This window comes from Poecilia reticulata, chromosome 15, assembly GCF_904066995.2.
Source record: "Poecilia reticulata chromosome 15, P_reticulata-male-v2, whole genome shotgun sequence".
Lineage (NCBI taxonomy): Eukaryota > Metazoa > Chordata > Actinopteri > Cyprinodontiformes > Poeciliidae > Poecilia > Poecilia reticulata.
The window spans coordinates 28,737,752-28,808,590 of record NC_088844.1 but is presented as its reverse complement, the minus strand read 5'-3'; the positions used below and the strand labels follow the sequence as shown (position 1 = coordinate 28,808,590).

Here is a 70,839-nt window from a genome sequence, read left to right as displayed (position 1 = left end):
CAAACAAACTATTACATAAATATGCACCAAACTATTTGATATCAGACTATTGCTGTCAACTTTTATGCTATGAAAGTAAATTATAAACAAAATGCTAAAATTACACACCAATTTTATTTTTGTTTATTTTGGTTATTAAGCTTATTTGGGATGTTTGGCTGTCATAAAATATTGCAATATCCAAGTTGTTAGTATGAAAAGTCCTAATTGGTACTCAAATAGATCAAAAATACAAAATGAACAAAAATAACAAAGGAAGGATTTTTATTGTAAAAATTCTTCAGAGAGCCATTAAATCCAAACCGGTTACCTCTGTGGTACCTGGATATCAGAGCTTCTTTCCTCAAAGAAAGATGTACTGTGTGTACGTTCATGTTTATACTTTGTACCGTAGTAATAAAACATGCAGTTTCAGTCGTTATTTACACGGTGAAAGTAATATTGATTTTTAAAAGGCCACATTTCACCTTCTTTTTCCTTTTTCAGTAAATGTGTTACCAGGGATGGAGGGCATGAGTGAATGCCCCCTGAAATGTCAGACCTTACCAAATATTGATATTGATATTGTGACTCACATATTGATATTGGTTGTGCTTTGATATATTGTGGACTTCCAGGCTTGTTCTGCATAACTTGCAACACTGAAACTGTTTAGAAAAACGTCCCGCTGTCTGTCTGTTTGCTGCATCACTCTGTTTTAGAGGCTCGTTTTAAACTGACAGCTTTGTGCATTTTTTTCGTTTGGCCGTCGTTTTTCAGTCTCGTCTACGGAAGCAGGATGTTGGCCTGAAGACTCACCTGCAGCAGCTGGACCAGCAGATCAGTGAGTTGAAGTTGGATGTGAGCAAGGCCTCCACTGATCAGCTGGAGAGTGACAGCAGGCCCAGCTCAGGTGTGTAGGCAGGCAGCCATGTGTGGTTCATGTTTCAGAGACGATCTCACATACAGGCAGACGGGCTGGTCCCAGTGAGGGGTGTGGTTCCAAAACTGATTTGTCATCACTTTTTCATAAGTTTAAAATAGAAAGATTTTCTCCAGCTGTATGGAGAAATTTAGCCATTGCTAATCCAGTCAGCTGACTGAGAGAGTTTTCCTTTATTAAACTATATCAGCTCTGTGCACCAATTATATCAAGCCAACGCTGTTTGGGTAGCTGCCGGCTGTAAAGCAGCAGACTGCAGGCTAGCTGCATGAGCCGCTAACCCAACCATTAGCCTGCTAGCACCATCTTATCTTACTTCTGTTTTCCTGCAGAGAGCAGAACAAACAATGTTCTGTTCACTTGATACCTACTTTATTTTGAAAGGGAGTTAATTCTATATCTTCGCTTAAGTCTGTATAAAAAAAAAGTTAAATGTTTGCTAAATGCTCCAGATAACATTTCTGCACCTCTTATGATCAGTATCTTACTATATGTTTGTTGCTTTAAATATAATGGCTTATTTTCTTCCGTTTAAAGCAGAAATGTGTAACATGATCTAACTGATTTTATTTAATCCACAAAAAAATTCCAATTGCTGCTTGAAAAATATATAAATAATTACAGTTACAACAATGTAATATCTATAGTATTTATTGATTTTGATGCACAGACTTAAGCACAAATATAGAATGAAAACCAGTGAAATCGTTTGGTTTGGAATTAAATGTTATGCTTTTATAGCATAACACTGAGAGGATAACAAGTTGGTATTAGCAGATTAATTAGCTCGGTTAGTTAGCCTGCAGTCTGCTGCTTTACACTGTGCAGCTTGTTGCTAGGCAGCTGTAGCAGTGATGGATGTTGTGTTTTTAGTTTCCACACATGACTGTTTGTGCTTTTGCGACTGGACTCTCTGGCACTTTGTCATTGAAAAGTCTTTCAGCCACAGGAACGGTGTGACGTTGCTGCAGTTAGCCGGAGCATGCGTATGCAAACGAACTGACCTGGATTGATTCCTGCTCTCCCAGGTTTCTATGAGCTCAGCGACGGCGGCTCTTGCTCCAGGTCCAACTCCTGCACATCTGTTTACAGCGAGTCCCTGTCATCCTCCCAGACCAGCCTCATTCCCCTGAGCCCAACCGGCTGCCACGTTAGCCCCCCACCACAGGTTGATGTTTTCCACCGCCGCTCTGTTGATGAGAGCCCTGGCCAGCCCAACCCTCCACGGACCACAGGCCTCCATCTTGGCAGCAGCAGAATCCGAGCCAGCGCCATAGGCACAGATTATCAGACACGGCCGAGGCCGGTGTCAACAGGTAATAACATCTTCATTTTATTTCAGACAGCCTCTGCTGTTGTAATGGCTTGTTTTTGCTCAGCAGCTCAACACATATTTTGCTGCCTAATAACATAGTTTCCATGAGTGGAGTCAAAAGTTGATGACTGTTTTTGTCTGCATCAGGAGATCTTGAAAGAATCATGGCTCAAGGATTGGGCTGCTTCAGGTCTGCAGATGCAAAGAAACTCCCAGTGTGTCCGAAACAGAAGATCTCCCCTGTGGATCCCAAATTCCAGCGTCATCTGGAGACATGTGGTGGCACTGAAGTTTACCCGTACCCCAGTCCTCTGCATGCTGTGGCTCTCCAGAGCCCGATCTTCTTCCAGGGGGGTGAAGACGGGAAATTGGTTCTCCAAGAGGGGCAAGGAGCCTCATCGAACGGCTACGACTCTCTCCAAATGGGTTACAAAAACAAGAGCCTGGGCTACATTGACAAGCTCCTCCAGCGCACCTTGAGCAAAAGCCAAATTAATGCAAGTGCAGAGACAGTGGAGATACAAGACAGCAATCAGAGGAAGCCAGCTGAAAATATAAATGTGTCTTTTGAAGTGTCTCAAAAACATGAGTACAGTTTAATTCCTCCTCAAGCTAAAAACCAAAATCTTCCAGTGAACGGTGAGCAGAACAGGAACCGTACTGTATACTCCAACCAAGAGCTGAATGATAGGAAGAGCCACGAGTCACTGAGAGGCCCAGAAATTCAATGCAGGTATTCCTATCTCACTGTCATGAAGGAGTACAGCTCTGATGAAGTTTCACACTCAACCCTAACGAAGAACGACAAACCCAAAACAGAAAACTCAGGCTTCCCAAGGAATCATTCTGATAAAAACTGTGGTGAGACAGTTGAGACAGCGATGAGGAAGAGTCACTGGCAAAGACCGGTTGTTCCTCAAACGTCAAGCACAGAGAGTCCAGGCTTTGAGGTCCAGAGCAGTCATACAAACTCTCCTGAGTTTGTCCATGCCAAGTTTGTCCCTGCCTCCTCACAGAGGGTCAAGGTTAGACAAGCGGACCGCAAAACCAAGGCTGTGAAACTCAAACGAAAAAGCTCAGACAAGCCCCGAGTGTTGAGACAGCAACACAGCTTCTCATCCGGTGAAAGAACCAAAGAGGTCGGCTTTGGAGCCAGAGGGGAGCAGAGGAGATCAGGAAAGGGGAAAGTCAGTGAGAAAGGTAGCGCCTGGCAAACGCACGAACACAGACAGCGGTCCAGCTCCGAGTCCAGTCTCTACAGTCCTGGAGTCAGAATCACCCAGAAGGGCCACCCTAAACCACATCCAGTCCCTGCTTCATCAAAGCTCAGCAAGAACCGTAGACCACAGTCCATGGAGTACGAGCATCCAGTTGAGCAACGAAGAAGGAGACAGGCAACCCCCAAATGGCAATCTGATGTGGACATTTACCAGGCACCCTTTCTTCAGCACCAGAGGTCAAAGGAGAGCATGCAGATGGTCCGAAGTCTTAAGCCAGGTCAATGGATCGGACCTTCACACCCTTTCCACTTCTCCATGTCGTCCAGCTCTTTCCTCCAAAGTCTTAATGCCAGGTATCCTCCAGCTCCCTTCCACATGACCAGCATCTACCCACCCAGATGTGAGTCTGAGTACTCAGCTGAGTGCGCCTCGTTGTTCCACTCCACCATCGCCGAAAGCAGTGAGGGTGAGATGAGCGACAACACCACCAACCGCTTCGGAGACAGCGAGTCCAGCCAGAGCTCCCAGTCCTTCTCTGACTCCGACAGCAGCCTGTCCCTGGATGAGGAGGAGCGGGTGGAGATAAACGAGGCGGCGGAGGGTGGGATGGTGTGGGCCGAGGCGGCTCTGGGGCCCACCGCAGCCGGGCAGCCCCTCCGTCAGCTCCCACCGCGCCCCGAGCCTACGGCCTGCCGCATCAAAGCTTCCCGAGCCCTGAAGAAGAAGATCCGGCGATTTCAGCCAGCCTCCCTGAAGGTCATGACCCTGGTTTAGATAAAAGATGCCCTGCGGCAAGAAGGAAGACTCCTCTGTGTGGGAAAGCCCCTCTGTGTGGTGGGAACTGCTTTAAAAAATAGCTTAACCAGATCTAATGAAGTCTCTAGGACAATACCTTTAATCTGGACTGCATTCATCAAACACAAACAAGGAGATTGTATGAAAGCATATATAACACTATAATCACAATTAAACTTCCTGCTAAAGGACTTAAGTGTTCAAACACATTTCTGTCTTTTGTATTTTCTTTTAGCAAGTAACTGTTTTCTGTTCTGCTTTAATTTTCCTTACATATTGCAATTATTGATGTTTGACTCATAAGAATAAACTGATATTTAATTAATGCTGGGCCGGTTTTCTCTGAGAATTATCATCCAAGTTTTTCTGTACGTTTACCAAGCTAACAAGAACATCAAGATGTCGCCCTGGCGCTACTGCCGCAGGTTTTCTTCATAAACATGACTAAAATGATCTCGTCTGGTTAACTCTGTCCCCTCTGGGTTTCTATTTATCTGCCATAATGGAAGCAATCTCCTGCTAATCTTCACAAACATCCCGCTGAGACGGACCAGTTTAGCATAGATAGCTCTCATGGCCCCCCGCCTTATCTGGCTTCCTGACTCGGCTCAGCCGTTCGTTTTAATAAGCCGCAGCTTCAACAATCAGACCAGACAGTCGTGTTTAATTAGAGGGTGAAACTCATCAGCTTCCCTCTTTTCCCTGCAGGCAAACATTTACAGAGAATAAACTGAAAACACACCCACTCCTTAAGAGTTTCACAAACAGACATTAGCATGATGAGGGCTGAAGTTGGGCCCAGTGAACATATAGAGAAATGCTGGAATTAAAAAAGTATTTGCACCATGAGAGAGTTTTCTGTTGCTGGTTTGGGTTTAAAGATAAACGGGAATGTGCAGCGTAAGAAGCGTCCACAGAGGGTGGCGGATGACTGAGGCTGGAATCTGATTTGAACCTTATGATTCATGTGAGCTGCGTTTCTTGATGGTCCCACTGCTAAGGGCGGCACCAACATATGAAAGGAGAGAAAAAAGATTTCTGTCAGTTGAGCAGTTAATGTACAGTATATTTCCATTAAAAATGCAAATATGTGTTATTGTTATAACATATGACTTTATGCAACAGTTATAATGTTGATTTTGGTTCAAGATATAAAGTTTTCTGTGATGTCCAAAAAATAAACAAGCAAAAAAAAACAAAGCAAAATGACTAAATGTTGTGCTGTGAATTTGGTTTTAATTTAATTGAACACGTGTGCATATTAGTGCTGTCAACGGTAATACATGGGATTAATCTAAAGAGCATTAATATTACATAATGCAGATTAATCGTATTGCCTACTGTGACCTTTTCACTGAAACACAACCAGTTTACAGAGATTTATCCTAGAAATTTAGGAGAAAAACCTTGGAAATTTCCGAGCTCTGAAAGTGAAAAACGTGCTAGAATAAACTCAGAAATTTTGAATTAATCTCAGAAATGTTCTAGAAAAAACTTGGAAAGTTCTGAGTTTCAAAAGTTGAAAATCTTTGAAAATTTCCAACTTTTTAGCTGAAATTTACTACAATTTTTCTATCTATGCTGTCAAAAGTTTGGGACAATAAAACATTTTCATAAAGGTTTTTTTCAAAATATGCATTTTTACATTTCAAGCTCACAAAATGAAGCTTAGTGATTAATCAGAGTGATTAATCTGATTACATTTTTTAATAGATTGTCAGAACTGTATATATATATATATATATATATATATATATATATATGGAAACCGAAAAGGGAACCACAGGAGAGACTCACCACCGCTGATGACGGACGATAAGAAGCTGTTCATTATTAAGCAGCTGCACAAAGTGTCTCAATAGTCTTGTTTCTAAAATCTGCCGTGGCGTCTTTCCATTACGATTCTTTCAGAGTCAGGGTGAGGAAAAGGGCAGTTCTGAAGGGAGTCAGCCCTTCTGGAAGTCCAAACATTATTTCTCTAGTATTAAACTTTTCTGCCATCATGAAGCTGCCATGACCTTAAAGCTCCCAACTAAGAAGCTTACAGGGCTGATTAACTCGAACATTTCATCAGATTTCCCTTTGAAGTTTGTTATGGAAACCATTATTTTAGGACTCATGAATCATTTAGTAAATCTCCGTCTCAGAATGCTTTGATTTCGTACAGAGGAGGGAGTTTTTACATCCAAATGCATGTTAATTCAGCAGCATTGTTTCCTCCCTGAATTAAAACACAAGGCAGGTCCAAAGGCCAAAGCAGAAACACGCACATGAAAGAGCGCTCTAGGTTTATAAAGTTGCCAGAGTTTGAAACGGCTTATGGAGGTTCGCAGCTCCAGCTGACCTCTGTCCTCTCTGCAGGAGCGACAGCAAGCGGTCGGCAGGATTAGCGCTGTTGTTTTGAGCCCGGCTCAGAGGGAGCAGGACAAAACTGGACTTGTCTTTGATGTTGAGTAAAACCGTGTCGTTGATCTGACTTTACCGACCTCAGCCCTGAGCAGACAGCGGCCCAACAAAGGAAAGGTCGGGGCAATGGCCTGGATGTTCCTCTCTTTTTGGGGTCTTTTAGTGTTTAGCAATTACTTTCTTTTCATTCATTCCTTAAATCTGACATAAGAAGGTAGGGCCCACCTGCTGAGTGCTGCAAACATTTTTACTTGAGCAACAAAATGAATGAAACATGAAATAAACTTTCACCAACTGCTATGCATGTGCACACCTGCAGATCAGATGCACTTGTGATATTCCATCAAGTGTGAAGTTGAGCGCAGAGAGCAGATTAGTGCCACAATGCTCCATGAAATTCCCCATAATAGGTGCGCGTCGGTCTGGAAGTCATGTGGGATCTTATGCAAACTGCTGGCTTTCAGAGTAATAAACCCTGCATGCATGGACACACATCCAATCAAGATCGTTATCACCAGACCTGCCAGTTACAGGTTGCTACTGTAGCTAACGGCTACAAGGACGACGGTTTCCTTGTGTTTCATGTTGTTAGAAATACAGACGTTTACGTTTGCTCATCGTAGATGTGAATGCTGTGTTTATTTGGGGATTTTAATTATTTATTTGAGCCATTCTCTTTCCAAGGTGGGATGGTTACATAACATGAAGTACAATGGGTCTTAAAAACATGGTCTGGGTGAACAAGTTCAGGCATTTGTGTGGCTTTTCTTGGTCAAATATGTACACACATTCACCCAAATCTCGTAATAAGTGGTATTAAAGGTTCCTGAGTGAGTTATGATTTGGCAAGACCAGAAACTATTAACTTTTGGTAAGTGAAGATAGTTTTTGTTTGCCAGAATCAAGAAGAAGAAACGAAGTAAAAGGAACCCTGAGAATCCCAGAAGGAATTGATCAAAGTTTTTTATCAATCTGTTTCTAAACAGCTGTAGTTTCTTAGAAAAGCTATTTTAATAACTGTTTGTAGGTTTGAGTTATTCACTGTCTGCATTCCCTTTGACCGTGTAATTACGCAATTTGACATTAGAAATGTAAATTTTCTTAATGGAAACAGTTATATCCAAACAACTCTCATTTTTTAATAAAAAGTTTGGTGAAAAGAAGCTGTGTATTTTTTTGGCATGTTAAAATTTCTATATTTCACAAAATTGCAGTTGAAGCATTTTTTCGCATCATACGAGTCACATGATCAATGTTGCCACTGACAGAAACCACGAAGAAGACGTCGACAATAAGTAGTTGGCAGATGATGGCGTTTTTAGTGACTTATCAAACATGAACAAACATATTCACATGAGATTTTAATTGTGTGTCTTATTTAATGGAAACACCACAATTGCAAAATTGTGTTTTTTCAATATTAGCAGAAAGTTTTGCGGACACTTGTAAGCTGTCTGTAAGACCCGAGGAGTCGGATTTGAATATTCATGAACCGGCGGACATGATGTCTGCAGACAGAGAGCTGATCAGTGTGGAGGAGGGTAATTATGAGGCTGTTTTTGGTTCGTTTGTTTTTTACATGTCCTGTCCGGCAGTGTGGCACAAGTTAATACAAGATTTTAATTAGCAGCAACCGCGCCCCAATGTACAGTGTGTAATTATGAGTTCAATGCTGCAACTTCTGGAGAAGACAGAGGAAGATTTCACAGTCATGCAAGCAGCACGTGTCTCTGAAGAACAGGTGAAGAAACCAGGAGCGTTGAAGCTCTGGTCTGTGGGAGTTACAAAACCCCAGAGTTTAATAATATGCTTGATATGCATCTTATTCTTTGTTTCTTTCCAATAAAGTTCATGTGTGAATATTGGTGTACATCTTTTGACTGCATTATGTAAATCCAAAATGTTGAAAAAATTGACTTTGACTCCTGAAAGCTGATACTCTCCAGTGGAAATCTGTGGACTGATCTTAAAATCGTAGTTAGTCTGAGTTCCAGAGTGCTTCCTCTTTACAGCCAGAATGTTGTTTGTTGATGCTACATACTGTGTGGTTGAGGTAGAAGTTGTGAAAACAAACTTTAAGATGTCTGTGTTGTCTGTTGTCATTTCATCAGTTCATTAACGATGAATCATTAAAACCACCAACTGAAACATCACTGCTGCTGGGTGAGTCCAATTAAATGTCCGAACAAAGCAAAAACACAAGCCTCGCTTTCCTCACTGTCTAACTGCAGCAGAACCTGCTTAGAGGTTAAAAACAGGAGTCAGTCTACAGCAACGTGTTACAGAAGGTCACTGTACACAGCCAGGCTATTTTAATCTATTCCCTCCTGATTTCCATATCAAAGCTCATCCATAGCTAGCTGAGTATGTTTCTGTAGATCTAATGAGTTTGTGACAATGCAATGTGCACAACAAGAACACCAACCAAGAGTGGGCTGAAGAGGGACTGATACTAATTAAATTCTGGCTTTGTTTACACTGGATCACAGATGGAGGAGGGGCTCAACCCCCCAAACCAAGCAGCCCGTCTGCCTCAAAACACACAGCAAATAATCATCCAATCTCCAGCCTGCCTCCAGAGCCGTTTTGTTCCTGTTTTCTTGTTTACTCCGGTTGCCACGTGTCACGTTGTCTGACTGTTTTCTGCTCTGTTGTCTCAGATACGAGTCGCTGGATGTTCTTGAGGCCGTTCCGCTTCACCGGCGCTGAAACTGTGGCGAAGGCGTCGGGCCTCAGATGTGGAGTTAGCGAGCTGACAACTGGGAGCTCAGAAACTCATTACCACCTCGATGAGAGAAGCTTTCCACGCCCACCTGAAGCAAACCCCCGTCAGCCGAAGGGGCGACATGCTTTTTCACTTCTCTGACAAGGAAAACAGGAGAAACTCCAAATATTTAACATACATTTAAGTCAAAGTAATGGTTAATTCTTATGGGAGTTGTTCTTTTAACCTTAAAAACTTCAAACGAATGATATCTGATATTTCTGTGGGGCTCTGCCTTGTTAACAAATGTGTTTTTCTTAAGAATCTGCAGTTTGTGGAAGCATGTAGTTGAATTTTAGGGCTGCAGTATATAATGAAAGCATCTAGTTGCAGTATTATTGCTGAATATTGTGTTTTCTTTTCATATTTTCACCATTATCTGCAGGCAGAGTTTCTGCAAACTGCAGCACCGGAGCTGCATGTGACTGAACTGAACTGTTACAAAATCAAATAATGTTTTTTACGTCAGTAAGAAAAGGTAATTTTAGCAGGTCTTCTGTGTTTTTATTCAGTGTCTGCATATATAATTTTGCTTTGTTTTGACTTTTGTTTTACTTTTAAACATGCGATTTATATTTTTAAGTGGGTTACTTAAATATTCTCAATTCCATATACATGCAAAAAGCTCAGCCAGCTTGATCACAAAACCCTGGAGTATCAATTATGATACAAACTAAATAGAGATAAAATACTCCTGTCATTTTAAAGGCATTCAATAAACATTTTCTTTAATGAAAATCAATATTTTCTGATAATTATTTGTCATATCTATTTCTAAACGGAGAAACATTTCCTGACAAAATCTAAGTTTTGACAAACTTTGATGACTTAAACTGAAATCCTAAAGTGTTTTCATGAAACTTGACCGCATGACAGCCACGTTCCAAAACTGCCACCGTTCAAGTCTGCAGCTTTATATGAGATTATATCTCATATGATATGAGACAAACAATGGACTGTTTTAAAGGCCGGTGGATGGAATGATGATAAGAGTCAAATTAACCCCTAAAAAAGCCCCTGGACACAGATTAAAACTGGTTTTGGATTCGGTAACGATACGTTTCTGGGTTCTCCCTTTATAAAACCTGAGTACTTGAACTGGTTAATTCAAGAAAATCAACTCTACAACGTCGTTGGTGGATTCAAAGCTTCTGAAGTGTCACCAAAGTAAAGTAAAAAAACGTTACTTTTACAGTAAAGTTAATTAGGTTTAAATATAAGCCACGACATCTTTTACCAGAACCAAAGCTTCCATGTGCTCCGCTGCATGGGGGATGGGTTCTGCTGTGTGTGGGATGGCTCTTGTCCCTTTCCTTACTGTACATATGAATGGAGCTGGACTGGAATGTCCAACCTCATGAATGTCAATTGTCTGATCCCCGAGTTAAGGAGCAGGCTTCTCTGCCTGGAGAGCACAAAAGAGATAGAGAGTGGAGGGATGAGGCGACACAAAGCCGAGGAAACGAGGCGAGCGGCCCGAAAAAGACGGGTGTGAAAGATCTGGACCTGCAGAGACAGAGCATGGAGATGCGAGGAAACAGCAGAATAAAGGACATCTCTGGGATGATGATGATGATGATGATGATCCTCTTCTCAGACTCTTCCTCTGCCACCACCTGCTTCTCTTCAAGCACATCCTGTCATTTAATACCTAATCCCTTCATTCACCACAGCGCGTTTGCTGACCATTGTCTCAACTCGCTTCAAGCTGTGGTCAAAACGCGGTTCAAAAGTTCGCGGAAGATGGGGAGTCCGCTCTAACAGAAAGTGTGTTCTCAGAGATTAGGCTAGTAGACGAGACTAGATAGATTAATCTGCAAAAAATATCGAAACACGACACATGGCTGGAGGGGAAATAAATCCTAAAACTGCAGGACTCACATGCTGGCAAAGAAAGCAAAATGATGCTAATTAGGTTTCTCATCAGTTTGTTGATGGTTACCATAGAAACATGAGCCTGTTAGCAGGAAACCCAGCCGAGGTGACAGCTGTCTGATTGGCTTATTAAACGTCTGTTGTCACTTCTGTTAAAACAAAACCAATGTTGGGTCATGACCCCAGTTCTGGGTCAAATATGAACCGATCATTTTCAAACCCAAAAATAAGTTTAAAGAATGAAACAAGTAGATTTTTAAAGGAGTAATATTTGGTTTGAAAGGAATAAATGTTCCACTTACTTCTGTAGAAGATTAAAACAATTTTTTAATATAATAAAACTGCACAGTACTCAATGACTGTTGATTGGTCTCTACAGTAATTTGAAGTTGTGTGTGAGTGTGTGTGTGTCCTGGTGTGTATCCAGGTAAACAGGCACAGATAATGGATGGATGGAAGAAAACATGAAGCTGGTTCAATATGATCATTTCTTTGGTCAAAGTATGAATGTTTTACAAAGATATTACGAACTTGTTCAAAAGTCACTAACACAACTCAGACATTAACCTTTGTTTACATATTTACCATTTTATGTTGTTTGTTGCTATGGTTTCTCAGTTTTCTGTTGTTTTTTTCCCTCTTTCTGAAGGTTTATCCTTTTATCCTTCTGTCCATTAAATTTGAAATAATCCCAAAACAGTTTGGGATTATTAAAGTTTCATTCATATACATAAAGTGGAGGATGATATTAAAAGCTGTAATAATCCACTTGTAAAAGTAAATATGTCGGGATCACTTTGGCACACGGACAACATTTATAAGTGCCTGTCTGCAGGATGCAGCCACCCTCATGTGTCAATATTTAGATATGTTGAGAGATATGCAGTGAGTTTTCCACTCTGTATAATATTTTGCATGTGGGATGAAAAGTAATTTTGATCCTATTTGAGCAGAGCAGCTTCCTCGTGTCTGCTGCATTGAGAACCATCTGTGTTTTCCCTGCTAAAAATTATGCACTAATTTGTGTTTTCGTCTGTCACATAAAATCCCAATAGGATCCGTTGGCATTTAAGGAAGCAGGTTTGGAAAAGTTCCAACATAGTAAATATTAAACTTAAATTACAAAAAGACTTAAGAATTATTCTGAGAAATTGCAAAGTGTTGAAGGAACACAAACATAAAACCTTCAATGATTACAAATACTCTGTGCTGCAATAGGAAAGCAGAAATGATAAAAAGTTCAGACAGAAAGAAATAAAGCTAAAAAGAGAGTTCTGAAAACACGGGAGCAGTAAAATCCCTAAAGTGTATCAGTTTACTTGTGTTTGGCTCAAAATGTAAATGCTTTTTGTAAGCTCAAACTAGAAAAACAGCCTTGCTTTCCTGCTTGGGTAGGCAAAGATAATTACTCCACAAACTCTGTGTAGCTTCGGGGGGAACCAAGGTGAGCAGTTTTCCAATGAGCTCATTAGGAAGATGGTTGTAATTTTGTGGAGCCGTTTCAGGTGGATGCAGTTGTTTTGCTCCTTTATCACTCCCAGCGTCTCTCCGTCAGGTCGTCCTGGCAGTTTTATGAGCAGGATGTCCTGTGTGGGACAGTCTGGCTCTCTCCGGTCGATCCCCAGGCTCCGAACTGCTAATCTGAACCAGGTCCTTCCCACATCCGCAGAGAGCTGGAACCAACAACCTTCTTTTTGTGTGCTGCGGATTTTGTCAGCTGACTCACCAACAAACTCGCCTCTATTTCTCATAACGAAGCAGAAAACAAGCCTGGACTCCTCTGGAGGAGGACATCAAAAGAGCGGTGAGAGTGACAGCTGGTCCTTCCTGTCGGCCGGCCCCATGATAAGATCAGAGTGACAGGAGAACATGGGACCCTGCAGGTCCCCTCCCTGCTGCTCCCATATGGCCTCTGGCAGCCTCCTGCATACTTACATATCAATTCCTCTCAGACAATTCAAGACACCCTTTAAATTAAGCCTCTTAACTGACTTACATCAAAGTAATTGCTTCCTTTCAGGCTGCTGTTAATGCAGTAGCTGCATTTCCATTACCAATTGAAAGTTACAAAAAATGATATGGAAAATTAGTTTTTCTGTCAAAAAACAGAAAAAAAAGTTACAAAAATTGTGGAAATTCACAAAAACACAAGTTTGCTATTTTATTGTTTCTATTAAATGAGAAAAAAGCAGGTGTACTGTGGTGGCGCAGGGGTTCAGCACAACCCACATATGGAAGCCTTAGTCCTTGACGCAGCTGTTGCAGGTTCGATTCCCGGCCTTGGCGACCTTTGCTGCATGTCTTCCCCCTTCTCTCAATACCCACTTTCCTGTCAATTAACTATCAAATAAAGGCCACTAGAGCCAAAATAATCAAGAAAAAAAAGCAAAAAGCCACTAAAAAACATTCCGATCATCCTTCTTCATCTTTTCCACATTCGGTTGTTGATCATGTGACTCATGTGATGTGTTTCCATTGCAGTTTTGTGAAATACACTCATTTAGATCCAGATGAAAAACCACCTCATCAAAACATTTTATCAAAAAACTGTTTTTTTTTTATTAGAGGGTTTCTATTCAGAAAATGTATTTTCATAATTACAATTTGTGAAACTGTATGGTCAATAAAAACACGACTAGCGTCTGCTGAATTTTTTTGTTGCGTATTTTTCAATTGTTATCCTGCAGAAGCTTAAAATACACTCATCATAACCATAATTTCCATATACAATTTGAAGTTTTTACTGATTTATTTGACTTTTTTTCCAGAGTGAGATGATGCACCAGCCTTGATTTATCATGAATTTTGTTTTTGTTGGTTGGTTTCCTGACAAGCACTCAGCTTTTAAGCTTTTAAGCTAAATTAAGATGGTTTATCCTTTCAAAACCAGTTCTGGTCTGGAACACCCAGCTAGAAGCCGCCCAACAAAACCAAACACTTTTAAATCAACTGTAAAAGTAACAAACAGCGGTTTGTTGTTATTGGTGTGAACGGTTCAGCTCTCTACGGTTTTATGATCCTCACATGTTATGTTTTTGTTAGGATAACTCCTTAATTCATTTTCATGTTAGTTTTTTTTCCCATTGCATTTGTTCCTTCATGCATTTATTATTAATCTATTTGGATTAATTGCTTTAGATCATGTTCAGATTTAGTCAGGCTACATTCACATAGCAGATCTTGATGCTTCGTCTGATGTTTTGGTTGAAATATGATTGGGGTTTTTTCATGGTTGTTCATACTACTAATTAAATGGCTCCTTCCATGATTATCTATGATTGTCTGTTATTTTTCCCCAGATGGTTTTCTGTTACATTCTTCTTTTGTTTCTCTGCTAGTTTCCCCAAGACTCATGTAAGTTTCCTTCCCTGATTTACTTAATAAAGACAGTAAACTTCTTCTACCTACTTGGTTTTCTTACCAAAACCATTTCACAACACAACCAAAGAAACATTGGTTGTGTTTAATGTTTAGGGGTTTTTTTTAGTGTCAGGTTTAATTAAACCACCCTGAAAACACTTCAGACAATATTCTGTTAATTTTCTTCAGCATTAATCAGTTTTATGACCTCTTGTTCATTTCCAAACTTGTAATGTCTTTTATCTGTTGACAGAACAACAAGCAACAACAAGCTCGGGGTGGAAAAAATGATAAATTCAGGCGATAAAGCACACATGCACATATTTTCCAAAGCATAGGAGACCATCCAATTAAATTTGATTCAGCTGAGGAGCTGCTTGTTATGGGAGGAGGGGTGAAACTGCAGCTTTTCCTCTGGGTTTGTTTGCCTCCGTCTCCCAGGTATAGTTAGCGGTTAGCTTGCACTACGCCATCGGAGAGACCCCAGCACGCAAGTGGAGTGGAAATAATCTAGGTTGGAGGAACAGCGTGGGACATAATAAGCCTCTGAGTTCCAGATCTTCAATTAAAGCTTACGAAAACACTCGGCTGTGTTTCTATCCCTAATCATTGCAAACTTTTTTTTTTTTTTCTTTGCTAAACTGCGGCGCAGACCTGTAATTTCAGCTGGCTTCACTAACACCCTGAGGTCTTGCCTTCAAGCTGATTTGGACAGAATGGCCCCTCATTCATAGCAGGGGTCAGAGGGTCACGAAGGGAACAGACTAATCCTTCATGCAGCATGAGATCACTGCACCTCCACTGCGCACAATGACGACAGACAGGCTAACCAGGATCGCTTCGTTCGTATAAACATCACCGATAGCCTCATGCAAATAAACAACACTATTGGATTCTTTCAGGGATTATCTGAATGTGATTATCTAAATACTGTTATGTCACATGAAACCTGGTGATTTCAACCTAAGGAGGCGTAAATTTGAAGCAATGTGTGGCGCTCTCCTGGTGTTATGCTGATAAACGAGCCTTTGAAATGTGACACAAAAGGCGACTAATCGGGGGAAGGGTCGGTAAAACTTTCAGACTTATTTACTCATTTAATCACAGAAAGATAAAACTAAATGTTTTATTTCATCAATTATGTTGATTTCAATGTGGGCTTGGAGTGTTTTCACAGGGGCGCCATATGGTTGGCTGGCTGACTGTTAGCACCTCTGCTTCCTGGCATAAATATGTTAAAAGGGTGACAAGTGAGCTTCCCTTTATGGCTCTTAAGACAAACATTAACAGTTGGCAGTGAATGAGCTTCCAGGTAAACCAAGATAAGTTTTTGCTTTTTTTTTGTCAGGAGATCAAAAGTAGAGCAAAAAAAAAAAAAAAAGCGTCTTAAAGTGACTCAAGCTGTTTCACACTGTTCACAGAAAAGCCGAAGATAAATCTTTGAAATCTGATCCATATCTTCACCAAAGTCCACATGATGACATGTGGATGAAATGTTTATATGGGATGTGTACTGAGGCAGTAAATCACCCGGCCTGCAGTGTAAGGAAGGGTGACAGTCTATCTGGGGGCCCCATATGTTTTTAGAAAGAAGGGGGCCGAGCTTCGGGGGAGGTAGAGGAGAGGCTGACCCCGGCTCGTTTGACCCCTCAGTTCCTTTGAACTGAACAGCGCTGGTGACACTCGGGGGGCCAGTTTGCTGAGAGATCTGCACGAGTCGACAGAAGATTCAGGGTCTGAGGGAGGAAAGCAGGAAGACTGTGTCTCCAGATAACACGCTGTTTGAGAGGAAGAGAAAATAGAAGAACCCCCAATAAACTTCAGATCAAAGCAGCCTTCAAACTCTTTACTTGTTCAGCTTTTTCACATTTGACAACTGTTACAACCCAAAACTTCAACGTTTGTCACTTAGATTTTACCCAACAGACCAAATTAAACCTGAAGAATGTGATATGCATTTATTTCAGCCTCCTTTACTCTGATGCCCTCTAATAAAATCTAGTGGAACTAATTGCTGTCACAAGTCGCCTAATTATATAAAACCTGCTGCAGTCAAGGCCAATTAACCCACTGTGACCCCCACTGCATTTCAAGAATTATACAAATGAGTCTATTAAACATTTTATTTTCAGACATGATGCATTTATTATTGACAACATTAACTATAACATTTAAAAAAATTATCTTTACAACCAAGCTTTTATGAGTAGAACCACATTTATTCAGAGATTTTTACTGAAAAGCCGACGTTTCTGCTCCCAAGTCAGCTTTATTTCATTTATTAAACATGGATAAATATGCAAACGTTTTGATGATTTCTCTGAAAACAGAATTCACAAGTCGCTACAAATGTATTATTTATGATCTAGTCAAATGGTGATTCATGCAGTTTCATGCAGTGCCAGTGAAAGGGACATTATTGCCTGAAGTTTAATAGAGATATAAACTTGTTGTCTTGACTGATTTTGAAATAAAATTCTAAATCCTCAATATCCGAGACTGAGACAAAACCGAGTCCAAAATGGGACTGTGATGATCAAAAAGTAATCTCCAGACCAAGACCAGTCACACTGGCTGGAGTTTCACTTTCTAACAGAAAAATGACCCCAATGGTCCAATGGATTTACCACGGGACCAGTCAAAGTCCAAATCCGAGTCGATTTTCATAAATACACAAAATCCATTCTGACTTTGCTTCAGTTATTTTACAAATAAAAATTGGCAAAACCTTAAACTTCTCTAAGGCCGGCAGAGAAGGATTGACTTCTTTGCACAACTGGAGGAAAGAGACCCAAAACGTGAACATAATTACAACAAAATGTTTTTTAACCCCAAGTTAACCCCAACATTCTCAAACGTTCAAATGTAAAGAAATTACACACCATGCATTGCTTTTCTTCCACTTTACAACTATGTTTGAGTTGCTCTATCACTTAAAATACTTAAAAATGTGTAAACATGATGTAAAACAGCCCCCTGGGTGTGGTGGATACTTTTACAAAGCATTATAAAGCATTAAAGCCGGCTCCGGCTCCGGCTCCAGCCACAGCACAGGTTCATGTGGAAAATGAGGCACTTGCTCGGTTTTGCTGCGGATTGTGAAAGAGCTCTAAAACACTTGATGCCACTTTGTAACTGAGTGAGCTGCAGAGCAAAACCCAAACAGTGGTTCTGTAAAAAGTGCTAATTTCAAACAATAAAAGTTTGTTGCTCTCTTGTGCAGAGAGAAGGATTCCAGTTCAAAACAACAATTATGGCATTTTCCATGGGAGCTCTGCACACTGCGGCCTCAGAGAGGATTAAGCAGTCACGCTACTTCACGGCGCCTCCTCAGGAACCGCCACAATCATTAAATAAATGCAGCCACAGATTTTGGAGGTAGGGCGACATGCAGCCTCTGAGGCTCCTGGCAGGCTGCGCTCCAGCAGCCGTTCGGCCTCATTTGACGGCCTCACCCTCGCTGTTTCTGAGCGGATCTATTTTATTGATCTGCGTCCTGTGTGCTGTACTTGGATCAATGCCCGTCCCTTTTTTTTTTCCACTTCTCACTGCAATCTGTGCCAAAAGCGGATCCTCTGTCAGCGTGATCGATGGCGGCAAGGACGTGCTCAGTGGGATGGGCGTGGAGATTCGAATTCCCTCCTCTGTTGTCAGGAGGGTTATAAAAACCCAAAGGAGAGAAAGAGGGAAAGGAAGGAGGAAGATGGATGAGGTAGAGACAGGGAGAGACAGTTCTGCTTTGATCTGGGTCTGTGCGTTGATCTGGTGTCTAGCTGGCCCGTGCATTCAGAGCAGATTAGCCTTGACAGTTGTTTCTGGAGTGAGAATCTCTAATCTAAAGCTGTCTGCAGATCCTCAGCATGCAACAGAGAGGCCACAGCAGGAACGCTTTTCCAGAAACCCAGAGGTTTCTGAAATAGCATTTGGCCTTCTGTCAAAACTGCGGCGGAAAGATTCATGAAGCAGATTAAGGTGTTTGCGTTCAGTTGTGATATTTATCTTGACATTCCTTCTGAATTATTCATGTGTGAGAGCCAAGAATGGACTCCTGTCTCAACAAATCGTGCATCCCTGCAGTGAGAGGCTCCGTATACATCACAGACAGACACCAGCACATGAGCCAAAGCTGCACGGCCTCGAACAGAAGGCCACTGCTTGGGCACATCTCAGTGTGTATCCACCTAACAAACACCCCGGCTCTCCAGGAGATCTGCTGTGTGTTGTCATGGCAGTCCTCCAAACACAGTAGGGATGTATTTAGGATCTTTGTATTTCCTGTGTTTACCAAATGACTTGAGGAATCCTGCAGGGAGGCACAAGATGCTGGTCTCCACAACAGTGGCACTGAAAGGCTTAGATCCTCCTCTGTAGTGGAAAAACAGCAGACAAGAAAAGATAATCTGACAACAACAGCGTGCAAGGACCGAGCTTTTATAATGCTTTAAATTGCAGCTCTCAGAAGTCTAGTAGGAGTCCATGAATTATTACTTCTTAGCTCACCCATCTCATTACAAAGCAGAGCTCAATATTTGGTACTTTCTGAAGCAGAGGATAAACTCACAACTGGACCATGATTGGATTACTCCACTGGGAAAACCTGGCAGTATTTATTGAAGGATCTAAGCAAGGTTTAGAAACAGCAGTCTAACCTATTTTAGTCTGACAACACCCAGTAATGTATTCAGCTGCCATCTGGCTCGGTAGTTTAATACCTGTTAGTACCAGTTCTACTCTGGTGCTGGTGACAGAGCGACTCTCCAGGGAACCATAGAGGAGCTTCTGAGGGGATTATGGGAGTTCAGATGTCCAGTCCACATGTGTTTCCTGTCTATGACTGTTTCCATCAACATATTTTGTGGATGGTGCTGCAGCCAAGTTGTTTTTAGGTGCTGCAGACGTATTTTCTGCACAAAGACGAGCTTGTTTCCAGGCTGCAGGTTGGGCTGTGCCATCGTCTGTGGCCTCGCTAGTGGTGTTTATGGAGAGGATGTAAAGGTGATCATTAAACGCCACCTCTGCTTAGTCCACTTTAATCTAACTCTGCTTTGTTTGCCTAGCAAGTCTGGTTTGTTTGGGGAGGTGTGAATGTGCAGACTGCTCCAAAAGCAGGAGTGGTGTCTGGTGCAGGGCATTCTGGGTAAATACAACCAAAACAAACGTGCATGTCTGACGCTAGCAAGAGAAAGGGTTTGTGTTTTTTGACACTGACAAAAGAGAAATCCTACAACCACAAAAATCCATTTTTGTTTACATTTTGTAAAGAAGGAAGTTGCGCTCAGTGTTTTTTTTTTTTTTTTTCAGATAGGTGCAGCGCCACCACAGGTGAGGAGGGGAACAGCTTTCTCAGAGGGTTTGGTTGGTTTGACACGGTGCAGTCAGACAATCTAACAGATGTTGCAATTTTAGTCCCCAATCAAACCGAGTCAATCAAACTATCTGGTGTGAAAACATGTTGCACACATCATTTCTTTCCATGCTTGTTTCTTCAGCAGCAGATGGCGTTTGGATTTTAACGTTTAAACGGACCAGAGATTCCCAACATGCACTTTTATCAGCCCTGCTTAGGTCCTCCCCACACAGTTTCTTCAATGCTGGCTTTATTTTTAGGAGCACACATTTGCATTGGACACGTCTGACTCAACTGGTGATTAATGAACAGCCAGAAGCAGTTCAGAAACTCTTTGCAGCGAAGTGATTGAAATGTTTGCTGAAAGAAGTTTTCATTCTCATTCTACCAGAGCAGGTTCAGTTAAAGTTTCAGTAACAACAAGTCGACTCCAAACTTTAATACTTGAATTGGTAGGAGAGAAAAGGCTTCTTCCTGGTTGGGATCTAGGTAGCTTGTAATGGTTGCCATGGAGACTTGGTGACCCCAAAATGACACTCTTTGCTGCAGCTCAGAAAAAGTGAGATTTTAAACCTTCCTCACCATCCTCCTTAATGTGTTTGGTGTTTAGATAAACTCGTCCTTGTTCAGCTCAGTCCCACCTCCAGCTGTAGATTTAATTAAATTTAGATGAGTAACTATTTTTTATAGCCGTTTCCTGACTTATAATAACCAACACTCCCTGACTTGACTGTCATGTTTGCTTGTCTGTCTCATTTTAGGCGTGGCTGAGAGAAGCAGGCCTCTGTGACACATTATTACTACACACAAAGGAAAACAAGATGTGGTTTGTTTTTAATTAAGACGTGGATACATTACAGACTAATCTTTTTAAGGATTTTATAACACCTTTAACAGTGGTGTCAGTAAACATGGAGGGTTCTGTGAAGGGAAACCTTGTAGAAGGAAAAACAAACCAGTCCAAGAAAACACTTAATATAGTCATTTCTCTTTTATCTCACTCTTAAAAATAGTTTTCCTGCTATTTGATACTTCAGTATTACCATGCAGTGTCCCATTGCAAATTATATGCTGCATTTGTTTGCAATGCAAAGTTGCAATGGGCAATATTAACACGGCAGCATTCAGAGGAACATTCAGAGAAACGTCAGTTTCAGTTTTACTCTGGTCTGGATGCAGAAACCTTTAAAGAAATGTTTTTTCTCATGCTTTCGTCTGCTCTGTTGTTTACCAGACAATAACCTCACAAAGCTCTTAATACAAAACCTCATTTTAACTTTCGCTGCACATTTGCAATCCATCCATCCATCCATTTTCTTCCGCTTATCCGGGGTCGGGTCGCGGGGGCAGCAGCTTCAGAAGGGAGGCCCAGACTTCCCTCCCCAGCCACTTCTTCCAGCTCCTCCGGGGGAATCCCAAGGCGTTCCCAGGCCAGCCGAGAGACGTAATCCCTCCAGCGTGTCCTGGGTCTTCCCCAAGGCCTCCTCCCGGTGGGACGTGCCCGGAACACCTCACCAGGGAGGCGTCCAGGAGGCATCCTGACCAGATGCCCGAGCCTCAACCGGCTCCTCTCGACGTGGAGGAGCAGCGGCTCTACTCTGAGTCCCTCCCGGATGACCGAGCTTCTCTCTCTAAGGGAGAGCCCAGCCACCCTGCGGAGGAAACTCATTTCGGCCGCTTGTACCCGTGATCTCGTTCTTCCGGTCATGACCCAAAGCTCATGACCATAGATGAGGGTGGGAACGTAGATCGACCGGTAAATCGAGAGCTTCGCTTTTTGGCTCAGCTCTCTCTTCACCACGACGGACCGGTACAGCGCCCGCTTCACGGCAGACGCTGCCCCAATCCGCCTGTCGATCTCCCGTTCCCTTCTTCCCTCATTCGTGAACAAGATCCCCAGATACTTAAACTCCTCCACTTGAGGCAGGACGACCCCCCTGACCCGGAGAAGGCACTCAACCCTTTTCCGGCTCAAGACCATGGCCTCGGATTTGGAGGCACTGAGCCTCATCCCGGCCGTTTCACACTCGGCTGCGAACCGCTCCAGTGAGAGCTGCAGATCACGTTCCGATGAAGCCAACAGGACCACATCATCCGCAAAAAGCAGAGATGCGATCCTAAGGCCACCAAAACGGATCCCCTCAACACCTCGGCTGCGCCTAGAAATTCTGTCCATAAAAGTAATGAACAGAATCGGTGACAAAGGGCAGCCTTGGCGGAGTCCAACTCTCACCGGAAACGAGCCCGACTTACTGCCGGCAATGCGGACCAGACTCTGACACCGGTCATACAGGGACCTGACAGCCCGTATCAAAGGGCCCGGTACCCCATACTCCCGGAGTACCCCCCACAGGGCCCCCCGAGGGACACGGTCGAACGCCTTCTCCAAGTCCACAAAACACATGTAGACTGGTTGGGCGAACTCCCATGCACCCTCCAGGACCCCGCTGAGGGTGTAGAGCTGGTCCAGTGTTCCACGACCAGGACGAAAACCACACTGCTCTTCCTGACATTTGCAATATTTAAGCCAAACAAGATGAGTTTGAGATGAAGCATAAATTTCTGATTGACCTGCTTCAGTGGAAAGAAAGTAAAAGTGACCATATGGAGGATTTTGCAAAGACATTATTTATGCCTTACTACTGTAAATCCACTATGCAGGTGTGGTAGGGAAAAGCCCTTTCATCAATCACCTGTTGTTAACCAGACCACAGAAGAAAGGATGTTTTTCTCTGTTAGGTTATGATGACAGTTAGCGTAGACAGATTGTACCATGGAAAAGTTGTAAACACATTAATTAAGCATCTGATCTGTGGCCAACATACTAATTTTGGCATTTGCCCTAAAGGGATAGTTCCTACTTTCAAAGTGTGTCTATGCTGAGGCACTATGAGGACTTACTATCTTACTCTATTCATCTTAAATCTAGATTATTTGAACATGGTGGTGGAGGCTCATCTAACATGGGCAGAGACTAAAGCAGGCTTCTGGTGTTTCAACTCAAACTGTAATGGCACGTTGTGTCTTTTAATGAACATTAAAACCATGATTTTCATTGATTGACATCATTGTTTTCCATTCAATGATGATAATAAAGCTGTTGCTGAACTGGAGGGATCCTTCACTGATGGGCTGCTGCATCAAGGAGCGTCAACGTAGACCCTTCTTGTAAATAGTCTGTTATTGTTTTTTATGCACAAATATACAGACTGATTAGAAAAAGTGGGAGATAAAGAATTTATAAAAATCACTCACTTAAACTCTCTTTTTCATCAGGAAGCAACTGTGTGCACGTTTCATACAGGAGGATTATTAGTGGTGCACCACCTCCTGCAGCTGTTTTCTGCCAGGTCCATTTCAATGTGCTTCCTGGAAAACTTTGCTCTTCACATTCATTTTCCATACTGAACGGTTAAGGCTGTCATGCACACTAATAACACACTGAAAAGTATTTGTCCTTCTACCGATTTCTTTATTTTTACCTTTTTTTAAATAATCAGATCAATTGTAATAGACAGTAATAACCAAAATAAATACAAAATGTATTTTTCAAAGGATTGCATTTATTACAAAAACCTGGCCGAATGTGAAAAAGTAATTGCACCAGAAGCTGGTAACTGCTTGTTCCAGGTTTGGTGGCAACAACTTTGGATCATTATCCTTCAGCAAAACCCAAATGCACTTAAACTTAAGGTCACAAACTGATGACAAACAATATTCTACTGCATTGTTTTGCAATTGAAAAAGTAAAATAAAACACACAATTAAGCTGTATAAAAATGAGACCTATGTCAGATTAAAGCAATAGAGAAAGAAAGAAATCTCAAAGAGTCACCAGACTTTAACTAGACCACACATTCCCAGCTCTCTGACACATCTGTGAAGCTATGCTGACACTGAAGCTCCATCCTTCATCTCTGGATGACTCCACGGCCTAACGAGAGCCTTTACTTCCAACCCAATGCTTCTTCTTCACAGTGCAGGATTTATCTCCCTGCCTTGTTGTTTGGCTCTTCAGTCAAGCAGCTTTATTGCTAAGTAAGTTCTGAAAAGCAAACGTTGTGTGAACTGAGAGGAAGCTTAGCACCTTTACTTGCTTATACACACGAGGGAAAGAATTTATCGGGCCGCTGGTAGAGAGAGCCATCAATCCTGTGCTCACTTAATCTTCCTTTACATCAAATTGTTTCTCTCAGTCGTGATAAAATGAATGATGAGTGATGAGTTTATTGCGTGACTCCTCAAAGGTCTTTCATGCAGCTACCTTTATGGAGAGGTTGAAGGCCTAAAGTAAAAGTCTCTTTGTGTCTAACATTTGATAGATTGGTTCTTTTTTTTAGTTTCACAATGAAATTTAGTTGTATGAAAACTTACAGTAGAATACTTGGGGCCAAATTACACCAGATGCATTTTGGGAATGTTACACGAGTTTTACTACCATACTTTAAATGTTTTATTTAGCATTATGTATGTTTTTGTGTCATCAGGACATTTACTGCGGATGTTTCTAGGTAGGAACTGTAATAGGGGATGTTGGTGCATCACCTAAAAGAGATGCACGTTTTTATCTCTATCCCCTGAGACAGCTGGGGGTCCACTGGACACGAAAAGTTATGATTGCAACCTGACAAAATGTGGAAGGTTTAAGGTTTCAGCAGAGCTATTAGCTGGTTGTTTCCACCTCCATAAATATTGATTTTCACTACAAAAGACATCTAGTTGCTATGACATTGTTTTTCTTCTGATTATAGGGTGAGCAGTTTAATTATTCTCATTATATCCTAAAGAGCAGGTTCACATCATATAATTAAGACCATTAAGTTGTCAAAACAAAAATGTTTACAACTGATTCAGAAACAGAACTGAAAAGCTGAATAATAGCGTCTGGGTACGGATCAACTTTTTCATCCCAGCACAAAGCAGCGAGTGGCAAAACGAGTTCCTCTCTCCACACAAACACGACACGTCTGAATGAGTCCTGGTGTTGAGGCTCGAACTCACGGTGTGAGAAACTTTTCCTCTAACACCCTTTCACCAAATGCCACTTGACAAACAAGCTCAGCCCACCGTTCAAAAGACCCTGATTAGTCCACCCGTTCTCTTTATACAGGCCAGGAGGCAAGAAGATGCTAAACACAAGCAAATAAAGAATTATATGGACCCCTTGAATGTTTGGCACCTAATGCAGTTTGAAATCCTGCAGGAAAGAAAACCCACAAGGTGTCCACAGCTTTCAGAGTGTCAGCTGCCTTAATTATGATTTACTTTTTGCACAGAAATGCTAACTTTAAGTGCTTCAAATGTTATCAGTCAACAGAAAACAACGGGAGTGGAGACTAACAACCAGGGGAAGCATGCTGACATATGTTCTGCAGCACAAAAGGTCACAACCCCTGATAGGATAAAGACACTGTGAGCCCTTTCTTCAAATCCTAAGTAAGTGGACAGAATTGCTTCACCGGCATTTTAACTTTCTCTGCTCCAGGCTCTTTTCCTGTTATCGTTGTTCCGGCGTGGCTATCAACAAAGATGTGCGTGTGTGTGAGTGTATGTAGCTTGTCTGCAGCTCCACGCTCCCCTGCCTCTTGTTTTCTGCCGTCTGAGCAGGCCTGAACAACACACCCAACATTGCTAATGCTCCGTGTAAAGGGACAGGAAAGTGGATGAGTCACAGACCTGAGAAAGACCAAGACAACCACGATGCATGACTGCCAAAGGACAATTCAGTACAAACAGCAGCCGAGCAGCATACATCACCCATGACAGCTGCGTGATTAATATTCTGTGTTTGCGTGTGGAGCTACAGGTCAACCTGCGAGAAATTTAAAAAATAATAACATGAAACTTTTCTTTTTTTAACAAATCTGCCAGTCAGAGTAAGGCCTCAGTGGCCGGAGCGTCACCTCAGGGTTTAATTCAGCATGTTGACATGTGATGACCCAATGATCTCTGCTCGTCCACTTCAACTCCACAGGTGTCCAGAGTGCAAACATCAAAAGACATCTTTATGGTGGTTTATGGTCGACTTACTTTGGCCACTCCACTGCCCAGAGATGTCTCTGTAAAAGCCAAATGAAGTGTCCTCTGAGACCTGAGCTCTGCTCTGAATGGGATCTAGTCAGCAAATGTTTTCATCCAAAATTTTTACTTTTTTATAGTTCACCACATCATAAACACAAACTTTAGTGGATTTTACTGAGATTTTATGCGACAGATCAACACAAACTAATGAATTATTGTGAAGTGAAAGAAAAGCAAGGCATGGTTTTTACATTTTATCTGAACAAACAAGTCATTTTATTAACAGATAAAATAAATTCATTCTGTCAAAGGTTTATTAGACAGCGGTGGGCACACTTCCACTAATCTGCTAATACCAGCGCTAGATTTTAGCTTAGCAGATTAGCACTTCTGCTAACATTGAAGAACAAGCTTAACTTCCTCAATATTGTTTTTTTTCCATCAGATAAATTCTAAATCACTCATTTATTTGGCTGTTTCATAAACATTTAGTTGAATTAAGTTCAATATCTGAACTGAAGACAGAAAGCAGTTTGCCTTGAATCATGTAGCAGAAATAGTAAATATGTTATATAGGTTCTTTGACTAGAATCTAAAATAAAGGCACTGTGGTCATTTTATTCTGTTTTTTCCCCAGTACTAAATGTTCAGAGCCATCAGATATTAAACTGCACATCAACCAAATGTTTTAGCCCTTTTTAAATAATAAAACAACCAACAATAGCTGCTGTTTTAAAAGGATCTCATTATGGTGACACTCATGGACTCTTCTGAGGAGCTTTGTTCTGGGAATCATGTTTATGTGCAGCCATATTTAACTTAGTGCAAGTCTGTGTTGGCTCAAATTTAAAGAGGACTGGTTGTTGTTGTGTTGTTCCTGTTTGTTAAGCATCGGCAATATTGAAATGTATTTTGTTTGGATTCAGTGCATGACATTAATTTGAGAATTAATTGATAAATTAGATTTTTTGTTTTAATGGCAGACTCAGCAGAAATTTCATTTAACCACTTAATCCCTTTTTCAAATAGAAAAATTAACATTTTATTGCCTTTTAATGCAATAACACAGAATCCATTTAGTATATAGTCATTTGTTTTGAAAGACACTAAAAATGGCTGCTAAAAAATGCATTTAACATCTCGATAGAAACTGTTAAATGCAAAATGTATTTAGTTTTGTTCAGTTTTGGCTTAATATTTGCTCTGACTATGTTGTTCTTTCAGTAAACTCCCTTTTTCAGAATTTGTTCACTCCAGTTAATGATTAGGCAATTACTAAAATAAAGATTATTTCAATAATCAATTAATCAAAATTAACTCAATTAATCACTAACGATTAATTAGCAGCGTTTAGCTTCTGTGCTCTTCATCTCTGGAAACTATGTCCTGGCAACCTGGGACTTGGAGAAATTGTTGTTTCCTTTAAATCTGAATAAATGAATTGTTTACTGCAGTTTTCCAGAAAAGATCAAAGATTATATTTTCAGTTTATTTCTGTATTTTTTAGATTTAAATTTGCATTTTAGCATTTTTTCCCTATTTCATTCCGAAGCTTAAATTTCTACTGTTGTGTATTTGTTGTAAATATTTTTTATTTGTTTTTCCTAGTGGGATGTGGGATGAAACATGCATACATACCATAAAAATTGACCCTGATGTATATAGAAGTTACAATGGATTTTGTGAGGGACAGAAATGAATGTTTCTGCTTTCATCGAGCTCTGCACCAGGTGCTCTCTGACTCCTAATGGGCGCTCTAACGAGGGAGAAACCTGCAGACCCATGGCCCCCCTTGACATATGCATGCTCCTCTTGACTCCTCACACCAATGAATAGCCACTTACGGAGAGGAACAATGCACATGCGACTGTTTATGGGATCCAAAATGTTTTTGAGGCCTGGGTCTTTGTGTCCATCCTGCATCTGTAAGTCCGGCCTGTCTGCACAGGAGACCCCCTCCCCCTGCTGCGCCCCCTCTTTGAGCTGTGTTCCTGGAAGACGGCAGAGATGTAATCAATGAGTCATGTGTCCTGATTACCACCAGCTCCCTATGGAGCATCTTCAAAAGGCTCCAGAGGAGATGGAAAGAGGGAGAAGCATTGCCCTCTATGGGGTAATTACCAGTTGAGGCTCTGTGGCTTTCTACCCCTTTCAGTGGACGGTCAAGCTTAAAGACAGACCAGTTAGCAATTCATCCAGTCCTGTTGGCACAGCAGGACGCACTACTAAGCACTGCTCCCCGAGCTAGTAGCGCCTGCCATGTAAAATTACATAAATCCCTCCTCTTGCATGCACACTGGTGAGGACACTGAGGACAGAAATGACTAGAGACAGGCGGGGTGACGTTCAGATCTGCTGCAGCTGAGTACACGACTGTCTGTCCCAAAGAAAACAAGTCGAGTGTTTGGGAGTTAAAAAGGCCATAAAACTAGACAAACACACTTGAGCACTGTCTGGCCGCCTACAGGGCCTTTGTTTTTCTCCACTTCCTCCACCTCAAGCTTGTCTAACTACACGCACAATCAGTGTTTACTAAAACCCCAGCCCAAAGTCGCACAGTAGCTCATTCTCTAACTGGGTTTAGCTTAGATGCAGTTTAATTCTGATCACCAGGGTGATGGATTGGATTTTCTTGCTTTTCCCTTCTGTTTAGATATGATATGATCGCTGCATCATCTTTGGCTATAAATTATGCTTAATTGGCATGTTTGGAGTGATGACTGCATGAAAAAGCAATGGGAGGTGATGGCATGGAGACAGAGGGGCTGACGATGTCTTAAGGTTAAGGCTCCTGTAAATCCTGTCTGCACAATGCCAAGCAGAGGCAGAGAAGGGCGATCAGAGACAAAACAGTCATTAGCATTAGCTTTCTGCGATGAGGAGAAAGAGGTTGTGAAGACGAGTGTTTGCACATGTGCAGCGTAATGGGGTTAATCACAAAATTACCGTACAGGTCCTGGAGGTCTCACAACAAAAACCTCTTTACCTTTGATCATGTTTCCTGTGCTCATAGTTCAGCTGCATAGCAGAGATTATACATATTCAGCATAATCTCTACCAAAAGACAATAATCTAATAAACAGAATGTGAAATGGCATGAATGTTATTATCTTTACCACCTGATCATTTTAAGTTACAGGTCTGTCATTTCATCACTTGTAAAACATGGTTTATTCTTTAAAAAGTGTTTGCATAAACAGGTACAAAAGAGCCAGAATAACTTCAATATTTGTTTATGCTAAATTTAGGGTTTTATTCTCTGTAAGACAATATCAACAAAATTACAAGAAATGCAGCACTACAATATTTCCCTCCATGTGTAGTTATTCAATATAATATTTTAGCTTCATTTTCTGAAAGGAGTGACAAAAAATATTGAACTATTTTACCAGGTTAAATTTTTGAGGCGCCTCTATCTGTTCAGAGAAGAGCATCTTTATCCCACACTGCCCTCTTGTGGACAGAATGTGCATAGCATCATGTTGTAACTAGTTATATCTCCTCAACATTTACTTGAGTAACTTTTTTATATATACAAGAATGATTTAACCAGAAGTGCACCAGACACAGAAACAAACCTACAAAATTTATGTCAAAGTGAGACCTCTTGTTTATAAACAACTTCACTGTTCTGTTATTTTCTTGTGTGTTTATTCTCCATGAATTTCTTATTTTGTTATAATTTTTTACTTACTTTTTGATTTTATTTTTTTTAAATAGCAAAATTACACCTGGCTTTATAATTTCAGATTTCATATTTTTCCCAAATTAAATCATGTGGACAGTTACAACAACTTTAGTTGCTGTAACAACTTCTCTTTGCACTACATGAGTCAAACTGAGGCATTTTTAGCAGCTCCATCCACTTCTGGTACTGTTTGATGGTTCACTTTTACAGCTTACTGTATTATAAGTAGTTCCACCTGCACAGATGTGAAAAAGCCTCAGACTCATGTTTTAGAAACTAAAACTGGAAAACAGAAGTAAGTGACAATAAGTTACTCTTGAGTTCAAGTTTTTATCTATTACAACTTCTGCATAGTTTTCTTCCACTTCACAATAAAAAAATGTTTTGGGATTTCTGCTTTTTGTAATTTTTGCAGACATTATTATTATTATTATTATTATTATTATTATTATTATTATTATTATTATTATTATTATTATTATTATTGTTGTTGTTATTATTATTATTATTATTATTATTATTATTATTATTATTTTGGAGTTTCTGTGCTGATTAGTTTTTTTGCATAGCGATAAAAGCTGGTAGCTCTTGAATTGCAAAATAAAGCTGTATTTCCTCCTTCAGCTCACCGGCTGCAATGTTGACACCTTGAGATGCCATGAGACCTAAATCCTGAACATCATGGCATGGAGTGCATCCCAGTTTTCCATGTCTGGCATATAACCATTCATTTTAGCTTTTAAACTGGTTCTATTGATCCTGTGTTCAGACAGAGGGATAATCAGTAGCCCAGCATCATGACCTGTTTGTTCTGAGGATCCTGCAGCTTCTCTTCCTAACATGGCGCCTCCTCACCCTGATTCTCATACTGATAGGAGGAACCACAGAGCTCTGTTAGGTTAACAGCTCATCTTCTGAAGTTGGGATGTTTTTCCTCCAACAGGTTCCAGAGAATCACCTCAAACCAGATGTTGGACTGGATTTTATTTCACTGTCATTTGTGAATGTTTCTCATTTTCAACAGTGGAGCTATAAAGGTTGAAAAAGGTTATTATTTTGGAGAAAGTCTCATCAACATCAATATTTCCACTAAAGAAGCAAAAAAAAAAAAGTTTGATAGAGGAAAAGCCTCTCAGACTCTCAGCTCAAAGCGAGATGCCAGAGAGCAATAAAAACTATTATTTCTGAATTAGACAATTTAATTTCACATAATTATCGCGGTAGAAGCCATTTGTTTGTTAAATACTTAATGAAACATATTTACCGTGTTTGATGTTTGTAGTGAATGAAGTATAATAACAGATGAACGAGGTAATTAGTCCAAGTTTGTCGTTTATTGAACGTTCACAAACTACAGCGGTTGTGATGCTCACAGCAAAGGTAAAACAACCCGAACAGGTGATCAACTCTAAACCACCAGCACCATTTTACTCTCTCTCTCTCTCTCTCTCTCTCTCTCTCTCTCTCTCTCTCTCTCTCTCTCTCTCTCTCTCTCTCTCTCTCTCTCTCTCTCTTTGTCGTTCAAGCACACCCGTTGCCGTGGCAACCGCTCGCTCCTCGAGCCGAGCACAGATTATGTTAAAAACATTCAGTCCGTTACGATATCAGGTTTTCAGGCTTGATATTTATTTTTGCGATCATTAATAAGCCTCTCATGAACACATCGGTGGTTGATTAGTTAATTTTAAACTCCTGCTCTGCTGGTTATTTTGGTAATGGAACCAAAACGCACAGAATTGCGCAACACCTTGTTGAAACAATAATCACTGAGATTATTATTTTTGTTGGGTCATTAACTTGAAAACGTTTTGTTGACTTGTTGTTGTTGTTGTTCTTTAATAAAGTTATGAACGTTTTGATAAGGAGTCAGAGCAGGACGTGCTGCTCTCAGCGTCCTGGCGACGTTCAGTTTGTCATCTAACGCCGAGATCGACTGTCGCACCGCTGCTCTAACAAAGAACAGTTCAGAGACAATATGAAATGGAGGGGCGGTGGTTATTTATTAACTGATTAAGTGTGTTTTGGATTGTTCTTGAAAAACTAATCAGTCACGGCTGATTAGTGGGCGCACTCACGGCTGCACAGTGAACCCACTGACTTTTTACAGCAGACAGCCGCTCCACTCTTTTGCAGGTACTGCGTACCCCCGCTAAATCTTTTAGGGGTACACAGTACCCTACCGTACCCCCCCCCCCCCCCTTTTCCCCCTCTACTTCCACCCCTGGTTGTACGTCTATGAGCTTTCACAACTTTTAGGCCAACTGCAAAATCTTGTTCTATTTAAAAAAGTAACTTAAGGCAGGATAATCTTTCCTCTCTGTCTATTTTTAATCCCTTTTTTGGTTGGGAAATTTTATCTTTTTGATTTCTTGTAGCTTTTTGTTTGCTGTAATGTCATTGGAAAGAAAAACATGTATTTCGATTGCAATAAAAAGTATTTGCATAATTACTTAGAATTTCAAGAAATACTAAAGCTGTCTCGTATTGTAAAAAAAAAAAAAAGTAAATAAATAAAAATAGAAAAAAGGAAAAAGAATGTCACCAAAACCGGTTTAAGAATTGGGATTTCCCGGCTGCTCCTGAAGGCAGCATCACACCCTAATTTTTCCCTAACATCCGGGACCTTTTTCAGCTCGCCAGTGAAAACTGAAGGAGAGCAGAGGAAAGAAAGGCGGACTGATGACAGCTGTCAGAGTGGACAAAAACACTCCCATTCTGTGAAGTAAACCCGAATGGCTCTGCCCAAACACACCGGCAGATAGAGGACAGAAACCCTGGGAGAATAACTGCCTTGCTTAAAGGTGTCGCGAAGGTAAAATTACACATTTTCGGCTTGGAAAAAACTGAGTCCCAGTTTGCCCTGTGTGTCTCTCAGGAGAGTCGAGGTTAGCCTCGCTGCTAACTTTGTGAACCACCCAGCTATTTATTTCTGTAGCTGGTCTTTAGCCGAAGCGTTTCTAATGCTGGATCGTCGCTGTTATCGGAGGGATTCTCGGTCGGTAAAGCGTTGGGTTTCATAGACACACAGGAAGAGTTTAAATTGGAAAGTTTATGGTTAATTTCAGGGGTAAGGAATGCTAGTTAGCCGTTCCTGTTAGCTCTTCGGAGCTGTGGCCAAGCACGTTAAGACCAACAGGCGTTAATTATTATCTCTTTAACCAAGGAGTAAATCAAGCTAAGGTTGTTACTGAGTATTATTTACAAGCATAAGTATGTGTAGAAAGAGTAATGTTGTGTCAGCCGGTGTGTTTCTTAACGGTTCAATTGAACCCAGCTGATTATCGTTCAATAAGGTATATTTCAGCACTTTTCCGATCATAAACAGTCATTTGAAACTGTTACAAATGATGCATTGGAGTGGTTTTAATTCATTCTTTTTCTGGTTGCCCGCTAAGTTTTCGACTTGTAGCTTTGAGTTTTCGATCCAAAGGAATTAGATCATGAAATATTTGAACGGAGAGCGCATAGCTTTCTCTGGGTCCACTGACTCATGAGGTATTTTGTCTGCAGCAGGCAGCCTCAGTCATTGTGATGGTACCGATAAATGCATCAGATTGTCCTCCAATAATTCATTTCTTTAAAGGGCAACATGAGTAACTACAGGTGGGTGTCAATAAATTAGAATACAATCGAAAAGTTGATGTATTTCAATGCAAATAACGAAATTCTTATATTACATGTAGTTTGTTTTTGTTTATTTTTGAGGATAATAATGCAGAAATATTCCTTCAGAATAATGTCGAAGTCAACTAATTTGTTTTCCAGCTTTGCTACAGAAGCTGCCAATAAAAAGTGCTCTGTCCAAGCATATGTGTGGAAGGTTGAGTGGAAGGAAAACATGTGGTAGAAAAATGTGTACAAGCAGCATTGATAACTGCAGCTTAAATAGATTTTGAAGCAAACCCATTCAAGAGTTGAAGCAGTTTCACAATAAGGTGGACTACAGCTGGAGTTAGTTTTTATGCACAGATGTATCAATAATATGGGACAGCCACTCTGGAACCAGCAAAACACACTGATTTTGATAGCGCTGAATAAAGCAAAAACTTGTTATTGTTATGTTGGTTTTTATTTAATTTGTCTTGTTTTCATTAAGCAAATTATTTTTGTTATTTCAGTTTTGCCAGTAGAAGTACAGATGGTGTCAGAAGCAGCATGTCTCAGTTAGGGAGAACTGGACTCGTCTGTTGCAGAGATGAAAGTCAATTTAGCATTTCATTTGTAAATTAAGGTCCCAGAGTCACTAAAGACTTTTGAGATATTGTGGTAAAAAAAATATCACTTTTGATTAAACAAATTGCAATCTAACTCCAATCATTCCCAAAATATTCAGTAATAACCTCTAAATATTATTTCTAGGCTGCTAGCAACAGGTTGAATATATTATTGCTATGCAAAGTATAAATTCAGGACAATCAACTAAACACTTCATTGCAAACAATCCTCCAATATTCTCAACACTCACTCTGATATTATGAAGAATATAAAGTATTGGGATGTGACCTCACTTCCATCATGTTTAAATTTGGATTCTGTATTGACCAGTGTGGGCAGAACTCCCGGGTCTGGGCCCAGAAAGGCCTGCTTAATGCAGGTTTGTCGGTAAACAATCTGCTGCACTAGCCGTCTCAAATGAATAATTCACCAGTTGTTTGAATGTAATGTTTCCATGAAGCTGCTGATGTCTCATTAAAGGAGGTTTATGTAAGCCACAGTCGTCGATCAGAAACCCTAATGGGACCCATACGTTAGTGAGGGTTGTATGGTTTGTTACATATACAGTTAAATATAGGTATAAAATCCACCAGACAGCCATAACATCATGACCGCCCACATTAAGGACAAGCACTGCAGCTCATCCTGTTCTATTGTGGTGTTCAGGCAGAAAGCTCACATTCTGGCATTGCTGTGTTTGCTACATGACTCCTACCTAAACATCCAGGAAACTGGTGACGCCTCCAACAAAAGACAGATTTAGACCTGAATTCAAAGCCTTTGGCTGAATTTTTGTCATCTGCTCCTGTGTAATAGTCCTCCCATGTTTTTGTGATCATGCAGAAACGGTTACACAAAGGCTACCATTTAAAGTATGTCACCAAATATACAATGAACAGTAACACTTGTTTGAAGATGCACAGTAAAGAGTTTTTATTGGCTAATTTTCTCTTGATTTGCTTCAATTTAATCATTTTGTCAAATGCTGAAAAGTCTGATTATTTTTCTGTCTATTCATTAAATCATCAAAAGCAGGACCTCCCTCCATTTTTGATCTAAATCCATCAGCAAACACTTTTATGCACTTTTTTCAGTTTAATAACAAAGGAAACTTCTCTATATTAGAGCTTTCAGCACTTTTTTCTGTTTCATGTCAGTTTAAATCACAGTATTTACAGGTTTGCTGATTAAATGATTGACAATTCAATGACGTTGACGCAAAATGTAAATTTAAGTTCAGATGGACATGCATCAAATCACAGATTTGAGAATTAAATTGAATCGCAATCATATCGTGACATTTTGTAATTTTGACGAAACATTGCATCAACATCGAAACAAAGTGATATAACACGATTTTGGAGTTTGCAGATGAAAGTTTCCATTCAGAGAAGCGGTTGTTAATAATAGTAGCCACAATAAATGTAACAGTAAAAGTTGCTATAAAGCTGCTAAATGTTGCTACCTGTAGAAATCACTGCTATACCAGGAAGGGCTTTTAATGCTAGTCTTGTGTATTTATATTGAAGAAATCAGAATTTGCCAAAATTAAAGATTTCTAAAAATCTGATTAGGCCAGAAACGGCATTGCAACAGTGGTTCCCAAAGCGTGGCATGGGTGCCCACTGGGGGACATAAATCAACACATTTGGGTCTTGAGAGCCACTTCTGAAATCAAAGAATGTTTTTAAGCTGCAATATCACAGATTATCATAACAGGACAAAACTCCTCAGAGGAATCTAATCAGGACTTTAGTGGTCATAATATTATGGCTGATCGCAGTGTGTTTTCTACAAACAGCTGTGATGTTTAAACTTTACCTCCAACATGCTGGTGTTCGGTCTCCCTGCTCCCATTGTTTACATCGTTTTCGTCTGCCTCTGTTTTTCTTCCAGGTGTTTTCAGCGCTGCCTTTTCTTTCCAGCTTTACACTTTGGTGAAATCTCAGCTGCTGCGCTAACATGGGGACACAAGGCACCGGTAGAAAACGAGCTCCTGTAAAAGATCGGTTCTCAGCAGAGGACGAGGCTCTGAGCAGCATCGCTCGGGAGGTGAGGTCGCCTGAGAGGAAGAGTCCTCTAATGTACCTGACGTCAATTATTCCACCCATCAGTCGATGCAAATGTGATTTAATCCAACTAAAATGTTTCTGTTTTAACTCGAGCGTTTACTCCGCCTCATTCAAAATGGAAAAGCATCGATTTGAACAGCAGCAACTTTTATTATGACTCGTTAAAGGGAAACCTTTCAGAATGAAGGTGTTGATTTAAATGAGTCTAAAGAGATAAAATGTTTTAAAGTAGCAGAACGCACAATTCTGCTTCTGAATTTAAGCAGGTATGCATACATGCAGCTTTTGTTGTTGATCATTAAATATTGTCATGTAAAATATTTTGTCAAAACATTTTGTGATTCAACAAACATTAATTTGGGAAAATGAAACAGTTTTCATGATTCCTTTAAGATAAACTTTTAAGAATATTTTATAAAACAGAAAATATTTGAGTAGAAACCTTTAGAAAAAAATCAAGCTGTGATTTCTCCAGATTATCTCCACTGTGGACCTTCAGCTGACACTTCATGCCCACAAACAAACCTTTTTATGCCTAACAGGGTAAAAGAAATGTGTTTTAATGAATAATGGATATAAAGTAGTAAAATCTTCTGAGTCATTTAACTACATGTTATTTTTGTTGTTTGCATTTCGACTCGCTTCTATTTGTTTTGATTGTTGTTTATGTTTGGACCAGTTCTGACCCCCGACTTTGATTGTTGATATTGTAAATCATATTTAGTTACTGTAAACTTAGCAGAAAATTGAAAACTACTTTAAATAGTTTTCAAAGTTTATGAAACATAAAATTACTTCAGCATGGGTTTGAAAGCTCCGGAACCAGTCGGTCCATTTTGAGCTGCGAAGCTGGAAAAGGCGACTTGACCGCCGTCCCCTCTGTGCTGAGTCAGCATTGTTTACATGTGGCCTTTCAGCGTTGAGCTTTGTAAAACTTTCCACCCAGCACTCTGGTTTAAGACCCAGTTTCACCAATTTGAAGCTTTGTGTCCACATGTGGCCGTTCTGGTTCTGCTGGTTAATATTTGCTGTGGTCAGAGCGAGCCGGGTTCTGGACAGCTGGTCTGAAGCTGACTGGGAAGTATTTTTGTTTGGTAGAGAAAAGCCAACTGAAGGAGAACGGGCTGCCTGGCCTGTAAAGACACGTCGGGATGATTTCCACTGCAGCTCCTTCATTCCTTTGGCTTTTTCCATAGTCGGGTTCTGCCGTTTTGTCTCATTAAAGAAAAGAACCCGGGCCAGGCTTTCTGTAAAGACCAGAATGAACCCACAGACTTCCTGGCTTTATTAAAAACATTTAAATTCAGGATAAATCTCAGGTGTTAGCCTTGTTTTGTTCGAAGTCAGTGTGGGATCTTTAAAAGCTGCAGGCAGCGCTCGGCTCCGTTTCTCTTTATAGTCGCGCAGGCCGACCATAGAAACATGAGTCACCCGGCCCTCCCAGTCCGCTCCTAAATCTGAATCTCTTTGTGCAGCGAAGCAAAGATTAGACCAACCGTGCAGCAAGTTCAAGGGGTCAGAGAAACGCTTATCACTGAGAAAACTAAACAGAAACAAACCCCACAGAGTGCAGCTTGTGCCTGGTCGCTAGCTGTCCATGCAGGCCGCATGTCTGGGCCTGGCATGCGCCGCTGCTGCTGCTGCTGCTGCTGGGGATGACGGTGAATTTGAGCCTGCAGCGTCACCGGCCGCATTCTGAGGCACCTTGGGTTACTTCTTGGCTGTCGGGGTTTGAATGCCAGCAGCTTGCTAACAAACCCAGCCTTGGCTAAAGCTCCACCATGATTACCTGTTGTCTGAGATCAGGCTCTAAGGGGCGCGCTGGTTGGCAGTGATAGCAGGTATTGGCTTCCCTCGTTGCTTGGAGGGAGTGTCTTTAATTGACGGCAGAGGATTTTATAGGCAGATCAAAAGGTCTTTGTCACAAAGGAAAGTGAAACACCTTAATCTTCAGACTGAAGATTATAAACTCAGGTTTATTTAGTTCCCAAGAAAATCAGACTTTCTTTTAAAGGAAAGCAGAGCCACATTTTTACATTAATGATTTCAATAAAATTGGAAAAGCAAACGTAAAACAAAGCATATTATTTAAATACTTAAAAATAGTCGGACTCAATTACAATTTATCAAGTTAATTCCAGGATGTGTTGTTAATAAGTCACATTTTCATCAAACTATATAACAACAAAATAAGCAACATTTTCAATTCAAAAAGCCAAATTACTGCTAAATCATTGAACAGTGAGACATATGAGCTCAACTTCAAGGTATTTATTGCTTTTAATTTGTTATTGATGTTTTTCAACCAATAGATTCGTAGCTGGAAACTTTATTTAAAAAAAAATTATGTGTAATTAATTAATTATAATTAACGGGGTTAAGTCCCAACCCCAGACAAAATACGTTACTAAATGAAAACTAATAATAAAATTTGTATATACTATACGTTAAATGCTTTTTCAGTTAAGTTCTTATTTTATAAATAATTTTTTGAAGCAGTATTTGTTAAAAGTGAGATTACAAATTGAGCAGCATAAATACTCAAAGACTTGATTTGCAGTCGTTTCTCATGTCAGGAGAGCAGAGCTACTCAGCGCAACATGTCCGCTACAAACCTGTAAATAAAACGGATTTCTAGCAAATCTGCAGCCATTAAATATTAAAAATAAGACAAATTTATAATTTAGTTGGATAATCAAAAGTATAAAACTCAGTATTTACAGGTGAAAGCAGGGTGTTTTAGCATGGATCTGCATTACCCTGCAGACAGTTATTTGTTGTTTACACTTTTCTGACCTCTTTCCAAACTGAAAACATAGAATAATAATTGCTTTGCTTAGATTATATAAAAAATAAAATGTGGATTGTTGGTCGTCATCGGGAGCTTGTTGCTAATTGAGGAGCTGATAGCGGCACGCCGGACGGGCTGCTGAGCGGTTATTAGCTGCGTGTTGGAGGTGTGCCGTGCTGCTGACGCCGTCCTGCTCAGGTTACCCTCTCAGGGCCGCGACGTGGCCGAGGGCCGGCCGGGCCGGGCCGGGCCGGGTCGGGCTATAGATAGGACAGAGACACAGAGCGGGTCGTCCTGTCAGACAGATCAACAGGTGCAGAGCACACAGCCAGCTGTCTCTGACTCCAGGCGGCTTCCTGCTGCACTCACTTCTTCACTTGCACTTTTTAATCTTTGCATTACTTCAGATTTTATTATGCAAAAACATGAGCATTTATGAGAATCTCAGAAATTAAGGAAAATAAATGTTTCACATGATGCAAGAGAAGCAACACCTATTCATTCTACTGCAAAAATAAAATGAGGATTCTCTATTATAGTTAAAAAGTAATAATGATTATTTTGATACATCAATGAGCCTAAATCTAAAATAAGCACTTGCTAAATTATTGGCTTTCAGACTAATCTAAAACGGGAGAGGCTGGGTCATGTGGTATTTGTTTGGTCATGTGATGTGATGGTGATGCAGCAAAGCATTATGGGTAGTTTAACTGAAGCAGAGAAGCAGTTTTAGCTGTGTGGTCGTTTTTATTTGGTGTCAGACATCTAGGAAAACAAATATGAGTTGATATTGGTTGGCTGATATAATAGCAGTATTGATTGCTGATTATTGATAATATTGGTGCATTCTGACTGGCGTCAATTTAGATTTAAAACTAACGCATTTATCAATGTAATTAAACAATCATGGTGACCTTTCCTTTATTCTTTCCATAATTTTAAACCTTTTAGATATTTAGTTTGAAATGAGGAAAAGCCCAAACAGGGACGGGCATTTCAAGTGACTTGGAGCTATAAATGGTGTAAATATTTAACATAAATGTTTCATTTTGGTGTAGTTTGATACTGGAAACTGGCTTATGAGTGCTTATTATGTAAGTTGACCTTAAGTCATAGAGTTTTAATTAGAATTTTGACATTTTTAAAGGTATATTCACACCAGAAACGTCTTTTGCTCTGCTTGTTGGGTTCAGACCAAAATCGGACTTTAATTATTTGTGTGTGTGTTTTTTCTTTTTTGTTTGGTGCCGTTTGCTTTCACGTTGCATACAAAGTCATTCAGATGTTAATCATTCCTCCTGCAAGAAGTGATGGAGCAAGACAAAACATGGATGTGGAAACAAACTTACTTTGACAAAGTTCTTGTTAAGAAGTAGCGTTACCAACGCTGAAGGATTCATTTTTACCACCGTCATGAGCTACGGTGGCTCATGACGTCCAAAAGGACGTGTATTCCATGTAGTTTGTTGGATCAAGGCCGGACTATATTCATACCAAATTGAGAGCGAATTGAGATCACCTTAAAATTGTGATCTCTGTCTGGTTGTTCTTCCACACCTGGGTTTGGTTGAGTGTATCCACACCTGCACAGTCTGGACGAACGTGAGAAACGAGCTCTGGGTTGGTTAAAATTTAATAATAGCAGGTGTGAACAAATCATAGCTACGCAAACAGAAAAATTGTTTATTTTGCCTCCTTTAATGCTGGAAATCTCACATTTATATCTGATGTGGCACAAGAACACATTTGACAAACAAATGACATTCCCAGGTTCTGAAGTTGAACTTTGGAAGCTCCTCTCTGGTCACCAATACTGCAGCGTTTCAGAAAAACTATTGATTTTTTTCAGTAGTTTCATCAACTTTAACCACAACCTGTCCCCCTCAGGTCCTCTGAAGCCACTTGATGATCTGAAAATGGTGTTGTTTTTGCTGTGTCCGCTGCAGGCTGTTGGTGGAACAGAAACAGCTCCACTTTTAGGCCTCTTGTGCTGGCAGTGCAGATAAGACGCTGGAATGCTGACGGCGTTTGTCTGCTGTGAGATACTGTACACATTATCTCTAGTATTTATGGACTGTCTTTTAGTTGAAGATAAAGGTCTGGGCTGCATGAACTTGGGTGCAATTCTTTGTTGATGGCATGTTTAAATAGTTTCAGCAGTATTCCCAGTATGTATTAGGTAATAAAGGAGTTGGCTACACAGGAACCTGTATGACTAAGTGGCTCCTCCCGCAGCCTGTCCAGGGGTTGTTTAAATTATAACCTTCTGCTGAGGTATTCTGTAAAATGACCCCCTGATGGGCAGATTTTATAAAGCCTCCAGGAGTCTTTATTGGCCTTAGTCGTGTACATAAAGGCAGGATAAGTTAGATTTTGTTTATAGGCAGATTAGAAACAAGTTATGTTTATAAACTGTTAGCTTCTTCCCCATGAGGGCTTTAAATTAGCCCCCCCCCCTAAAGTTGATGGTTCACACATGTTATGGATGAGAGTCGCACACAACTACCTCACAGCTGGAAGAGTTCAGCAGAGAATGCATGGTGGATCCCGACATTTCACCCAAAGTCTAAATTTGGTGCCGAGTTGCACCATCAGGAAACGTCAGAAAATTCCCTTGACTTTTAAATGTTTTTTTTTTTAAATGTCTGAAATCTATTAACATCTTTTACTACCAGAAATACCTGTGCATCCATTCTGATCAAATATGTTTATTGATACTTCATTGAGTATTAAATGGCATAAAACAAAACATGCTGCTGTTCCTTGAGATCAACAGCAGATTAAACTGAATGCAAATAGATAAAATAAAAAATCAATAAATTGGTCAGAGTAAGTGAGACGCCTTCTGAAGATGCTCAAAAGCCTATTTTAATAGTTCAAACACCAAATGTGCATTAATGCAGAACCTAACCTCCACAATCTTCCCTATTTCCGCTGTTTGGGGTTTTAGCCAATCAGAGCTAAGGAGAAGGACTATATAACTGGTTCTGCTTTGATGTTGAAATACTGATTGCATGACGACACAATCCAGAAAGAGGTGGTGAGGAATCTCTGACAATGCTCAGTGCCCTGGTCTTTTAGCAGCTCTTAAATGGAGAACAAAAAGAATTTGACTTCAGTTTCAAGTGCTCACAGCGTACAGACGTTAAGTATGTATAAATAAGAAGAGAAGCTACCTCTCCTCTGTGGTGGCTGGTTTTCGCAGTAGGCAAAGGTAAAAGTCACCAGTTTGTGTCCTGAATGTGTGGGGTCAGCAGAGATGTTAGCTGCACTTTTCCTGACTCAGACCCTGCAAAATCCTGGATGGAGGGAAGACCCAGCCAGCTTGGACCTGACCTGTCCTGCAAAGAACAGTTAGATCTGGAGAGAGAATAGTCTTATAAACCTGTTTTAATTTTACTATTCCGTAATTATAAAATGCTCAACATGTCAGCTTTTTTCTTTAGGAAATGAATATAATCCTGTTAAACTGCAGAGCTGCATAATATTGGCTGCTCTCTCTCAAAGACGCAGTGTAACGTTGCCTCTAGTCCTCGTGTGAATAATGACAAATCATGACAAAAAAGTGTATGTTTTTTCTCTACTAAAATATAAACTATATGTTATATAGAAAGTAATTCATGACGAGTGAGAGAAGCAGGAGAGCTTCCTGTATTCTCTGGATGGATTCTGGACTATGAGTCCAGATAAGGGGCAGATCTTCCCATCATGCAGGATATAAAATCCTCAGGGTAATAATCAGTCTGATAAGATCACTATGGTAACATTTCTCTAAAACAGCTTTAGTTTTATGTCTTCTTCCTCAGGTTCATTCAGCGAAACCTCATCCGCATTTCCCAACCTCTCTTCTCCAACAGGAAGTCAATGTTTTGAATACTTAAAAATACTCCTCCATTTCAGTCCTGGTGTTTATCTGCGTGCTGCTCGTCCCTGTCTTTGTTTGCTGCTTGTGCCTGCGGGTCGTGACCTCCAGGTTTGCCCGGGGTGCTGACAGGTGCGTTCATGTTGTCTCCCCCAGGCCGAGGCGAGGCTGGCGGCGAAGCGGGCGGCCCGCGCAGAGGCCAGGGACATCAGGATGAGGGAACTGGAACGGCAGCAGAAAGAGGTATTTGACACAAAATGGGGGCAGCTTTTTCACTTTTATGGAGGTTTGGCTTCCACGTCCCACAAGTTTAAAAATAAATAAATAAATAAAAGTGCTGCATGTCCACAAATGAAACCAAAAGTTCTATAAATGTGGGCCAGATTTTCTTTTTCAGCGGTTTTCAGTGAGGTATGACTGTTTTTCCTGGCATCTCCTCCCTGTGTTCAGCTTTCTTACCACTCCTCCAGCAGCAGCAGCAGAAAATGGGGTCAGATCCACCAGTGGATGGTAGGAGACCAACCGAGTGCTGCTGTTTTCTTTGCCACTAACACGGTTGTGTGGGACAGAGTCCCATTTAAGCTGCACTTGACTCCCAGACTACTCTGTACCTCACAGTGGAAATATGTATTTGCTTTGGAGACATTGTGAACTGTGACTGAGTCTGTTTGGAGCGCAGGCTTCAGCGTCTGGCTTTATATAGGACGGTCGATTCTGCAGAAAATTGGTTTGAATTCTAACTTTAGTTCTTTAAATTTGAGCTTCTTCATTCATAAATGAATGGCTTGATGTTCCAGCATGATATTATCAAATATCAGCTCTGTGTGCTACAAGCTTTAACAGCTAAATCAACTCAACACTTTCTATCCACTCATTGTTATCTTTGCTGACCTTCCTTCCCGACTCCAGGCTGAAACAGAAAAAGCCAGAGCCTCTAGTAGTAGTAGATCCAGCAACCATCATCACCGGGTCTGTATCCTCCTCCACACATTTCCTCTTTATCTCCACTTACTTCCTGTCTTCCTTCATCACCCTCTGTTCTCTCTCCCTTTCTGTTTGTCCACTCCGTGTTTCCACATCGACCGGAGCAGGATGACGACCTTTTGTCAGTCCGCAGCTATAGGGTGTGTACAAACGAACGCTGATGTGTGGAAGTTGGTTTTTTGTGCAAAACACATTCACATTATTCTTTTTTTTTTTTTAATGTATGCTCACATTTATTTTATATTCAAAGTCGACTTCTTCATCCGTGCACGACCTGGGCTCTATCAAGAGTCGATCCAGTTCCCGTAGGAAGGACGTCCTGGTGCGTCACTGCAACACTTTAGTACAGCTGCATGAATGTGACCTAATTACCAGCAGAGTCCAAAGTCCTGGAAGGGGTTGGAGCATTCGGCTTCGCAAATGAGCCAGACATGTTTTGTTCTATAGGTGATTTATATAGGGAAATTATTCTTCAGTGCCTGTTTTTTAGTGGTCTTCAGTTTGTTGGAACCATTTTCTGCATCTGTTTCCAAAACTTTACATAGAAAAAATAAATCTCATGAGGTTTTATGTCATAAGGCACAAATTGGGAAAACATAGAGGGCTCACAAATGTAATGAAACGTCTTGGTAACTTGTGCACAAAACTAATAAAAAGTTCAGAGTTGCTCATCGTAAATCCAAGATCAGGACCCAGTTTCACTGCCAACTGCAAAGAAACAACGTTTTAGCCATAAACTTTCTTAGTACTTTTGAAAGTTTGCAAATCATCACATCTATGGCATCACATTCCTGCCAAAAACCCATAAGAGCATATGAAACAGTAACAACAGTGCATGTATTAATTGAGAGAGCGCATCGCTCTGATTGGGGTTAAAGTGGTAAAAAATGTCTCCTCCATCCACCTGGATGCTCTTAGCAGAAAAACTATGCTCCCTTTTCTAAATGGGAATATTTGCAGTTTGTATCTTATCATATTCTTTATTGTTATCACAATAATACCACAAAATATTCTGCTAAAATTCTAAGTCCATATCAGCCACAGATTGAGGCTATAATATTATTTTACTGTATGGAGACTAAACATCTTTACTGGCTTTCATTACTGCTGGTATTTGGTCCAACAGCTAATCTACTGGTTTGACCTGCAGCTAGAGCAAACTGTGCTAAACTCTAATTTCCTAGGCAAATCAAACGCACCATAACTCCTTACCTGGATGTAGTGGCGATGCCTTCAGATTGCTGTTGCAATGCCTTCCCTTCAGACGTGTTTACACGCGCAGAAAGATCTCTGAAAACATATGTAGTTTGTTTAAACTACTGGAGTTTGGAAAACCTGCATGTGGAATAAATCTTCCCCAAAAATGTTCCAACCTGGCCTGTAAATGCATATTTCTGGGGTAATCAAATCACTTCCAGCATAACAAAGGGTTCCATTCATGCCATCGCTAGAAGCGTTATAGGTCCATTTCAAATGCAACTTTACATTTTGGCAGCAGCGTCTTCACCTTACAGGTAGTGAAAGGCACACAGCAGAGTGGCTCCCTCCAGCTGCTGTAGATTCATCTGACATTGAAAGTTTGTTTACCGGATAAGTCGTACACCATTCCCATTCGGGAAAATTCAAGTTCAGACAGGCTTGTATTCAGAAGGGAACCGACTAACCCGAGTCTTTGAAGGCAGAATGCTGTCTGGTCGCTGAAGCTGTTCTCATTAAATTACTTTAAGACATTTTGTCATTTGTTTTTGAAATCTTTTGGCTTGCTTCCCTAAGAGATCATTACTAATCTGTTATTCAAGTTCTTAAACCATCAGATTGGTGCAGAGTGTTATTCTAGCCATTCAGCTTCCAGAGTTTCAGGAACGGCTGATCATTCATGGGAACTTCTTTAAAAATGTGGACGCTGACATTAGCGTCTGTGCTGCTGCAGCATGTTTAGCTTTGAGATGCTTTTTTAGGTTTGAATAGCTTCTTTGCTGGCTAATCACTGTTAGCACAACTTGAACATAACAATAACGGGATGCCCTTTCTAGCATCCCATCTGGTGGCTTGTTGTCTATTGTTGCTGACTGCTTGTGCTCAGATTTAAGGAAGTGAACACAAAGGTACCTGTGTAGAAAAAAATTAAATGTGATTTATTTGTGTTAAAATTATTAATGCTTTAAATTCTATTTAATTAATTAAAATGATTGCGTAAAAGTTCCAGCTCTGCAATAAAACACATTTATTCTTCCAGTTATTTTACGTAAAACATTTGAGTTGTTTTCATTTCGATCGTTTTGAGAGATGCTGCTTCTGTTTTGCCGCTGCTTTAGCTTCCTTATTATGACTGCAGTAACAGGTGGGGGAGGGGGGAGAGCTGCATCATTCTATGATCTATACAGACTGAGAAAACCTGGTTCACTCCCACGCTTCATTAAAAAGACTCTAATTGTGGTTTTGAAACCAACAACAGCGTGCAGTGGCCTCTGTCCCTTCAGTGTCATGTGTGTGGTGTTAAAGCAGCATGCAGGTGTGTGTGTGTGTGTGTGTGTGTGTGTGTGTGTGTGTGTGCGTGTGTGTGTGTGTGTGTGTTGAATTTGATCGACCATCTTCTCAGACCTTCTCTCTCTTCAGTCTGACGGCCTTTCCTCCAGCTCCCTGCTGAAGAGTTCCCGTTCCACCGTATGTCCCTTTGACTTCATCCAACATGTCTTTCTGTCGTTTTTATGGTTTTATAAATGTTCCTCTGTTTCCTCACTGTCCTGCTTTTATTTTTTCTTCCTGCCTTTCCTGTGGCTCAACAGAGTTCTGTGTACAATGACCTGCGTGGCCAAAAAAAGGCTTCCTCCTCCAAGAAAGGGCTGCTGGTTAGTTTATCACAGCTCCGGCTCTGAGCATCGGCACCGCCATGCTGGTCCAGATTCGTAGAAGCTCACAGTGATTTTCTATTTCAGGCTCTTTGCCTTTTATAGACCTGACTAATCACTGCTTTGTGCATCTAATAATTGCCATAGTCTGACCCTGGAGGTTAGCATCTGCAGCGCTGCAGCTTGTTTGAGTCGTATTGTGTTGTTGCTCTCTTAGACTGGACTGTACCACGATCAGAGGAACTACAGCAGCCTTACGAAGACCAAACCACCAGCCCTGTCCTCCACCTCCACCTATCAGCCCCGGGTTGGTCTCCATCTCTGTGTCATTCAGCTAAAGTGGGCCATCCAACTTGGTCATTACAGTAGGATCACAGCTGCCAACAAATGGCTAAAATGAGCTTGAAACCTCCTTTAAAAACACAAATAACTGATTATTTTATTAACTTAAACCCCAAATAGTACCCATGAATGGACACCATGGAAAACGTCTTAGTGCTACAGCAGATGCTAACATCTACTGTCTTCCTTATATCCATTCAGTGCCAAGAAAGATAAATGGAGCTCCTGGATTGGCTGCCTTTAAAACATCAGCCAATAGCAGGTCAAGTAGTATTGTGCCGAAGTATTTTAACTTCCCAAAATGAATTTTCTTTTGGCTACTTTAAATCTACTCTACAAATATCTGCAAAAGGCAGATTTTCCCAAATAATTTGGAGCTATGTTCCACTATAATCTGCAAAAACTGGGCTACAAACAGGCTGTGGTCGACTGTGTAGCTGCAGTTATGAATATTGTTTCAAGGCTCTGACATTTTCTTAAAGTTTGTAAAAGTAGGTTTTATTGCCAAAAAGGAAACTGAGTTTGGAAAATGTTTGAGTTTCCAGGTTAAATAACAGCCAGTCTGTTATTTAAAATAGAGATCAGAATTTTATCAGGTGCTGAAATTTGATCTTCTACATTAAAACTCAAGTTTTTATTCATCTCAATGATCCATTTGTTTTTTTCTTAATTTGATATTCTAAAATAACAATTTCACTTAGTTTTTTTTTTTTTTTTACTTTAGTCTCTCTGGTTAGAGTCCAAAGAATTGACACTCCAGCTTTTTTATATATTTATTTGCAGCAAAACATTAAAAGTAATAATAATTTAATGTAACAAGTACTGTTCTATTTTTTCCTCTATTTGTCTCAATTTTTCAAAATGAAGCTGGTTTTGTCCAGATGTCCAGAGAGACTTGGCACCGTTACGAAGCTGCTACACTGGAAAGGAAAACTTCATATTTGTTACTTCACAGTTTGTAGAACATGCCGATAATAAAGTCCAAATTGTTACGGATTTAAATCTTCAGATTTTATTTAAACCTCTGAAAAATGTAGAAACTAGTCTGGAACTGAATCCACTGAAACGTTTGAATTCTGGACGTTTTCCCCGTCCTGCATAGAGACGGTGCTCGTTTGGCTGGGACAGTCTCTCAACACTCTGAAGTTTAGCGGCCTAAAAGTGACTCGCTCAGCAGAATCATCGTCCTGTTTCCACTTCACTTCTCTCACCACCACAGCATCCCTCCTTCCTCTGCTCTGACTTCTTTCCCATCATCCCTTCCTCCCACACAGGCCTCCTCCTCCTCGTCCTCCACCGTCGGTTCGGGTCTGTCTCGCAGCCACAGCATGGTCAGTTTGTGTCGGTGTGTCCTTGAGATATTGGATGAGTGGATTTATGTCTCCGATTGTTGAGAGATCTGTTCGTTAGTTTCTGAGAAGTTGAGCGTTTTGTTGCAGATCAGTAAAACAAATGGTCAACTTGTAGCCATTTAGGAAAATATTAATTTCTTTTTAAACATCTTACTGCAAAGCTTTGCATAATTGTGCAAATTTTTGTACAAGAAAATAAGTGTGGTATTTGTATTCAGCCCCCTTTACTCGGATACTCATAATTTAAAAAAAATTACTTTAATTTAGAAGTAATTGGTAATCAGACTAATTTAATCTCAGTTTAATTCTACTTAGTCTTTGCAGTGAAGCATGGTAGTGGCAGCATCATGCTGTGGTTGTGCTCTTCTTCAGCAGGGACAGGGAAGTTAGGTAGTTTTTAGGAAATTTAATGAAAAGAAATTGTTAGAATGGCCTAGTCAAAGTCCAAGACTCCTTCAAAGATTTATCTATACAGTTTTCCTCGGTTTGATCTGTTTGGGAAGGAAAATTGAGTAACAATGTTACATGTAAAATTCAATGTGGACATAATCCGAAAGTAGGGTTTCCCAAAGTGGGGGTCGGGAACCCAAAGGGGGTCGCAAGACACCAATTAGCGGGTCGCAAATTGGTTTTCAGAATTATTATGACGTGTACCTCCAAGATTATGTAAATTAATAAATGCATCATGAAGTAAATAATGTAGCATTAAATAATGTATAGTAATACAGGTTTTAATTGTTTCTATAAAGCAAATTAGTTTAAAATGCATATTACTTGACTCTCCATATATGTTTATTTAAATAGATGGCTGTGTGGTTGCCAGTAGTGCTCTCCAGTATTTTGGGGATCAGAGGCTGAACAGTTTAGAAACTCCTGCCCTGAAGGACTTGAAGCTATAACTTTGGTTCTTTAAAGTACCGACTTAACGAGACTGGATAAGAATCCAAGTCTCACTTTTCAGACTTTTATTGGAAGATATGTTTTAAACCCTTGCATGGTTGGTGGTTGTAATGTGCTGAAAAGACGAGGAAGCGGTGTGAATACCTGAGCCAGGGTGTGACCGGGTTTCTGTGCTGCATGGCCTACAGAGAGTGATTCTACTCCACCCAGTTGAGTGTTGCGTCAACCATCAACATTCCCTCCTGCTTTGTTGCTGAGTCCTGTGTTGTCTCCCACGTGTTTCCCTCAGGCCTCTATTTACGATGACGCTGGTCTTTACGGCTCGGGCTACGGTTCAAGAGCTGTAAGTCCTCTCAATGTTTGTGGAAACAGGTTTTTGGGGGGTTTTTTTGCCATCGTCGTCCCACATCTCATTCCTCACTTCGTTCCCAGCCCTCTGAACTGAGCTGGTGCTCCTCTGGGGCCAGCTCCACACGCAGCAGCCCTGCGGTGAGCACGCTAAACCCACCGCCACCCTGCATGACCACACCAACACACCACTAATGAGCTGACGCATTTCCTGTTAGGGACTAGGATCCATACTCATACTGCAGTTTATTGCAGAAAGCTTCATGCAACAGACCTACGTTTAGTTTTTTTCTTACCATCTGTGTGTTGTGTGTGTGTGTGTGTGGGTATTCGTAGCACTCCTCCTCAGATGATGACACCGTCAGCAGCGTTTCCCAGGAACGCTACAGCCGAGGCCGGAGGGACAGCACGGTGAGCTGCTGCAGCTGGACTCCACCGAACCGCCTCTGATCCTCAACTTTCACTGCGGTTTCAATTAGAGATGCACCAATAAGCTGGCAGAAGATCTGATTTATCGCTTCATCAGAGCATCAAATACTGAAAAAATTTTATTATTTTCATTCTTTCTAAATTTATGAAATGCAAGAAAACCAAAACTGCAACTATCTTTGGTCGACAAACAACAAGAAGCATTTTTAAACAGAATTTCGATAAAACTTTGGGTTCTGTTGCTTTGAATGGCCCGACATCTGACATAGACGATGGATGCTTTGATGCCTGAATGGGAAAAATCTTGGAATTCAAAACCTCCAGCTCAAACAAACCAGACGTACATTTTTCTTTTTATTGTATTATATTTTCCTTAGGCTAAATATCCCGCGGATATTATCAAAAAACGAATTTGCTGATGAGATTGATATTAGCCTGTGGTTAGCACACTTCCGCTAATAGCAGAGCTAATTTTTCATTCAACACTTCTGTATTTTTTGCTAACTTTGACAATGTTTAGCTTTAGTTTTACATAGGTTTTAATATCCAGTGGGTATATTTTGAATCGTGTTTATTTGCTGCTTTTTACATCATACATTTTTTTTTAAAGCTAGCTTCTGCCTAATGTATATTTAGTCATGTTCAATGATTGTATTTAAATATGATTAATCATGGTTTTAAAAAGCCTTAAATCAGAGCCACTCTGATTGGTGCATCTCTTGTTTGGATATTTTCAGGTTTTGCAGCTTTTTCTGTCATTCAGCTTGTTTTTAAATCCTGAGTTTACAGCTGTTTCCCGTCGGTTCTCTTTTCTCTTACGTTTTCTGCCACTGTTCTCCTCTTCCTCTGTGTGAGTAGTCGTCTGACTTCTCGGACATTAGCGAGTCGGCTGCTGATTACTTCAGCCGCTCCAACCGAAGGGGCAGCATTGTGTCTGACCTTGACGAGTTGAGCATTCCAGATCTGGACGCTGTAAGTGTCTAAACCGAGATCGCATGTGTGCGCCTGGAAATGCAGTGCAGCGCTGAATAAACCCGAGTCCTGGTTGTAAACTATAACATCTGGTGTTCAAGACTGAACTGAAAACATGAACTAACAATGTTCAAGGTGAAAAAGGTTGTGTGGACTGAAGCATGCACTCAGATGTTTTTTAGCCAACATTTTGCTCGTTTTGTTTGTGAACATGCAGCACTTTTCCCAGACTGATGGTTCTGTTTGAACTAACTCCTGATTCACAGGTGACCCGACGACCCCAAGCATGACTGCACTTATGGTCTCCAACTCACTTAACAATCTGACTTCTCTCTCCTGCAGCTGGATGAAAAATGTGACAAGCAGTATACAGATTATAGTCGGGTAAGTAAGTTTAGGTCTAAAATGTATCATAATCACACATGAAGTCTGCCTCAAACTGCAGCATCTGACAAACTTCTGCTATGTGAACCTTTTTGCTACTTAAAAATTGAGTCGGGAACAAAACACAGATTTCCCACAATGCATGACGCATCAGTAATCTTGATGTCTGAGCTGTCAACAAACCGTTGTCCGATGTTCACGCAGTCAGTGGAGATTATCAGCTTGTCTGTCAGGTTTTAAAACTGTAGGACCAGGTGATGGCGCCCCCTTCAGGAGGATTTAAACAAGAGAGTTGCAGTGGATATACAATGTCTTAATATTTAAAAAATTGTAAAATAAAACAAAGTTCTATAAAACAAAAATAAAAGTTCTAAAGTAAGCAGTAACCTCCTGTTGCTGTTATCACAGTATTTTTCAGTGGAAATGGTGACTTTCTTCCTTTTCTTTCCATTTATTTAAAGTGCCATTTAGCTTTAGCAATATCTTCCATTTCCATTGTTAAGTTGCAAAATTAAAGTTTGCTGGTCTTTGAGAGGGCGAACTTTAATTTTTATGCCATTATCAGTATTTTATCAGCTGTTTTCTTCAGGATCCTGTAAGTGTCTGAGAAGTGTAGGATGTTCTTTACTGTTTTTGTTTAATATTTCATTAAAACTTGAGTTTCTGTGGCGTCCCCAGCCGTCCTCCCGCTGCGCCACGCCCGGCCTATCAGCAGCCTCCCTGGCGTCGCTGGGCGGGACGTCGTCTCGGCGAGGGAGCACAGACACCGGTAGCATCTACGACCCTGACACGAGTCTGAGCGAACTGCGGGTAAGACACTTACTGTCTCACCTTCTCAACATGACCACATATGTTCCCTCTCATCTCTTCAGATCTCTGAAATACTTCATTTATGTTCCTCCTGCCTATAAAAGACTCGTTTCTTTGAAGCGTTTCCCCCTGTGAGCATGGGACGTCTGCGAAGCTGTCCCTTTAAATCTGGCTTTTGATGTTTATGTCAGCTGGACTGTCTGTGAACGGCTGAATGGATGCTTTCTGTTTGTTTTTCACCCCAACCGTTCCTCCATGTGCTCTGCAGGATATCTATGAGCTAAAGGACCAGATTCAGGATGTAGAGGGGCGGTACATGCAGGGGCTTAAAGAGCTGAAGGTAGAGGGGCTGGAGCTCAAAGCATGTCTTCTCCCACTCCTCTGGCATCACTAACCTCTCCTACCTCTCGGTCTGTGCTGTGTGGTGAACCTCTACTGCATGGTCTTGCATCACTTCCTGTTTTGATATGACACTGTGGCTTTAAGTAGCTCCACCTGCGGTCTGATGGGAGTCTTGCATCCCTGGTTGCTGTTGGCATGGTTCAGCAAGATGAAACACTTTCTATCTAGTGATAAGAGTTTACTAACAGCCTGGTTACCGACTGTTCCTGGCAGAGTTTGATGTTTTAACTGTCCTGTTTCCTGGAAAACTTCCATCTTGTCTCTTTCAGATTCGGTTTTCACCACACCACCTTGTTTCACTTCTGAAAGTGATGCAATGCTCTGACTTCACTGGACCTTTCTTCACATATGGCTCACAAACGACTTGTTTAGAAAATACAAGAACAGCTGCTGGTCATTTGCTCCTTTTTCTGTTTTCTACCTCTGTTTATGATGGTTTTACAAAACTTTATTCCGGTAGGGACCAGATCCGATTTTATCTGCTTTCCCAGATGTTGATTTTAAAGTATTTTCCTACGTTTATATGTAGATGCTGCGTCCATAGCAACAGAAATCCACCACAACTGAATCAAAATGCTGAATTACCTCCTTGTCATACCAGCAAGTTCTGCAAAGGCCTGTTCATTACATTAACTTGATTTATGTTTGTAGGAGCAGGGATTCATCTAGAGATGAAACCATTAATCGAATTAATCATGACTAATAGATTATTTAAATAATGATCAGTTTAGATTAATTTTTCTGCAGCCTCCAACAGGTTTCCACTCATTACCGCCGTGTTTTGGGCTTCTTCCACCTTCCCATCACAGCATAATGCTGCCACTGTGTTTCACAGCATCAGTTTATCAGGAGCTGCTTTTCTTAGATTCGTCTTGGTCGCCTGCATTTCAACCTGGTCCAACCAGAATCCATGAAAATCAAGGTTTAACGTCAAATCTTCAGAAAACTTGAACTTAGATCTGCAGGTAGAAAATATTAATTGAATGTGTGTGAAATGGACACAAGGGGTTAGAAAATGGAGGTGAAAATTGTAAAGGGGCAAATCGACCATTAAAAAAACGTACAGAATCTGTTCTACACATAATCTCGCCCTGTGTGAAGTGTTTGTCTACTTTAGGTCAAAAACATGCTTCTTATGCTACTTATACACCTGTTGCATGTTAACACAGCTTCTAGATGAACTTCCTGCGTTTACTCTAACCTGCTTCCTAACTTGAATCAGGAGTCGCTCACAGAGGTGGAGGAGAAGTACAAGAAAGCCATGGTGTCGAACGCACAGCTGGACAACGACAAAGGCAACCTGATCTACCAGGTGGACACGCTGAAGGACGTCGTGGAGGAGATGGAGGAGCAGATGGCCGAGATGAGGAGGGAGCTGGACGACAAGTCAAAGGTCAGTCGGGACGTCCAGTTTTAACTTTGCTTTTCCTAAAGACGCCCAGAGTTAAAGTGTTGCTTGTTGTTTCAGGAACTAGAAAGACAGAAGCACACATGTTCAGTCCTGCAGCACAAACAAGAGGAGCTGAAGGAGGGAATCCGCCAGAGAGACGAGCTCATAGAGGTACGCTGCAGAGAAACGTCTGATCAGGGTTCTCTGGAACTGGCCCTTCCTCCCCTTTCTGCTCCATTTGACTCCTTTCTCCTGTTTCTGCCTCTGTGTCTCTACGGCCTTCTGCACACGTAGCCGGATCTTGAGAAAAACTAATATCAACGCCACATCACTTTAAAAAACACAGGATCGGTTTCAGAAACATTTTCATCCGCACTAATCTGCACTAATCTGCCCCTGAGCGTCGATCTAAACATGCCGCACCCATAGGGGGCAGTGTGGCGCTAAACCAAAGCCTGTCAACCAATCAGATTGCTTCTAAACAATCATGACTTCCTGTTAGGACTGAAACCTGGAGCCAGGTCAGATCAGGGTTTGTACGGCTGCTACGAATCCTTGAAAATGCTTGAATTTCATTTAAGTATTTTCAAGATTTTGATTTCTGCATAAAGTCCTTGAAAGTGCTTGATATTAAAACTTAGTTTTGTAACAATCTAATGCTGGATTAAAAACCTGAATTTGGAAAACCAGACGTTTCTATACACCTAATTAAAAGGTTCACTTTTTTCCTCTGTCTGAAATTAAATCAGACTAACCTTTTCTTTTTTAGGCCAGTCAGAATTACCCAAATTATTTCTATACGCCAAATGCCAGAAACATTAGCAAGAAAATTTATTTACTTTTCTTTTTCAAACATTTAATTTGAGCAGGAAGGTTTGGGAAAAGTGTACAAACCCTGTTTTAAGTAGCATAGTAGAATATTAAGATGTTAAAACACAAACAGCATTCATTTGAATTACCTCGAAGCAAATATGTGGATATATTGGTGCGTTATTCGTCCCTCTAAAATCTCCTTTTCCCACCTACACATACAGAGTTTTCTCATATCTCCACTTTGGTCAGCATTTTTATAAATAATCATTAATTAATCAGATTTCTTGTGTTGATAAACAAAACGCATCAATATACATTAGTTTTCCCAGATATCGGCTGTGTATGGACTAGGCCTCGGTGTTTTCATTTCACCTCTGCTCCACTGAACGTCTCCTGTTCTCCCTGCTGTTACCTGGCCGTTGCTGACCGCCGCTCCAGGAGAGCCAGCGAATGCAGACTAAGTTAGACGGCCTCACCAGAGAGGTGTTTGACCTGCAGGAAACCATAAACTGGAAGGACAAAAAGATGGCGGTAGGAGGGCTGCTGTGACGGACAGCATGGCGGAAACCCTCGGACCTGCTCACATGCACAGTCTGGGGTTTTGCATGTCATAACGGCGGTTAGACCTGCTGACTGTCTGGAGGCTTGCAGTGACATCACTCTGATCTTAGATACTCCAGCATGACAGGCATGTTCCACCTGTGCATCACTACAGCCGTTACATCATGAAACGCCTCACTTCCTTTTAATCTGAACCCTTTTACGTTACATGCATTGCTGTAAGGATGCACTCCGCCTGGGATTTCTCTCATTTTGACACCATGCAACCATAAACTTCACTGCATTTAATAAGACCTTTCAGGAGAGAGCAACATGAAATAGTGCAGAGTTGTAAACTGGAAGGAAGCACTGCATGTTCTAGTTTTTTTTACACATTAAAATGTAAAAAGTGTGGATGTTTTTGTCTGGGCTTTGACTAGGCCATTAGTAACAAAAGTGATATTTACTGCTGCTTTGTAATTATTGCTACTGTTTTTCATTCTGATGCTTCACCTACTTATGATGATTTGAATGTAGGAGCAGAAAATACCCCCAGTGTTTTCGTCCCTGTTGGCTTCTCATGGTTTTCTTCATGGACTTTATGAATCCCTGCAGCTCCTCCAGAGTCACCTTGGCCCCTTGGCTGCTTTAGATGGACGTCCATGTCTTGATATGTCTCCAGTCTCTTCCTGATCAGTGGCTGGATTGAAGACTTCAGTTATGCAGCACTTGTTTTGGTTTTTCACACTAAAATCCTGATAAAATATTATAAATTTGACAAAATGGCGGCATGTCTGCATGTGAATTTGCTCCTGTCTGTCTCCATCCCTCTGCATGTGGTGCTGTGCTGCATGTCTGTCCAGACATCTGTCCAACTTTCTCCTCGTCTCCTCTCCTCTCTTCTCTCGTGTGGCCAGGCCCTAGAGAGGCAGAAAGAATACTTTGATTGCATTAGGAATGAGAGGGACGAGCTCAGAGATGAGCTCGCCGACATCAAGGGGAAGTCCAGAGGCGCAGAGGTAGGTTCAGCCAGGCGGAGGGTCAAACCAAACCTCTGCTTCCATCCCGTCTGTTTGTTACTCTTCACTTTCTGGTTTCTTATTCCTCCAAATGTGTGGATTTAGTTTTATTTGTTGCTGTTTGTTCAACTTCCGGTTTCAGTTTAATCTTTATTCTCCTGGTAAAAACATGCAAAACTGTCTGTGATTGCTGTAGCTATACGTGGCACTGAAAAATATTTGAATTTAAATAAATCTAAGTTCACAAAAAATTTTATTGAACAAATGCGTCTGCATCTGTTTGCTCATCACAGTGGGTTTTTTTTTTTTAATAATCTGTTTCAGAAACACGGCCTGGTGATAATCCCAGACGGGACGCCCAACGGAGACGTCAACCACGAGCCTCTTCCCTCAGGAATCGCCCTGGTAACCCAGGAGGCCGCCCAGGTGCTAGAGTCTGCAGGCGACGGCCCACTGGGTGAGTCACGCCGCCCGTCACCCATAGCAACGCTTTGTGAAGCCACTGACCGTCGGTTGGTGCAATGTCCCCCCCCCCCGTCCTGCAGATGTCAGGCTACGGAAGCTGGCGGACGAGAAAGACGAGCTCCTGGCTCAGATCAGGAAGCTGAAGAGCCAGCTGGACGAGGAGAAGCAGAAACACTCCAAGGTGGACGGAGCGTTCCCAGACGGGGAGAACATGGAGAACGGTACAGATCTGCACTTCATCGAGATGCAGAGTGAGCTCACTTCCTTCCAGAACCGCAACATGAACCATAAAATCACGCTCTGCATGTCCAGCCTCACTGCTCTGCTCTTCGTCCTCCTGTAGGAGACGCCAACAGACAGATTAGTGAATACAAGTTCAAGCTTTCAAAGGCCGAACAAGAAATGGGTACAATGGAACAAAATGTAAGTCATCAGCCAATCAGATCGCTTCCTTTGATCTACAAAGCTGCAGCGCTTCGCTGTGTAACTATGGTAACATTTCATGTACCATAGTTCTTGTAATGCTACAAAAAGTTAGCGCTACCTCTATTAGCTTTATGCTAAATCCAATTAAAAATGTCATTCATTGCTAACAATAAGTCTTTCCAAGGAATTAAACACTTTTCCTGTTTTTGTCATCATCAGTTTCTCAGATCAAAATTAGTCGCATAAAATTCAGTATTTTTCAGTTTGTGAATTTTTCATAATGATCCATTTAAATTCTCAAATATCGTTGACCTGTTGGAAAGACTTTAACTTTAATCTATTCATGTTTATTTTTAGTGGCAGAGACTCCAAAACTTGTAAAATATTGATTATTATAAATATTATTAATAAATCATAATTTCATCAGCTCAAGTAGATTACGTCTGAAGCCAATCTGCATAATAGATAGAAGTATGAAATAAATAAAACCAGAATAAAGAATAAATTCATGCATTAATGCGCTGCAATGCATCAAAACAAAAAATCCTTTTGATCTAAACACATCAAGCAGCAGCTTATTTGATGTGCATGATTTTGATGATGTAATGTTTGTTCACCTGCTGACTGGTGTTTTATTTATGACTTTGTAATTTTGTACTTTTATTATGTAAAGTGCTTTGAACTACTTCATTGATTCTACTTTAATACTTTTTTAAATTAGGTACATTTTTATTACTTTTTTCTCTTGTGAAACAATCCTTAGAAAATAACCTGAAAGTGTCTGAATCAACAGGTTAGGTCTAGGCCAGTGGTTCTTAACCTGGGTTCGGTCGAACCCCAGGGGTTCGGTGAGTTGGTCTCAGGGGTTCGGCGGAGCCTCTGCCGCGGAGGTAAAGACACATTAACTTGTGTAAAGTCGTGATGACGCCCCGCTTTGCCAGCACTTGCTGCAGAGGATCACGTTACATTGCTTAGCCAATCAGAGCTGCGGAGGAGCCCTGATTGATTGAAGGAGCTCCACTCTCAGCATGGATTTGAACTTTTGTCTTTATTTACTTCAGCAAAACTCAGTTTTTACCAAATTCTGTAGCTTTCGGTGAACTTCTAAATCTGCTCTTTAGTCGCATCTTTTCGGGGTTGCTACTGCCTCTAGTGGCGTGGGGGTGGTAACACAACTAATATAATTACATTACTAAATCAGTATGCCGCAAAGTCTTTATTATTAATTTTTCATTCTCTTAAGAATGTAGAGCTAATTAAATGACCTAAACACCTAAAGACCTTAAAGTGGTTCCAGTTTCTCTCGATGACCAGCCTGTTGAAACTGTGGTAAATTTTAAATACCTTGGGTCGTTCCTGGACAGTCAGATCAACTTTGCTGAAAACACTGACTATATTTGAAGAACTTTTCTCAGAGTCTCTACCTTTTAAGAAGACTTAGTGATCTTGGGGTGACCCAACTAGAGTCTAGTTGGATCAGAGCATTGGTGCCCCAGAGTTGCGTTGCATATATGACAATATGCTCTAGTTGGGTCACCCATATGTCTTGAATTTGGAGGGAAAAAAATCATATTTTATTTATCACTACAGAAGGGTTCAGTGAATGCGCATATGAAACTGGTGGGTTCGGTTCCTCAAAAAAGGTTAAGAACCACTGGGTTAGGGTAACCCTAACAGATTCATCTGGGAAAAACCTGATGAATTTCTAATAGTTAATAGTAATAAAAGTGTAGTGGTAAACATAAAGTAAGCTCTCCTCTGTGTGTGTGTGTGTGTGTGTGTGTGTGTGTGTGTGTTCAGATCACCCGACTCGAAGGCCAGGTTGCCAGGTACAAGACAGCAGCCGATAGCTCAGAGAAAGTAGAAGACGAGCTCAAGGCCGAGAAACGGAAACTCCAGAGAGAAGTAATCTGATTACTCTGCGTTTTTCTGACGTGACGCGTCGCGACCGAATGCGTAACCTGTTCTCTTCCTCCTCCTCTTCCTCACAGCTGCGCACGGCTCTGGATAAGATCGAGGAGATGGAAATGACCAACAGCCACCTGGTGAAGCGCCTGGAGAAGATGAAGGCCAACCGGAACGCCCTGCTGTCCCAGCAGTGAGGCCGGCGCCGCGACCTCTGACCTCCCACTGCCACACTGCGCCTGAAGCTCACTCTGCTCTCAGCTGCAACGCCTGGAGACGTGTAGCTAACCAAAACACTTCCAACCTTGTAGCAGAGGGAAACAAATCTGAACTTTTTTTGTTGTTGTTTTTGGTAAAGTTGGGATTTGGTCCGGCTCTTCTGGAGGAACGACTGGGAAACCAAACTGGTGGAACTGGGAGATGCAGCTGAGGAAAACCTCAGGTCACGTTTCCGCCTCTGGCCGGGTGCTTGGCTCTACTTTCTGACAGGTTGCATGAACGGGTCTAATGATGCTTTTAAACTTAAATCTACTTGCTGCTCCAGGTCTGCAGCTTCCCAGCTTCCCTTCACGCAGTGAAGTGCCTTTTTCACTTTAGGAGACACGGGGAGGGGGCTGCACCGCTCAGTGAATACGATAATTGTTTGAACAGGTACAGTATGATGTATTTAAAATAATAAAACAACGGGGTGCAGTCATGGTGTGAAAGTATATAGAAACAACTGTGTCTGCTGCAGTTTCTTTGAATTTTTTTCAAATATTTAAAGATTTCTGGAGAATAAATGTATGATTTACAGAGCTGTGTGCAACATCCTTTATTTGGATTTTATTAGTTTTATTAGTCTGCAGCCTTTTCTAATTCCACTGATACAAAATAAAGTAATTTTCTAAATGTGTACCTCATGACATGTTTTATTGTGAAAGGTAACAAAATTTAACTAAAATCTTTCAGGTTTTAGAGAAAAATTAATCATTTATTACAACAATAAAAAACTAGTAGAATATTAAAAGCAGACTTTATAGAAAAACTCCTAAAATGAGGATTTCTTCGTGCAGTAGAAACATTTCCTTTCTGGCTTTGGAAGAGTCGCAGATTGCAACAAAACGACAAGAGGAAAGTCGGGTTGTTGTCACGGCGAAGAGGTAGTTTAAACCGTAAAAAGTGTTTTTACAGGCGGATAATAGAACAAAGTTTAATCAACACTGTGATGAATCTGAGTAAATATAACCAGCAGCGCCCTCTGCTGGATGGCGGCCGAAAAGCAGGAACTCAATTTAATCTAATAAACCATTAAGACTTAGGACATAATCATAAGTCGATACATTTTTTGCATCCATACTCGACAGGCTCCCATTTTACTCCTCCAAGCAGCTCAGTGTTTTAGGTTGGTATAAATGTATTTACAGAATAAAAGTTTCAGGCATAAAACGGCAGCATCTGGGTCTTTAGCAGCGCTCAAACACCTTGTAGAGGTCGGGCAGGTTGGCGATCTGCAGCACGGTGCCGTCCTCGCTGAAGCTTTTCGGGGGACTGAAGAGAGTTCGGAAAGCTTTGAACAGAACGTGTTCCACGTTCCAGCGCCAGGAATTCCCGTCTGGTTCCTGAAATAAGAATAAACGCAGTGAGTTCTCAGTTTTGTTTTTCACAGAATCATTTGAATTGTTTATGCACCATCAGTCAAAAGTAAATTTAAAACTTAAATCTACCAAATAGATTTCCGACAGGTTTTCAGTGTGGATGAAGTGCAGGTTGGGGTAACGATAACACGGAATAAACAGTTGGGATTATTTTTAATATACTTACAACATAATTGACATACACCTTAAAATGTTTGGTTATTTGGATTTTGACATAGATTCACTCAGAATTCTGAGGAAAAAAAAATTAAAAGTACAATTCTGAAAAAAATTTTTTAAGAAAAGTCAGAATTTGAGAAAATTTTCAGAATTATGAGAAAAGGTCAAAAATTTTAGATTTTCTAAGTTTAAAATCAGAATTTTTTTAATAAATGTGTTTTTTGTTGGCCCTAATCGTCTTCCGTACTTTCAGGCTGGACCTGCTCACCGGCTCGTCGCCCGGCTCGGCCTCCAGGACGAACTGCTTCCTGATGGAGTAGAAGGCGCTGCACTCCTTGCTGAAGTCTCGGAAGCATTCCTTCTCGCTGTCCCAGTTCACCTGCAGGCAGAAACCGTCAGAAACTTTTCCCGAAATGCTTCCAGGAAGGAACGGCGCTGCCCTCACCTCGGTGGCGAGGCGCAGGATGAACAAGGGCAGGCCTTCCATGATGGGCGTGTATTTATCCAGGAGCAGAGGCAGCCCCGTCAGGTTCCCCTCCTGGAAGACATCGTTTCAGTTCACTCTCCTCTGGAAGAAAAGCTTTAGAATCAGACGGCTGACCTGATCGACCTCCAGGGAGAAATAATCCTCCAGCATTTCCGCCTTCTTCTTCAGGAAGTCCACGATGTACTGAGCCAGGCCCTCCTTCGGCCCGTCCTCCTCCGTCCAGCCGCTCTCCGCCGAGTCCAGCGCCAGCATGGCCAGGTCGTACAGCGGCACCGGCGTCTGACAAACATCAGCGTCGGCAAAGGTTCTGATCCGTCAGTAAAGGTTCTGATTGGTCCAGACTGGACTTACAGACAGTCTGAGGACGCCGAAGTTCCCAAAGTCAAAGATGAGAATCTGGTAGAAAAGTTCCCGACTGCAACACAAACAAAGGAGTTTTCTTTAAGTAAAATCTGAAAAGTGCGGCATGCTTTTATTTTCAGACCCACTGAGTCATCACTGTTTGGCATCATACTTATATTAATTAAAGATGCTAGTCTTCAATTAAATTTAGCCATAACTTTGACTAGGCCACTCTGAATCTCTGCCGTTTCTTAATGAATGTCCTGTATTCACCTCCATCCATCATACAGTCGAGTTTTATTAGCTTCGTTGATGCTGACAATGAAAAGCTTCCCCACATCATGATGCTACCACCACAGGGCCTGTGTGTTCAGAACAAGGTTTTAATAGTTTTATTATTTAGTTTTGACTTCAGATTTTCAATTCTGTTTTAATTTTCAGTAGTTTTAACCATTTGTGTAAATTAACACCCAAACATACCAGACAAATGTAACACTTTCTGGCAGAGTCATAACTGGGTATTTATTTATCATTTTGAGGAAAGAAATGAATTTAATTTTGAATTGGGATGTAATATAAATGTGAAAACTTTCTAGCTGCAATGAACTTTGATTTTTACTGCTTTTGACTCCAAACACTGAACACAATGATGATAAAACTCAAACCTCACCTCACAGCTGGACTAACTAGGTGACATCAGAGGGAAACAGGATTGTATTTAGTGGCGTCAGAGTAAACGGGGCTGAATAACATGGAACCCTGACTGGGTGCGTTGTGTGCAGTGCGGTCCTTCCTGCCGTCCTGACCTGAGTGCGGTTGTGTTGAGCAGGTAGAGCTTCGTGTGATGCTGGATCAGACTCCACTGCGGATCCACGCAGCCAACGAACGAGTGTTTCTGCAGCATCTCCTGCAGACCTGCAGAAAACACACAGAACCCGGATCAGGACCAGAGAAACGGTTCAGCTCAAACAGCTTTACATGACACTGCCGTCATCTAAATCATCAATACATGTTGAATATTTTGGTCAATGTTTGATTATGATTCAAGAGTAACTCCAACCAGGTCGGTTTTTAGTCTAGAACTAAAGGAACTTCGTGTTTTGGCTGTTTTGCAGTTTTCTGGAAGTTTGTTCCAGATTTGTCGTAGATAGAAGCTGAATGTTGCTTCTCTTTTAGCTAAAACACCAGCAGCAGTCTTCTGGATCACCTGCATCTGGAGGACTGACTTTTTTATGCAGACCTGTGAAGATGCTGTTGAGGTAACGAATATGACTGAAGATAAATGCATGAATGAGTTTCTCTAGATTCGCCGAGGCTTCAGTCCTCCATTCAGATTAGAGGACAGAAGGCTGATTTTGTGACTGTCTTTATGTGTCTCTGATGATTCAGACCCAGATTTCAGGCCTGATCTTTATTTTCCAGCTGTAATAACTGAAGCTGTGACTCTAGATGAGCTTCAGGTCCAAACATAATAACTTCAGTTTTGTTTCTGTTCAGATGGAGAAAGTTACGGCACATCCATTTCTACCACAGCAGCTTTTTTAGGAGGAACTTGAACACTGTTTGTTTGGTGAGGTCATGTTGGCATAGCAACAGGATGGTTGGGGTTTCTATTTGTGACCTGAAAGCAGGATATGACGGAGGCTGGATTTGTGTAAGGCGGGTTCTGCCCTGGAGGATGGCTCTGTTGGTGCAGGCCTGGTGGAAACGGTAAAACTGCTGCAGGAGGCAGAGACGCTAAGCTAAGCTAAGCTACCTCTGTGTGTGTTCTCTGTGATCTCTGCTCTCAGATCCTTGATGGTGGTCAATTTGATCACCCTTCTCTTGGGCGTGGCGGCAGCCGTCAGCCCCTCATTATCCTCTTCATCCTCCTCCTCTCTGGGTCGCTTCCTGTGAAAACAAAAACATTTCAGCCACTAGAGGGCGAAAGAGTTCCACGATTTGAGATGAAAATGCTGCGTTAGACTAATAAAATGAGTCAGGATGTCATAAATAACAGCAGTAGAGCCCGACGGGCCACCTGCAGGACAAACACGTCCTTCAGGAGACATTAAACTCTGTCCTCTCCTTCCTGCTGGCTCAGCCGACTCGCTCTCTGCAGGTCGCTGTTCAGACTTGCTCCAGTCGTTCATCAACACCCGTCCTGATCCAACTTGCTTTTCCCCGAGCTGCTGTCATTCACATTATGACTAAATCAAAAACCTGCCAGAAGGGGTTTTCCCCCTTTTCTAAAAAAAATAAAGAATCAGTGAAGGAAAATGTAGCAGCCTTGGAAGCAGGAACTGCTCTCAGGGGAATCTATGGAAAGTTTTCCATTACTTTGAATATAAATGAACTCAACTTGGAAAAGTTACAGGAATTTTTTTTCTTGGTTTGCACCGAAGTGAAAATCTGAACCAAAAACTGATGTTTACCGATATTTTGTACATTTTTCTACCTTTTCACGTCAGTAAAACACAACATCCCAGCTGACGTTGCTTCTCTGCTTCACACCAAACCCATATAATCTGTATTTTTTAGTCCTAATGCATGATTGTGACTTTATTGCCAAAAAAAAAAAGAATCATAAGTATTGGGTGTAAGTGATGCTACCTCCCACCTGCAGGTGGCAGGATTTCTTATGTCTTCTGCTCTGCTGCCTCAGTCTTTACTTCATGTCAAATTATTGGTGTCGAGTAACAAAACGTCACATTTACTGTCAGAGTAACATGGTAAATGTGCAAATATTGAAAAATTCCTTTGAAATATTTCTAAAGAAGCCGCAAAAAAATCTGTGATATTATTGAGTGCAAAGAAAAATGTATATCACAAAAACAATTCAAAAATTAACAATTGTTGTTATTAGCAGCCTCTTTTTACATATTGGAATTTAAAAAAAAACTAAAATCCAAATTTTTTCTGAGTTTTAGATCATTCCTAGAAAGAAATCTTTGACCTACCTCTGATCCTCCTCAGCAGCGCCGCTGCGTTCCTCTTCACCTGCTGGACCAGGTTCTTCCAGCGCAGCCTCCAGCATGTCCTCATCATCCAGCTCCAGACTGTCCAGCTCTGAAGTCCTGGTTGCCGCCGGCGACCTGCTGGGACCGGCCGTCTCTGGGTCAGGGGCCGGTTTCTCTTTCGGCTGCAGGAAGGCGTCCAGTTTCTGGGAGTGGCAGTCGGTCCGGACCATCTGGTGGGCGTAGACGCGCTCGGCGGACTCAGAGGATCCAGAGGTTTTTACTTCAGAACCGCCGGACACAGACAGCCCCGGCAGCAACGTCTGGAAACCACAGAAGAAGAAGCTGAAACGACGTGACGGGGAGCTGAGAGGCGGACGGCGGTCGGAGTCGGGTCACACCTGGGTGAAGTACGTCCGGGACGAGTTGGAGCCCAGCAGTTTGCTCTCGATGTGCTTCTGAACGCTCTCCATCACGCTGTCCTCGTGCAGGAAGTGCACTTCGTGTTTGGTGGGGTGAACGTTCACGTCGACGTTCTGCGGAGCGATTTCCAGGCTGAGGAGAAAACATCACAGGAATTTACAGCATCCTCCATGTTTTACTTTAAACCTGGGCAAATGGCAAAAACACGTCAACATTTCCTATGAAATAAATCAACCTTCAGCATCTCATTTATATTTTCCTTTTACATTGATCTTTATTTGTTAACCCATAATCTTCTGTTTCCATGGAGGATAAACATGAGACAGAAAACCACTGCTAACCTAAACTTGTCCATGTTTACAAACATCTGGATCTGTGACCACAGCTGGACCAGAACCCGGGTTAACCTTCACTCACAGGGAGCAGGATGGGAGGAAACCGCAGCGTCTTGGAGACGCAGCGTCTCCATAACAAATATTAGATGCTATCTGAAAGCTAACTGTTTGTTTGGGAGAAAAGCCAGAAAAGGTTTTATTTCATCTCCAGCGTTTCAACAGACTAATCCATAATGAATGTGAGAAAAAACTCCTCATACCTACAGCTTGGTACGGTGGAGGACCCATGATGCTGCGGGTCGGGAAACTAAAACATTTAAAATATTTCTGGCTTCCTCTCTTTCTCATCTCAGCTTCCATCCGTCTGTGACCTTTAACCTTTTGATCAAAGTCTTTTGTGTCCAGTGTGATGAGCTGCTGCTGTTAGTCTCTAAATATTACATTAGGATGATGATATGGTAATATTAATACCTGGATTTTATTAGGAAGCAGCTACTGCACACACAGATCACCATGGCGACCACACAGATCACCGTGGCGACGGATTTAGTAGTTTTCCTACCTGAGGTAGAGGAAGGGGTGTGAGTTTTTGGGGAGGTAGGCGGCGTAAACCGTCTCCACGGCTTTCTTCAGAGCGCTGGACTCAACCAACCGGTCTGAAAGAGACAGAGGACAACCTGCAGTGAAAATGGCGCCGAGCAGACGCAGTGAAGTGGAACGTTACCACGGCAACATACGGTTGATGAACAGGACCAGGATGCATCGCTTCATGGAGTAGTTGGCGTTGGAGACGAAGCCCTTCAGGGTGAAGGCCAACTTCTGGTCCTGGCAGCCGACTTCGATCAGCTCCCTGTGGACACGGAAACGGGACACACCGGGGACACGGCAAGGTGAGACAGGGACACACCTGGGTCAGGGACACACAGGAGATATGAGACAACCGAGTCCACTGGGGACCAGATCTACCTGCTGACCGGGTTTCCGAAGACGCTGCGGATGTTGTCCACAACCGACGCGTTGGGAAGCGTCCTCACGTCCGCCACTGTCTCTCCTTGCTGCCAAAAGACAAATTTACCATTTAAACCTGCAGCTGATTTCCTAAAAAAACTAAAAAAAGAAAAAGTCTCACCTTTTTGACTGAGAAGCTTTTTCCTGAATTGTGAATAGCGTACCTTTAAAGAGACAAAGCAGGACCAGATATGAAACATTTGGTCATAAGGAGCAGAAATGGTTGCGGTTTGAGTCCAGACCTGCTGACCACGTCCACGATCCTGGAGTATTCGTCTGCCGGGCTCTTCAGGGCCTTCCTCCTGGTGGACACGTTATAGAAAAGGTCCTCCACCTGCGCGGACATCAGGAACGATTCATCAGAACCCAGACGGTTCATCTTCAGTGCTGCAGGCAGGAACTCACCAGGATCTGGGTCCCCTGGTTCCCGGCGCAGGGCTTAGGGGGGCCCTTCAGTTTGCCATCGCTGTAGCTCGCTCTGAACAACAACATCATTAATGCAGAACTAAAGTAGCAAATCTGAATGTGATTTTACATTTTTTAGAAAAGAAACTCTCAAAAGTGTGGTGTGCTTTTACGTTCGACTTTTAAAGACTTTAAGTATCATTTTTTAGTCCGTTTTGTCCGTTCTATCAAACTAAAATATTAATAAAAATGTCAACCATTGAATTTGTAACAGACATTTTTCAATGTGGGACCTGCAAGGAAGGCAACTTAGGACAGAAAAAGTAAAGAAAGGGCATGGGAATAAAAGACGTGTCAGGACAAAAGTAGAAAGGACAGAAGAAGGGAAAGATGATAAACAAAGGCGTGAAAAACAGGATAGAAAAGAAGGCAGTAATCTAAGAACAGCACATCCCTCCATTTCCTTCCACTAACACCTAGTGCAGTTTGTGTTTGTAATGTGGAAATACCTGTAAGCACACTTTGCATCAGCCGTCTTTGTTGTTATGGTAACATGAGCCACATGGCTGACACTGGCAAGAGCCTGCAGGAACGAGAAGAGACAAAACATTCAGCCTGAACACTGATGTGGCTCCTGAGCTGAGGGCCACAGGAGTCGTCACCTCTCCTCTGAACCCATAGGTCGCAATCGCTGAAAGGTCCTCGAAGGTCTGCAGTTTGCTGGTGGTGAACCGCTCACAAACTATCTCCATGTCTTCTTTCTGTGGTGAGAAATGAGAGTTTGGTTAATAATCATTTAACCTGTTTGAAAATCATTATACAAGTCAGTGATGGTTTGTGATATGAGCAAGCAGTATTTTTAAAAATATATATTTATACATGAACTCAGAAAATGTTCAAGAGATATAAATATTTTGGGAGGAATAGGTGGCGGGGGCCCGGGAGGGTGTGCCTCCCCCTGGGCAGCATTCATGCTAGGGTCGCCTCTTCTCCAGCAGGCAGGACGCCATTACTCACCCTGATCCCAGTGCCGTTGTCCTGGATCTGAAGGAGCTTCAGGCCTCCGTCCTTCACAGTCACCTGGATGTTGGTGGCCTTTGCGTCCAAACTGGAACATTTTAAAACATACAAATCGATCATTTTGAGTTGAACTCATTTACCCGGCAGCAGTACATCTTGAATATGTAAACAGTAACGGTTTGTGAACATTTCTAGTCCTCTGGTTGTTTATTACCCCCTACATAAATACTTTTCTCATCACAAATGTATTAAAATACCAGTTTTCGATCATTTCTTTGACGGCGTTGGCAGGACGCTGGATAACTTCTCCCGCTGCGATCCTGTTAACAACAGTCTCATCGAGCCTCCGAATCACTCCCGCCATGTTTGTTTCTAAAAAACTGCTAGCAGCAGCTCAACCGCTGGAAATACGCATATATCTGACCGGGGAGACAAAACTGCAACGAATTATAATAAAAATACTACAGTGTACACTTCCACATGATAGGGCTCTCACACTGAAACAGGGATAAAATGAATGAAAACAATACGACGTCTTACTCTGATTGAAAAGATAAGAGAACTGCGAATGTCAAGCTTATATCTTTTTAAAAATATATTAAAATGCAAACTACTTTACAGTTTTTTCTTCAACCTCAAAATTCAATTCTTGACAGCTGACTAGGTGTTCTTTTTTTAACTTAATTTGACGTACTGGTTTGGTAAGCATACGCCGTTCTTGTGATGAAGTAATGCACTTTCCAAAAATAAACGATCTTTGATCAAGCGCGGGTCCCAACAAGAATCTTCTTCATTGGTAAATATTTTGAGAAACTACTCGCTTGCGCCACAGCGGCTAAAAAGTGTCATGAAACAAATGTTTCTTTAAAATATATATACCAACCAACAAAAACAAAATAATTACAAGAAGGACATTTCTAGACATAATTGTATTTTAATAATCATACAAATAAAAATAAGATAAAACTGAACTTCATATATGGTGATATTAAAAAATTCTTGAAAAAAACAGACAAATTATATTAAATATCCCAAGAGCAAAGAAAAAAATGCAGGAGAACAAAACAGCTAAAACTTTGATAAAATTCGACAAACAGGTGTGAAATAAAGATAAAGACAAAATCACAGACATTATTATTATTATTATTAATAAAAAATTAAACATGGAAGTTTTTACCTGCCCTCCTGTTGTCAGGAAGGTTGCTATAAAGGTTAGTGATGTAATACATGAGTCACAGTGTTAGTTTTAGCTTCAGCTTTAGAAACCAACAGAAGATCTTAGTCAGCGGTTGAGAGGTGTGGAGGGCTTACAATGTAAATGCAAATCAGATTAAAAAGGTTGGACTGAAACAGTTAATACTTTTAAAACCAGTAAAATGACATTAAGATTATTGTGACATTTAATGACCACTGCAGATCTTTAAAGTTCATACCCAGAGCTTAAGATCACAAAGGGTCAAAGTATCTTCAGCCTAAATGCAAAAAAAGCACATAAATTTATTCCAACATGAATGTTATCCAAAAATAGAAAGAAAAAACCTGTGAGGCAATAGAATAAAGCAAACTCTGCAGTCAGTGATTAATCTGTCTGGGCTCCTTTCAGACGGCCGTCACTCTAATCCTCCACTGTGTGCTCAGCTGTCCAGATCACAGACGTGTCTTAAGCTCCTCTGAGTTTCCATTTGAAATCACTGGTATCTGGAATATTCGATTTGCGTAATTATAGGTTTTTTAAATAGATTATTAGATTATTATGTTTTTGAAGTGAACTCTGTTTTTGGCTCTTTTTTTATTTGAATTCAAATCCAACAGGTGTGGCATCTAGACGTCCAAATTATTACTAAATTGTCACTATTAATGCAAATATAATTGAATTTGGTACAAAAGGAGATGCATGAATAATTTACTACATATCTAAAATGAATTAAAGGTTAACCAACCATATGTTAGGGTGCTGTGGCAGATTATGGTATTTCATGGTAGAGAGCATCATAGGAATTATGGCATATTTAAATAAATACATGAAATTTGAAGCTTCAATTTTAAATAATTGAATACATATTCAGTTACGTATTTGTGACATATATAAAGTGATTGAAATGTGTTGTTTATTATATAACAGATAGGTAAGTGGACAGTCAGGCTTAAGCAGGCTGGTTCATGATTCATATTTTCCATGTTATGATTATATAATATTCATTTGTTCTGTTGTTGGTTGCTCAGAGAAATTGGCCAAAGTTGAATGAGGTCATCTGTGAGTAAGTGTCCTGGGAGTGGCGCTGTTTCAACACGGTGACCATAAAGAAAAAGCTTAATAACGTTCATCTCCTCCCTCAGACGCCCGCAGTGGAGACCTGCATGGTGTCCTCTGTCAATCAGTGTCTTTGACCAAAATGTCACATTTATCCATCCATCTATCCATTTTCTTACACCCTTGTCCCTTAGTGGGGTCGGGAGGGTTGCTGGTGCCTCTCCAGCTGGCGTGCCGGGTGAGAGGCGGGGTCACCTGGACAGGTCACCAGTCTGTCGCAGGGCAACACAGAGACACACAGGACAAACAACCATGCACACACACACTCACACTTAGGGGCAATTTGGAGAGGCCAATTAACCTGACAGTCATGTTTTTGGACTGTGGGAGGAAACCGGAGTACCTGGAGAAAACCCACCATGCACAGGGAGAACATGGAGACTCCATGCAGAAAGACTGGGGCCAGGAATCGAACCCAGAACCTTCTTGCTGCAAGGCAACAGCTCTACCAACTGCGCCACTGTGCAGCCCATGTCTCATTTATTTCTTTTAAATAAATGTGACATTTACCATGTGGAATATTTAAGTGTTGTTTTGCAGAAGGGAAACAGTTTGTGAATATTTAGAGTGTATAATGTGTAAAAACATCCCCATGTTAAACCCACAGGATTACATTTTAAATGGTTTTTAAGCCTTAACCCAGCAGATACTCAAAACTCATTAGCAAAACCAGTTAGTTATTTATTTATTCACACATTTATAAACCCAGTGGCACCAAAAAGCGGGTATGGGCTCCGAGCTGGAGGGGACACCAAAACAATGATTATTTTTCTCTAGTTGGTATTTTCCTGTA

At 41.2% G+C, this 70,839-nt stretch overlaps 3 protein-coding genes across 16 annotated transcripts in view; 2 read left to right on the top strand and 1 right to left on the bottom strand.

Moving 5' to 3' along the window:
* Positions 1 to 4,577, top strand: part of dact2 (dishevelled-binding antagonist of beta-catenin 2) — a 6,136-nt gene extending 1,559 nt beyond the window's left edge. The window contains exons 2-4 of the mRNA XM_008430086.3: positions 760 to 892; positions 1,951 to 2,238; positions 2,385 to 4,577. Coding sequence (XP_008428308.2) covers positions 760 to 892; positions 1,951 to 2,238; positions 2,385 to 4,231 — 2,268 coding nt within the window. The 3' untranslated portion in view covers positions 4,232 to 4,577. The remainder of the gene's footprint in view (positions 1 to 759; positions 893 to 1,950; positions 2,239 to 2,384) is intronic.
* Positions 4,578 to 32,326: 27,749 nt separating this feature from the next.
* On the top strand, positions 32,327 to 59,778 carry lrrfip2 (leucine rich repeat (in FLII) interacting protein 2). 13 transcript variants are annotated; one of them, XM_008430077.3, is made up of 27 exons: positions 32,327 to 32,525; positions 35,825 to 35,980; positions 42,810 to 42,896; positions 43,104 to 43,163; positions 43,563 to 43,622; positions 43,745 to 43,777; positions 43,888 to 43,959; positions 46,254 to 46,301; positions 46,424 to 46,486; positions 46,704 to 46,793; positions 48,103 to 48,159; positions 49,370 to 49,423; positions 49,513 to 49,569; positions 49,765 to 49,839; positions 50,716 to 50,829; positions 51,172 to 51,213; positions 51,892 to 52,023; positions 52,292 to 52,363; positions 53,648 to 53,818; positions 53,894 to 53,986; positions 55,067 to 55,159; positions 56,086 to 56,187; positions 56,512 to 56,644; positions 56,733 to 56,903; positions 56,996 to 57,075; positions 58,879 to 58,983; positions 59,070 to 59,778. In XM_008430077.3, exons 2-27 carry the CDS (start codon positions 35,891 to 35,893, stop codon positions 59,178 to 59,180), a joined length of 2,265 nt encoding a protein of 754 aa, XP_008428299.1. In that variant the 5' UTR covers positions 32,327 to 32,525; positions 35,825 to 35,890; the 3' UTR covers positions 59,181 to 59,778. The 13 variants fall into 13 exon arrangements, with proteins under 13 accessions (XP_008428299.1, XP_081472268.1, XP_008428300.1 ...); XM_081616142.1 differs by lacking the exon at positions 50,716 to 50,829; XM_008430078.3 differs by lacking the exon at positions 52,292 to 52,363.
* Positions 59,779 to 59,782: 4 nt separating this feature from the next.
* On the bottom strand, positions 59,783 to 68,262 carry mlh1 (mutL homolog 1, colon cancer, nonpolyposis type 2 (E. coli)). Of its 2 annotated transcripts, none has more exons than XM_008430084.3 (19): positions 67,993 to 68,262; positions 67,733 to 67,823; positions 67,378 to 67,476; positions 67,225 to 67,298; positions 66,716 to 66,788; positions 66,553 to 66,644; positions 66,432 to 66,474; positions 66,269 to 66,357; positions 66,040 to 66,152; positions 65,865 to 65,958; positions 64,946 to 65,099; positions 64,548 to 64,867; positions 63,365 to 63,498; positions 62,415 to 62,523; positions 61,618 to 61,681; positions 61,381 to 61,545; positions 61,225 to 61,317; positions 61,027 to 61,158; positions 59,783 to 60,584 (listed from the first exon to the last, which is right to left on the bottom strand). In XM_008430084.3, the coding sequence occupies exons 1-19, from the start codon at positions 68,097 to 68,099 to the stop codon at positions 60,429 to 60,431; spliced, it is 2,202 nt and encodes a 733-aa protein (XP_008428306.1). In that variant the 5' UTR covers positions 68,100 to 68,262; the 3' UTR covers positions 59,783 to 60,428. The 2 variants fall into 2 exon arrangements, with proteins under 2 accessions (XP_008428306.1, XP_008428307.1); XM_008430085.3 differs by having other exon boundaries at positions 61,048 to 61,158; positions 67,993 to 68,260.
* Positions 68,263 to 70,839: the final 2,577 nt, after the last annotated feature.

What these genes read in the sequence shown, in the direction of transcription:
- lrrfip2 (XM_008430077.3), top strand. Translation starts at nt 35,891, where the DNA reads ATGGGGACACAAGGCACCGGTAGAAAACGAGCTCCTGTAAAAGATCGG. An exon ending in CCTCCAAGAAAGGGCTGCTG is followed by an intron (nt 46,487 to 46,703) that starts GTTAGTTTATCA and finishes TTGCTCTCTTAG; the next exon opens with ACTGGACTGTACCACGATCA. An exon ending in GCATTCCAGATCTGGACGCT is followed by an intron (nt 50,830 to 51,171) that starts GTAAGTGTCTAA and finishes TCTCTCCTGCAG; the next exon opens with CTGGATGAAAAATGTGACAA.
- mlh1 (XM_008430084.3), bottom strand. Translation starts at nt 68,099, where the DNA reads ATGGCGGGAGTGATTCGGAGGCTCGATGAGACTGTTGTTAACAGGATC. An exon ending in CACCCCTTCCTCTACCTCAG is followed by an intron (nt 65,100 to 65,864) that starts GTAGGAAAACTA and finishes TTTTCTCCTCAG; the next exon opens with CCTGGAAATCGCTCCGCAGA. An exon ending in TCTCCCTGGAGGTCGATCAG is followed by an intron (nt 61,318 to 61,380) that starts GTCAGCCGTCTG and finishes GATGTCTTCCAG; the next exon opens with GAGGGGAACCTGACGGGGCT.